The sequence below is a fragment of the Podarcis muralis genome, chromosome 2, assembly GCF_964188315.1.
Source record: "Podarcis muralis chromosome 2, rPodMur119.hap1.1, whole genome shotgun sequence".
NCBI lineage: Eukaryota > Metazoa > Chordata > Lepidosauria > Squamata > Lacertidae > Podarcis > Podarcis muralis.
The window spans coordinates 107,799,617-107,868,509 of NC_135656.1; the positions used below are offsets into that span (position 1 = coordinate 107,799,617).

Here is a 68,893-nt window from a genome sequence, read left to right on the forward strand (position 1 = left end):
GAGTGACCTGGAACTCCAATTCCAGGATTTTGGATTTTGAGAAGCAGCTTTCCAAGAATATACACCCATTCCTAAGGCATGTGCAGGCAATGAGATTTATTCCACTAACAACTAGTGGATCAGCAACAGATTAAGAAAATAGGGATTAATACACAAATAGATTCTAATCTAGAATGTTCCAGCTTCTCCAAAGGTCCAGATACGCCAATGGCAGCCTGTCCCATCAGGCTTTTCTCACAGTCAGTTTGGGGATGCAACCAATGAGTAAGGTCCTTCTAGATCCATAATTTGATAGCACTTTAGCAAGGAACTCCAACCAGCAGGTGGCAGCAGAGATGTTGCAATAGCAACTGGGGTGCATTGCAAGAGGGAGCTCCAGCTAGGGTTGCCAAACTTCAAAAAGTAAAATTCATGACACCTGGGAGTTCCTAACAGCTTTTTGAGCTGTTACCACTGCTTTGCCCATCTGATGCCATTTTTAAACCCGAAAACCAGGACATGTCAGGAATGGGTGGCGCTGTGGGTAAAACCTCAGCACCTAGGACTTGCCGATCGTCAGGTCGGTGGTTCGAATCCCTGTGGCGGGGTGCGCTCCCGCTGCTCGGTCCCAGCGCCTGCCAACCTAGCAGTTTGAAAGCACCCCCGGGTGTAAGTAGATAAATAGGGACCGCTTACCAGCGGGAAGGTAAACGGCGTTTCCGTGTGCGGCTCTGGCTCACCAGAGCAGCGATGTCACGCTGGCCACGTGACCCGGAAGTGTCTCCGGACAGCGCTGGCCCCCGGCCTCTTGAGTGAGATGGCCACACAACCCTAGAGTCTGGCAAGACTGGCCCGTACGGGCAGGGGTACCTTTACCTTTACCTTTATGGCAAGCCTATAATTGCAACACTGGGAGGGGTTTACTGCAGTGCCCAGAATTGTTTGAGGGAAGAAATGCGCTTTGAATGTGCTTCAGATGAATATTTTATATGCAACTTGACTGTGTGTATGAGTCCCTAGCCTGAACTTCAGCTGGAGCCCTCCAGGGTTTGCCAGGAACCTTGGCTCTCTCTTTTTTCATATAATTTTTATTATTTTCATTAATAAAATAAAAACATAAAATATAACAACATTATAATAGCCATTTCTAAAACATTTGCTCCACCGAGCTCGTGACTTCCCTCCCTCCCTTCAACTGGTTTCTAATTTCCTGATAAATTATATACCGTATTTTTCGGACTATTGGACGCACCGGTCCATAGGACGCACCTAGATTTGGGGGGGGAAATAAAGGCAAAAAAATTTATTCCCCCCCCCCCCGCCAGGCGCGGGGCTGGGGCGGGGAAGCCCGAGCTTCCCACTCCCCCAGAACGGGACCCAGAGCCATGCCGAAGCTGCGCGCAGCTTTGGCATCGCTCTGGGAGCTTGCGGGGCTGGGGGAGGAGGAAGCCTTCCGCCAGCCTCCAAACCATGTCGGGAGACAGCGGGATGGCGCGCTGCGCCTCTCCCGCTGTCCCCCGAGTTTGCGGGGCTGGGCCAGCCTTCTAACCAAGTCGGGGGACAGCGGGAAGGGCGCGCTGCGCCCCTGCCGCTGTCTCCCGAGTTTGCGGGGCTGGCGACGGGGAGGAGCAGGCTTCTCCCCCCGCCAGCCTTCTAGACAAGTCGAGGGACAGCGGGAAAGGCGCGCTGCGCCTCTCCCGCTGTCCCCCGAGTTTGCGGGGCTGGCAACGGGGAGGAGCAGGCTTCTCCCCCCGCCAGCCTTCTAGCCAAGTCGGGGGACAGCGGGAAGGGCGCGCTGCGCCTCTCCCGCTGTCCCCCGAGCTTGTGGGGCTGGCGGTGGGGCTCTCCTGAAGCCTGGAGGTTGTGGGGCTGGTGGGGGGGAGAAGCAGGCTTGCTTCTCCCACCCCCAGCCTCCAGATCAGGTCGGGGAATAGCGGGATGGCGGAGCGCCGCCATCCCGCTATTCCACGACCTGATCTGGAGGTTGTGGGGCTGGGGGGGGGAGAAGCAGGCTTGCTTCTCCCACCCCCAGCCTCCAGATCAGGTCGGGGAATAGCGGGATGGCGGAGCGCCGCCATCCCGCTATTCCCCGACCTGATCTGGAAGTTGTGGGGCTGGGGGGGGGAGAAGCAGGCTTGCTCCTCCCACCCCCAGCCTCCAGATCAGGTCGGGGAATAGCGGGATGGCGGAGCGCCGCCATCCCGCTATTCCCCGACCTGATCTGGAGGTTGTGGGGATGGTGGGGGGGAGAAGCAGGCTTGCTTCTCTCACCCCCAGCCTCCAGATCAGGTCGGGGAATAGCGGGATGGCGGAGCGCCACCATCCCGCTATTTCCCGACCTGATCTGGAGGTTGTGGGGCTGGGGGGGGGAGAAGCAGGCTTGCTCCTCCCACCCCCAGCCTCCAGATCAGGTCGGGGAATAGCGGGATGGCGGCGCTTCGCCATCCCCCTATCCCCCGAGCTTGTGGGGCTGGGGGGGGAGAAGCAGGCTTGCTTCTCCCCCCGCCAGCCTCCAGATCAGGTCGGGGAATAGCGGGGTGGCGGCTCTGCGCCTCCCCGCTGTCCCCAGCTTTTGGGTGCAGGCTGCTGCCCGCAAGCCTTGCGAGCCCGCGGGACATCCCGCCGGGCTTGCAAGACTTGGGATAGCTTCCTGAAGCCTGGAGAGCGAGAGGGGTCGGTGCGCACGGACCCCTCTCACTCTCCAGGCTTCAGCAAAAGCCTGCATTCGCACCATAGGACGCACACACATTTCCCCTTCATTTTTGGAGGGGAAAAAGTGTGTCCTATAGTGCGAAAAATACGGTACACATTTCTGCTGTCAGTTTCTGTCCTTCAGTACATCTCAAGTCCTTCTATTATCCATGGTCAGATACTATTTTTATATTATGTGGCAATTTTTATATTATGTGGCAACATTCATATCAATCCTGCTAGTGTCTTCACATTTTTGCAATAGTCTCTCAGGTACTCAATAAATTTACTCCAAACACTCTCTGGGATTTCTGATCGACTTGTTTGGTTCCGGATCCTCACAGTCAGTTTGGCTAACTCCACATAGTCCATCATCTTAATCTGCCACTCCCCGCTCATTGGTAATTCTTGTGATTTCCACCTTTGGGCTAAAAGAATTCTTGCCGCAGTTACCGACAAAAGAAGAATGGAGGATGAAACTGATGGACTATGCACAATTAGATAAATTAACAGGAAGAATTTGAAACCTGCGGGACCAGAGATTCACAGAAGACTGGTGTAAATTTACGGACTATTTGAAAAGTAACTGTGATGATCAGATTACACTAGTAGGTTTGCAAGAAGTTTTGTAAGGTGAACTATTTGAAATGTTGCAAAAAAGGTAATGAGGAGAATTGTTAGTTAAGATAATTAAAGGCAATATGAATTTAAGAAATGCAGAAGAAGTGATAAGAATGGAGGATCATCAGAGGTGCTGATGGAAGTCCAAAAAGATTGTATAAGAAGTGAAGTTCTGTTGTATGATTGATAATCAATATGCTAAAATTAATAAAAATTATTATTAAAAAAAAGAATTCTTGCTGCAGTGGTGGCATACATAAACAGTCTTTGGTCTGCTTTTGTAATCTCTTCTCCCAACAACCCAAGCAAAAACACTTCCGGTTTTGGGGGGAAGGTATATTTTAACTTGACTCTTGCATTGAACCTGAACTCTTGCTGGAGACTGAATCACCATCTGAATGTGACCACCCTCGGGAAGATAATAGCCATTGTGCATTTGAGAAGGACAGTTAATGCCTTGCCAGGCAAACTCTGCTCAATATCGCATCACTCTGCCATATATGTTTGTTTATGAATGCTCTACTAAATAAATGAATAAAGCAGGCAGTGTTCCACTAAAAAAAAAAAATAATTATCCAGTACATATTGGTAGAGCATGAAACTCTTGATCTCAAGGTTGTGGTTTCGAACCTCACATTGGGTGGAAGAATCCTGCACTGTAGGGGGTTGGACTAGATGATCCTCATGGTCCTTTCCAACTCTATGATTCTGTTCTATGACTCTCTCTCTCTCTCTCTCTCTCTCTCTCTCACACACACACACACACACACATACACACACACACACACACACACCAGCTTAAATAAATGTTCTTGCACCACACCGCCACATTGTGAGGCACACATAAAGGTAAAGGTTGACAGACTCTAGGGTTGTGCGCCCATCTCACTCAAGAGGCCGAGGGCCAGCGCTGTCCGGAGACACTTCCGGGTCACGTGGCCAGCGTGACATCGCTGCTCTGGCGAGCCAGAGCCGCACACGGAAACGCCGTTTACCTTCCCTCTAGTAAGCGGTCCCTATTTATCTACTTACACCCGGGGGTGCTTTCGAACTGCTGGGTTGGCAGGCGCTGGGACCGAGCAACGGGAGCGCACCCCACCGCGGGGATTCGAACCGCCAACCTTTCGATCAGCAAGCTCTACGCGCTGAGGCTTTTACCCACAGTGCCACCTGCGTCCCCGTGAGGCACACATATTTGTCTATAACATAGCAACCACATTTATTATAAACTTCCCCTTTTTCAGTTAAGGGCACAGTAGGAGGGTGCTGTTCCCTTGGTCTCTCTCTACTACCCAACAATTCCCAAAAGAGATTTTTTTTAAAAAAAAAGCTGTTCTGCTAACCAGCACGAAGAGGACAGCTCTCTTTGCTGACCTTGGGGTTCTTTCAGCAAACAAGCTGCAGTCATTCACCTTCCGGACCCTGGCTTTGAACACGTTCTGTGTTTTCTAGGAAAATGTGAGTTGCTGTTTGTTTTTGGGTTCCCTCCCCCGGACGCCCCAGTTCTTTCACACATCTGCCTCAAGGACAGAGAAACCAGCCAGGCTGGATCCATAAAAGACTGTAGGTGAGGCTAAGGTAAAGGTAAAGGGACCCCTGACCATTAGGTCCAGTCGTGGCCGACTCTGGGGTTGCGGCACTCATCTCGCCTTATTGGCTTCCAGGTCATGTGGCCAGCATGACTAAGCCGCTTCTGGCGAACCAGAGCAGCGCACGGAAACACCGTTTACCTTCCCGCCGGAGCAGTACCTATTTATCTACTTGCATTTTGATGTGCTTTCGAACTGCTAGGTGGGCAGGAGCTGGGACCGAGCAATGGGAGCTCACCCTGTCATGGGGATTCGAACAGCCAACCTTCTGATCGGCAAGTCCTAGGCTCTGTGGTTTAACCCACAGCGCCACCCGCATCCCTGTTGGTGAGGCTACCCAACTCTTAATCACCTGACATCAGACATCATGGTGGTGGATGTGAAGTGTTTTCCTTTGCCTGCAACCACATGTCTTCTACGCAGACTCCCAATATTAAGTCCAAAAGGATTTCAGGATCTTTCTGCTAGAGTTATGGCATGAATATGTGTTAACCTTTTCCCCCGTAAGAAAACTCATACACAAGAGGAGCAAAGAAAGGCTGGTTTATTGCATGAAACGAAAGTTTCAGAATATATGGATGCCGCTTCAGACAGCAAAATTACCCTATAGGCAGGCAACAGCTCTTGCCACACCAACACACCTTGATTTAAAGAGTAAAAGAATCCCTAACTATTCCCAAAAGTCTGCAGAAAGTGTGTGTGACAATATTGCCACAGAACTGACCCTGAAAGTAAAGTAAGAAAGGGAAGAAGAGAGGCATCTGTGTCCTGAAGCAAAGCACGTTTTGGTTCCTTGAGGGTGTAGAGTTTATTACTGGAGTTTGGAGAGCTAGCTAACCATTGAAAATCAAGTGGCTTTGTACTCATTTTAGCCAATGCATCCCAAAGGAGAGGAAAGAGGTTGAGCAATTTCTTATAACACCGACGTGGATTTGTTCTATTGTCTCTTTCCCACAAGTTCCTGTCTGTTTCCTATGTCATTTACTTTGTTCTGTTGGTTGGTGAACCACTATAACCCTAGTGAGAAATGGCTAAACTGGTGATCTTTATTTCCTGAAGCCTGAAGGTTATCTTACTGTGAAAGAGGCATGGCATTGTGGTATGTATTATGATTATTATTTGGGGGGAACAGGTGGAAGGATGAAGTTGTTAGCTTTGAACTACAGGAATCAAACTGTCACTCATCAGGCACAAAGCAAAAGTAACTTAAACTTTGCTAATATCAAAAGGAAATGTATATTAGATGTTTCAGGAATCTACATCTGCCAAAGATATTGAAACCCACTTCTCAAAATGGCAGAACAGTTACTTTGCTAGAAGTTCAAAATTTCGCAGACACATTAAAAGGTGTGTTTTCAATTGGTTGTGAGCGTGTTAAGATCACAGGAAGCAGTGGGTCTTTATCAGCATGGAAGTCCCAGAATATCTTGTCAGGTTGTCTTCTAGGTCACTTGGTAATGATGCTTTATAATTGAGGGACACAAAGTCAAGCAACACCTGTTGAAAAGATGAGTGTGGTTTGGTCAGAATGCAAATATAGGCATGAATGAGAGAAATGCGTTTAGCCAAAATAATGTTTGCGTTAGGCAAAACTTCAGACGAAAAAAAAAAGTGTAATAGAATAAATTAGCACTATAATGCTGATGAGGGACGCGGGTGGCGGTGTGGGTAAAACCTCAGTGCCTAGGACTTGCTGATTGTGAGGTCGGCGGTTCGAATCCTCGCGGCGGGGTGAGCTCCCGTCGTTCGGTCCCAGCTCCTGCCCACCTAGCAGTTCGAAAGCACCCCTAAGTGCAAGTAGATAAATAGGTACCACTTTATAGCGGGAAGGTAAACGGCGTTTCCGTGTGCGGCGCTGGTGCTGGCTCGCCAGATGCAGCTTCGTCACGCTGGCCACGTGCCCCGGAAGTGTCTTCGGACAGCGCCGGCTCCCGGCCTCTTGAGCGAGATGAGCGCGCAACCCTAGAGTCGGTCACGACTGGCCCAGATGGGCAGGAATACCTTTACCTTTATAATTTGGATGAATTTTCATGAGGACATACATACCGTATTTTTCGCTCTATAACACGCAGTTTTTTCCTCCTGGAAAGTGAGGGGAAATGTCTGTGCGTGTTATGGAGCGAATGCCTACAGATGGCAGGGGAATCCGCTGCAGTTGTGAGCAGTCTGTGGCTCTCTTTCAAACTGCAAAGCGGGTGTAAGCGGCTCCTGTCAGCGAGCGGAGCCGGGGAGGAGGGAGAGAAGCAGATCGGGGTTGGTTGCTTTAAAACAGCCCCGTGCTCTATGTCCCTCTCTCTTCTCCAGTGAGCTGCTAAGTAGCAGCAAAGCTTTTCAGCCAGCCTAGCCGGGGAGGAGGGAGAGAAGCAGATCGGGGTTGGTTGCTTTAAAACAGCCCCGTGCTCTATGTCCCTCTCTCTTCTCCAGTGAGCTGCTAAGTAGCAGCAAAGCTTTTCAGCCAGCCTAGCCGGGAGGAGGGAGAGAAGCAGATCGGGGTTGGTTGCTTTAAAACAGCCCCGTGCTCTATGTCCCTCTCTCTTCTCCAGTGAGCTGCTAAGTAGCAGCAAAGCTTTTCAGCCAGCCTAGCCGGGAGGGAGAGAAGCAGATTGGGGTTGGTTGCTTTAAAACAGCCCCGTGCTCTCTGTCCCTCTCTCTTCTCCAGTGAGCTGCTAAGTAGCAGCAAAGCTTTTCAGCCAGCCTAGCCGGGAGGAGGGAGAGAAGCAGATCGGGGTTGGTTGCTTTAAAACAGCCCCGTGCTCTATGTCCCTGCCTGCAGTTTTTTGCTGTCCGATTTTGGATCAGCCACTGTAGGGGCTGTGTGTGTGTGTGTGCTTGAGCTATCGTTCTCCTCCTCCTCCTTCCTGTTCACTCTCACAGCGCCCCAGCGCTCTCCTGCGACTTTAGGATTGATACTCTGTGTGTCTGTGTGTGTGTGAGGCATCCTTCTCCCCTTGCTTCCCGTTCACTCTCCCAGCGCCCCTGCGCTCTCCTGCGACTTTAGGATTGATACTGTGTGTGTGTGTGAGGGGGGGGGATCGTTCTCCTTCTCTTGCTTCCCACTCCCAGTGCCCCTGCCTCTCCTGCGACTTTAGGGTTGATACTGTGTGTGTGTGAGGGGGGGGGATCGTTCTCCTTCTCTTGCTTCCCACTCCCAGTGCCCCTGCCTCTCCTGCGACTTTAGGATTGATACTGTGTGTGTGTGAGGGGGGGGGATCGTTCTCCTTCTCTTGCTTCCCACTCCCAGTGCCCCTGCCTCTCCTGCGACTTTAGGATTGATACTGTGTGTGTGTGAGGGGGGGGGATCGTTCTCCTTCTCTTGCTTCCCACTCCCAGTGCCCCTGCCTCTCCTGCGACTTTAGGATTGATACTGTGTGTGTGAGAGAGGGGGGGGGGATCGTTCTCCTTCTCTTGCTTCCCACTCCCAGTGCCCCTGCCTCTCCTGCGACTTTAGGATTGATACTGTGTGTGTGAGAGAGGGGGGGGTCGTTCTCCTTCTCTTGCTTCCCACTCCCAGTGCCCCTGCCTCTCCTGCGACTTTAGGATTGATACTCTGTGTGTCTCTGTGTGTGAGAGGGCTTGTTCGCCTCCTCCTGCTTCCTGTTCACTCCCCCAGCGCCCCTGCGACTTTAGGGCGACTTTAGCATGGATCCACATGGATCCTCAGGATTTTTGCATTGGGCTACCCCAAACTCACCGTCAGATCACATGTCTGTGGCCACAGCATGAACCACAAAAATCATACATCCACTGTTTTGTTTAGAATATTTTTTTCTTGTTTTCCTCCTCTAAAAACTACGTGCGTGTTATGGTCTGGTGCGTGTTATAGAGCGAAAAATACGGTGTATATATATATATATATATATATATATATGCAGGTTTTGGTGTCCTCGGGTATCTTCCCGTGTAAAAGTTGGGGTGTCTAGGCGACGTTTCGACGAGGTCTCACTCGTCATCTTCAGGCAGGTGCTTTCGGCTTCTTGTTACTGGAACAGAGCAGGATCTCAGTGTTTGAGTTCCTATAAATACTGTTGAGGAGGTGTGGCCTCCAATGTTTTGGGCAGAGAGGAAGTTCCTAGGCTAGTGTGCCTTTTCTTCTTTTGTTCCTTAATTGCTTGAGGGATATCTTGAGTGATTTCTTGAGTGATATCCTGAGTACCACTTAGGTACTTAGGATATCACTCAAGAAATCACTCAAGATATCCCTCAAGCAATTAAGGAACAAAAGAAGAAAAGGCACACTAGCCTAGGAACTTCCTCTCTGCCCAAAACATTGGAGGCCACACCTCCTCAACAGTATTTATAGGAACTCAAACACTGAGATCCTGCTCTGTTCCAGTAACAAGAAGCCGAAAGCACCTGCCTGAAGATGACGAGTGAGACCTCGTCGAAACGTCGCCTAGACACCCCAACTTTTACACGGGAAGATACCCGAGGACACCAAAACCTGCATTCCTGTACCCGTGAAAATCTACGAAAGCAAATATATATATATATATATATATTGCAAATTGATGTGTAAATGTATGGTAAAGGCAAAGGTAAAGGACCCCTGGATGGTTAAGTCCTGTCGAATCAGACTATGGGGTGTGGCGCTCATCTCCGCTTTCAGGCCAAGGGAACTGGCATTTGTCTGCAGACCTCTTTTCTGGATCCTGTGGCCAGCAGGACTAAACTACTTCTGATGCAACAGGACACCGTGACGGAAAGCAGAGTGCACAGAAACGCTGTTTACCTTCTTGCCACAGTGGTACCTATTTATCTACTTGCACTAGCATGCTTTCGAACTACTAGGTTGGCAGGAGCTGGGACAGAGCAACGGGAGCTCAATTCGTCATGGGGATTCAAACTGCCGAACCTCTGATCAGCAAACCCAAGAGGCTTGGTGGTTTAGACCACAGAGCCACCCACATCTCAGCATGTGGAAATGTGGAGAGCTGAGGAAGAGGGTAACAGGAGAAAGCACTCGCCTACTTCAGCTCCCTTTGGGCTGCAGCACAAAGCCTTCCTGGTGTGGGGAAATGGACAGATGTTCATGTTTGCATTTAAAACATGGTTCCAGGCACAGGTTGCAGAAGGAAGCCATTTTAACTGTGGGCCATGCAAACCATTAAGCCGGATGACAGAGAGGGGAGAAAATGTCCTCCTCTCAACTGCTCAGTGTGGTCTACCCATTCATTCTCTGTTCATCCATTCATCTTTCTATACTCCCCAGCTCCAACATATTTCCTCTGTAGTCCTATTGACCTTTCATGGAGATGCCCTCTATTGAGTTGTGGATTCCTTTTCGCCGTCCTCCTCCTTCTTGTGTGAAGCAGCAGAATCCTCTTTCAATTTGTCTGTAGAAGAAGGGGAAGCAGAAAGAAAGAAAGCCAGAGAAAAGTTTGAATCTGGAAATGAGATGTTGAAGACTCTGGAACAAGGGTCGTCGACCTATTTAGGCATATATCCACATCTGGATTTTTGAGTGAATGCCATGGCCAGTACCCCAGCTCTGGTTTCTTCTCATAGAAGTGAGAGAGGAAGTGGGAAAGAGTCTCAATCCACCAGCTTCCTCCTTCAGTTCTTGGCTTTTCACAGGACAATAGGTAACCTCACTTACCATCTTATGGCCAAAGGATGGAGGGGTAGAGAGTACAGCCATGGGCACCCACGCCATTGCACCCATGGTCATCACATTGGCAATCCCTGTTCTAGAAGCCCAGGGCCAGTAGCATCTCCTTTCAGCTGTAGGTGATGCCAGTTACAGTACAGTCATCAGAAGCATTTGTCTTATGATGTCTTAGCCCCCACCGCAGTCCACTCACACCCATACTGCAGGCAAAGAACAGAGCTCACTTATCAGTGTATTGAAGAAAGTGCAGTGTTGCACAGGTGAGCTGTCCACAACCTGGGTTGGCTCAGTGCTTAGGTGGAAGAAGTTCTGCTGTGTGGCATTATAGAGCGGCCACTCTACCTCACCGGCAGCTGACCCCGTTGGTTTCCTGCAGAGGATGTAAAACAAATATATAGCTCTAAACACCAATATACTGCTCTCCATCTTCCATCCGGGCAAAAGGCATTGTAAGAGTTTGGGGATATATCACAGTCAGGCAAAAAAGACACTTGAGGAGCGAAACAGAGCCAGTGAGAGCTGGAGAATTCTGAAGGCCACATTTGGACCTCGTCAGATTTGCAGATGACACCAAACTGGGGGGGTTAGCTAATGCCACAGAAGACATGATCAGAATTCAAAATGACCTTGACAGATTGGAGAACTGGGCCCAAGCTAACAAAATGAATTTCAACAGGGACAAATGTAAGGTTCCTGCACTTAGTCAGGAAGAACCAGATGCGCAAATATAAGATGGGGGACACCTGGCTTACTAGCAGTGCATGTGAAAAGGATCTAGGGGTCTTAGTGGACCGCGAGCTCAACATGAGTCAACAGCAGCACACAAAGAAAGGCTAATGCTATTCTAGGCTACATAAACAGAAGTATAGCGTCCAGCTCAAGGGAAGAAATAGTACCAATAGTATCTTAGTGAGACCACACCTGGGATACTGTGTCTAATTCTGGGCACCACAGTTTAAGAAGTTGGGGTGTGTGCAGAGGAGGGCAACCAAGATGATCAAGGGTTAGGAAGCCAAGTTTTATGAGGACCAGTTGAAGGAGCTGGGTATGTTTAGCCTAGAAAAGAGGAGACTGAGAGGAGAGATGATAGCAAGCTCTCTTTTTTTCTTTCTTTTTTCTTTTGTTATTGATACACCAAAAAAGAAAAAAGAAAACCAAGACAAGAAATACAAACCAAACCATGATATAGACAATATTAGTTACAAATCAATAAAACAAAAAGCGGTCCTTTGACTATAGACCCGACCTCCCGTCCATTCCTTATTTCAATTATCTATTATTTGTTGCCAATACATGTTTATGTCTTAAATTAACTAATTATTGATTTATCTAAGATTTCAGATCTTTCTTAAATCTACTACTAAAGTTATTCAAACGCTGCAATAGAGTTTAAACTACGCTGTAATTGTTAAACTACTGTAATTGTTTTTCAAATAAACTTTAAAGACTTCTCATTTTGAGATGAAGATAGCAAGCTCTTGTAAAGCGAGGCAGGGCTGGCTCAGGGAGAGTGGTGGGAGATGTGCCCCCCCCCCCAAAAAAATGTGCCTGAAGCGATTGTGGTTCGAGGACCCGATCCCCCCCAAAGTGGAATGAATACGCAAGGACACGTGATATAAGGTTAATGGGCAAGGAAAGGCCACAACTTTATTGATTACAGCAAGTGAAAAGGTATTGGCTTAGGCATTGTATTACGTCAGCTGACTCCACCCCCTCAGAGAGGGGTGAGTCTGAAACCAGGGGGGTTTATTTACCAGTAGGTGGAGCCTGTTGATGCTAATCCAACTATAGGCTCTCCCCTGATGTCACCGAGGGTCGTGCCATGGCCTCCAGCCAAGCAGGCATGGGACAGAATACACGACCGCCAGATTCCTTTAACGGAATACCCAAAAATTGAAGGCATAGGCGATGGCCACACCTAGCCCTTCGACACCACAACACATTATTCCAATGCCTAACCTACCCACCAATACCACGAAAGTTGTGACGATTGCTACGAGGTAGGCGAAAAAACCAAAAAGCCTAATGCCAAATGGAAAAATTCCTACCAGGCCCCCCGGACAACCAGGGTGACCAACCTAAGGTCCATAGCAAGGCCAAAGAAAACTAAGACCCTGAGCTCAAAGGGAGTGGAGGGTGGGTGAATCGCGATGGGACGACGAAGAGTGAGGCCGAGGAGGGGCTGGCGCCGCCGTATTAAGGCTGCTGTACACGCCCCCTCGGAGGCACCCGGTTGGGTGCCTGCCGATGGGCGTGGGTGCCAGCCAGGTGAGTGGGAGGCAGGGGGCTAACGCCCCCTGCTAGAGGCGGGGCTCGGGCTCCCGCCCACAACCACTCCCCTCCCTTCAGGAGGAGAGCCCTTGCCCCAGCAACCACCACCACACACACACACAACCACATACAACATCTCTGCTTGGGAGGTTCTGGTCTCTCTTTCCTTGGAGGTCGCTAAACAGTGGTTGAATGGCCATCTGTCATGGATACTTTAGCTGAGATTCCTGCATTGCAGGGCGTTGAACTAAATGACCCTTAGGGTCGCTTCCAACTCTACAGTTCTATGATTCTATGATCTCATTGTACACCTCCCCAACCTGGTGATCTCCAAATGTTCTCAGTTACAACTCCCACTGGCTCCATGTTCAATAGGCATAATAGGAATGGCAGTCAAAAACATATTGGAGGGTATCAGGCTGGGGAAGGTAGCTATAAGGGTTGAAAGGGCCTTCTGTATAAAGGTGAAGGACAAGCGAGGATGCCTTACCCACTTCTGGAAAACTCTGCCCAGTATCGCATCACCCTGCGGCTCAGATCAGCCTCAGCTTCTGTGTAAGTTTGATTGGCGGCCACAGCTTTCTCGAGGGTTCCAAACAAATAAGGCAGCTCAGCATCATGGGGTGCCCCAACCCACTCAGGCCAAAAAGAGCCTGAGGTGTGGTGCTTGAAGTAGTAAGCATACACAGGGCTCCCAACTTCTCCCAGCTTCTTAGAGAATTCATCCATTGGGCACGAAAAGAAGTAATCGCGAAAGGACTGTGACAAGGCCCTGTGGTACTGAACTGGATCCTGGCCTTCCTTGCTGTACTCCAGTGCCACAGCCTGGACATCTTCTTCCATTGCATTTCGTATTGCCATCCGTATCCCTTTCAGAAGTAGCTCGTGAGTGAACTGGTGGCGCTCGATGCCAGGAAAACTAAACGGCATAAAGGTGTTCCCTTCGTCGGAGGTAAAACCAATGAGAACTGGCTTGATCTTGATGTGCCCAGGCTCCAGAAGTTTCTGAGGGTCATCAGGCAGGAAATCTCCATCTGTTGTTGGTATCACAGGAAGATCGATAAGATATTTGCTTTTCTCAAAGAAGAGCATTTCCTGTGGAGAGAATTCTGCGGCATCTTTCGCCTGTAGGCAACTCAGCACAGCACTGTCATCTCCATCAGTACAGCCCACCAGCTGGGCGATAGTGAGGGATTTTTGCTTGGCTTCCTCAGGACTCCCCCAAGCCCAGATGGCACTGGGAGATCCACTCTGAATCACAGCTTGGGCAAAAAGGGGCTGGCTGCCTGGTGAAAGGAGGTGGAAACCCACTGCTGCTGCTCCAGCGCTGTGGCCAAATATGGTCACCCGAGTCGGATCTCCTCCAAAGGCGGCAGCATTCTCATGGACCCATCTCAGAGCCAGCTGTTGGTCTAGCAAGCCCAAATTTCCTGGAGCTGCTGGTGGCATGGAGAGGAAGCCTAGTATCCCCAGGCGATAATTCAGGTTGACAACTATCACTCTCTCGGTAGAGGCTAAGGATTCCCCTTTGTACACGTCCAGGGAAGATGTCCCACTGAAAAATCCCCCTCCATGAATGAAAACAAGGACAGGGGTTGGTGTAGAGGGACGCGGGTGGGGAACCCAGACGTTGAGAAAGAGGCAGTCTTCTGACAGTGGCGTATTGGGTGCCCACACGTCTGCATCAGGGATGCCAGAAAAAATAGACTGGTGGCAAGAGTTGCCATAGCTGGTGGCTTCCAAGACTTGGCTCCATGGCTGATGTGGAAGGGCCTTCTGGAAACGCAATTTCCCCACAGGGGGCTCAGCATAGGGGATACCCAGGTAAGCCGTCACAGAGCCGGAGCCAGCTGAAACATGCTTGCCCTTGATGGGGCCACTTTTGGTGACCACCACGGTGTCATCGCCAGGGGCAGAGCCAGAGGCAGGTGAAAAGAGGAGGAGAATGAAGATGTAGGGGAGCGGAGAGAGGATACCAGGCATTGCAGCAGCTATAAGGAGATTTTAAAAGTTACATTCAATAAAAGGCAGGTCATTTCTCTCTCAGTGATCCACTGCTCTGGCCTGCTCACATCAAGCCCTGCTCTGCAGTTCTTCCCCAAGGTCCCACAAGGGCAACACAGATCATGGACCTTGGGTGCCTTCTGCAAACAAGCCATGATCTCCCTCACTTAGCAACCTGGGCTGACTCAGCACCGGGCTCCGTTTACATTGTTAGAAAGGTGGAAAATCAAACGAATTTAACACATTTTCTCCAGGTTTATGTGTTCCAAGGCTCAGCTATTCAGGAGGTTTGGGAGACCAGTTACTCTAGCCATTTCCTGCCCTATTTTTCTGTCTAGGAATCAAATTTAACCACTCATTTCTACATTCTTTATGTATGTCTATGTTCCTATTTCCCCCCTAAATTGCAGCAGGGATGCAAATATGCTTGGAAGTGCATCAGGTGGCGGTGATTAATTTAATCCTTTCACTGCAGATCAAGAGACCAATGAATATTGCAAGGTTTCAACTCCCCTTTTGGAAATGTCCTTTGGATTCCATAACTCTTAATATAACTTGTTTATATTGATAAAAGCTCCATTGAACGCAGTGAAACTTATCCCTGAGTAAGCATGCACAGGGATTGCCTTGTACATCTATCCACAAGTTTGAGTTCTGACTCTGTGTGTTCCCTTGATGCAGCTGCTGTTTTGCTTTCTCCAGTGTTCCCAATGTTTCTTAAAGCAACAGTTCTTTTTTCCAGAACAAGGCTCTTTCCAGAAACAGAGGCTGATGGTGGGTGGGTAATAGAGAGCCTTCATTAACATTTTTCATCCAGCACTTATGTCACAGGGACATACTAGGCTGTCTGATGGCAAAAAGCCCCGGAAACTCAGCTGGACTTTTGAGTAAACGTACATAGTTGAAAGCTGTACCTGGGCATAAGCCACATTAATTCAATAGGACTTACTCCTGACTAGACATGGTTAGGATTGCAGCCTTTGCCATATCACAGGGATGGTGTTGGGACCCAATTCTTAGGAATGGAGGAGAAATTCTGTCTATCCAGTATGCATTTAAAGTTGAAACACAGCTATTCTGAATTTTGTGTCTGAATTTTGTGATACAGTTATCTAACCCAACAATGCTTACATAAATGGATGTATTAATGGAAAGTGGAAGGAAGAGTGAGGATCTTAGTGAAAATAGCATAAAAATGCATTATATTATGCAATTTGTTTCCCCCCAAAATTATTAATCAGTCAAAACTGATTATAAATATATATATATATTATGAGAAATTCCTACTATGCTGCTACTTAATTTCTGTGGCAATGTCTTTATAAATGCAAATGGATGCAAAATGTGGAGAGCTGAATTTATGATTGGAAAAATGAGAACCAGAGAGAGACTGATATGGACAGACTCACCATCCCTATTCAGAAGTAAGATCTTCTGGGATTGATGACACTTCCTTCCTAGTAAGTGTGATTGGGAGTGCAACCTAAATCACCCACCTGAAGCAAAATACGGTAATTCAAGAGCAAGTCACTAGACCTGCAAAGAGGGGAGGGCTTCTGGATCCTAAATGACAGAATGGGCATCACATCCCGCTTTCCCCTCTTTCTCACACCCACACCCCAAAGGCTTGGGTTAAAGCTATGTGTAGCTGTTGTAGTTCAGAGAAATAGCAGTCCAAGGAAAAGATCGGCCAGGGTTGCCTTAAATACAGGAATTGCATAGATTCCTGCAACAGACTTGAACAGTCAACCATTGACATTGTTTCAGAATTAGATGCATGCAGGCCTAGGAAGTCTAAATCCAAACCAATTCTTCAAAAGCAAGTGGGTTTTCATAATTGTAAGGACTCACCTCCCGTCTCCTTCACGAGTTGTTTTCCACTCCTGATCCCAGCTCAGGCCAAAGGGGAGAACAAATTGCAGAAGGGACCAGTGTGTTCCCTGCAATGTTCACAAACAACCACCAGCGGCAGAGGGTAACTGTGCTAACTAAAAAGAGCATTGACCTCTCGGGCTCTGTCCAAAGAGTGGGAGGATGCTATAGATTGACAAGGTGGAAGTTCATGTCTTGGATCAAGGATATGGGGAAATGGAGGCTTGGCTTTGCTACGGAGTGATAGAGCAGATTCCCAATCCTTGATATGCAACCTTGTGGCTTTGGGAGAAGAAGAGTCCCTGTCTAAGGCTATCAGGGGAATGGTGACTATGCTGTCCCCCACATACACACACTAATGGGGGCAGTGGGACTCTGAATACCAGGTGGGGAGAGCATTATTGTGCTCAAGTCCTACTTTTAATTATTGTTGCATGCCACCCCAGTCTTGAAGCAGTGCAAGATTCCAGGGGTTTCAGGCACCGACCCAGAGTTTGTGTTTCCTTTCGGAAGTGAGGTCAAGCAGAGACTGTGGTGTCTTTATGATGTATGGTTTATTTACATGTACAGTGGTACCTCGGCTTAAGAACTTAATTCGTTCCAGAGGTCCGTTCTTAACCTGAAACGGTTCTTAACCTGAGGCACGCTTTCGCTAATGGGGCCTCCTGCTGCTGCCGCTGCACCGTTGGCGCACAATTTCTGTACTTATCCTGGGGCAAAGTTCTTAACCTGGAGCAACCACTTCCTGGTTAGCAGAGTTTGTAACCCGAAGCGTCTGTAACCTGAAGCGTCTGTAACCCGAAGCGTCTCTAACCCGAGGTACCACAGTATCATTAGAATCTTAGAATCATAGAACTGGAGAGTTGGAAGGGACGCATCCTGAGCCTACAATGGAGGGGTTCACAGCATCAGCAGCCCAAAGCAGCCTTGATTCTCCCATATCCACAGCCTTGCACTGGCAAGGTGGAAGTCCAGTGCTGGGATCAAAGGCGTTGGGAAACAGAGACTTACTTTGATGTGGAGTTTGAAGGGAGATCTGCAACCTCACAGCGCTCAGAAGAGAAGGGTTCCTGAACATATTTTGGTTCTTTATTTTAAATATTTTTCTTCCACCTTTCCTATTGGCTTTTGGTGGTGTGTTAAGTAACATTAAAGCAAGCAATTGGCTGCTGGCCCCTGGGCTTGCTGGCCTTCCACCAAGTGTGTCACAAGTTTATTTGTACTTACACTCTCACTTTTAAGAAAAAGAAGCAATGAGACCTGGGTAAATAAATGCTACTACCCTGTCCATTGGATAGCTCAGTTGGTTAGAGCGTGGTGCTGATAACGCCAAGGTCGCAGGTTCGATCCCCACAATTGCGTATTCCTGCATTGCAGGGGGTGGGGCTAAGGTGATCCTCAGGCTCCCTTCCAACTCTGCAATTCCATGATTCTATGTATCTGGGAAAGGCAATGATGGAGCTTCAGGAAGCCTCACTTCTGGTAACGCCAAGGCACACAGCGAGAATTGATGGGAGGAAATAGGATTACAGTGGTACTTCGGGTTAAGTCCTTAATTCGTTCTGGAGGTCCGTACTTAACCTGAAACTGTTCTTAACCTGACACACCACTTTAGCTAATGGGGCCTCCTGCTGCCGCCGCACCGCCGCAGCACAATTTCTGTTCTCATCCTGAAGCAAAGTTCTTAACCTGAAGCACTATTTCTGGGTTAGTGGAGTGTGTAGCCTGAAGCGTATGTAACCCGAGGTACCACTGTATATCTGATTCAAGAGAGAGAAGCAGCTGAGGGAGGCTTGGCAGGAATTGCTCAGGGGGGACCAGGGAGTGCCTGGGTGCAAGAAGAATTCTGACACAGCCCTGATTGGCTGAATGATCAAAAGGCGTCATGCGAAGCAAGAGGGAGAGTCCCCCAGCAGAGAGCAAGAGGCAATCCAAGCTGAGGAACAGGGAAGCAAGAGGCAGAAGAATTTGCAGAGAGTGAGTGAAGGGCAGGAGAAATCCCTGCATGAACTGGAGTGAAGATGTGGCCTGTAAATGGAGGATTGTTTGTTTCGGAGTGTCTGTCTGAAAGAGAGAAACAGGAAGAGCAGGTGCAGGAATTGTAACTTCACTTCGCAATTTACTTTCCCCCCTTTTTAACTGGAAAAATTGTTGGTGGAGGGATAATAAAAAGGGAAATAATCACCAGACTCCAAAAGTTCTCAAAAGTTGCTGCTGGCTTCTTTTATTTGTTTGTGGCTGTGGAATCTTAGAGCAAAGGCTGAAATCATATTTTAAAGCTGTTGTTAATGACTGAATGCATCTGAAAACACTTCTTTCTCTCTCGTTTTTCTTTGAAAAGTGAGATCCTCAAGATATTCACGCACAAAGTAAAATCGACCTGCATGAATCCACATTGCTTGGCTGAGATTCGGGATAGTTGAAGAACGAGGATAGTTGCATTTTTAAGTGATATCTACATCATCCATTTCCAGATACTTTTACCAATCAGAGTCACTTTCTTCATCCACCTGCTCAGAGTCTGGAAAACAGGAAGGCATGTTTGGGTAAAGGAAGCTGCAGTAGGAAAAATGCTAGAGTTGCAAATCATATTCCCATTTGCATTGCAGGATCGATTATTCCTGATATAGAACCATTCGGAAACTAATGGAAAATTGTGGGGCACCTCTCCCCATACCAACCATCCGCGCCCTGAGATTGATAGGAGGGGGCGGGCTCCGCTTGTGCCTCCACCAATGAATGTTGCTCATTCTGCAGGGATGAAAATGAGAGCCTTTTCTGTGGTGGCACCTTAGTTATGGACACACACACCCTCCCCTTGGAAGCATAACAATACTAACAGGCTTCTTGCATCTGGTGAAAACCCATTTCTGACCTCTCCGCTTGGAGGACCAGAGGGTTGTCTTAGACTGTGTACATAGACTACAATGTCAGGAAGTCTGCCCCAATAGGAGGTGACCTGAGAAAGCACCGTCTGCATATGCAGGCAGGCAGAAATGAGGATGAGGATGATATTTATATGCCGCCCATCTGACTGGGTTGCCCCAGCCACTCTGGGCGGCTCCCAGAAAAATATTTAAAACACAATAAAACATCAACCATCAAAAACTTCCCTGAACAGGGATGCCTTCAGGTGTCTTCTAAAAGTCAAATAGTTGTTTATTTCCTTGACATCAGCTGGGATAGCATTTCACAGGGTGGGCGCCACTACCAAGAAGGCCCTCTTACTGGTTCCCTGTAACCTCACTTCTCTCAATGAGGGAACTGCCAGAAGGCCCTCAGCACTGGACCTCAGTGTTTGGGCTGAACGATGGGGGTGGAGATGCTCCTTCAAGTATGCTGGGCTGAAGTCGTTGAGGGCTTTAAAGGTCAGCACCAACACTTTGAATTGTGCTTGGAAGCGCATCCTCAGCATAAAACAGATTATAACTTTTCCAGAAGAATACGCTTTAGATCGCAAATAAAACAGGGGTGGCATATTTATGAGGCCATGTGTAAAGGTAAAGCTAAAGGGACCCCTGACCATTAGGTCCAGTCGTGACCGACTCTAGGGTTGCGGCACTCATCTCACTTTATTGGCTGAGGGAGCTGGCGCACAGCTTCCGGGTCATGTGGCCAGCATGACTAAGCCGCTTCTGGCGAACCAGAGCAGCACACGGAAACGCCGTTTACCTTCCCGCCGGAGCAGTACCTATTTATCTACTTGCAGTTTGACGTGCTTTCGAACTGCTAGGTTGGCAGGAGCAGGGACCGAGCAACGGGAGCTCACCCCGTCGCAGGGATTCAAACCACCGACCTTCTGATCGGCAAGTCCTAGGCTCTGTGGTTTAACCCACAGCGCCACCCGTGTCCCTCAACATGGATGAAGCCATGTGTACAGCACCCCAAAGCAGCACTTGCACATTATCACGGAGTGTGCTGGTGCCCATCAAGTGACTGGCTTGCATGGGCGGGGCAAGGCAGTGTCACAGACAGATGCTCCCAAATTACATTGAACAGGAGGGTTATCTGACTGGGCTGTGGTATCTTCCAACTCCCCCCACCCGCCGGCCCGAAACCATGCTCTTCCTGACCCTTAAATCCTTCCGTGGCTAGCCACACCCAGAAGCCACAGTAACGGGTGGGTGACACCTCCTCGGCCTCAGCTGGCTCTGTGGTAATGCGGAAGAAATTCTCTCCTGTGTAGACAGGCCATGCTCCATCATCGGGAGACCTGTGAGGGGAAGCAAACATCGCCAATCAGTAAAAGGAATAAGAATGAGATAAAAATCAAGTGCGGAAATGTAATAAAATTCCACTAGTTAAGCGGCACAATCAGCACAACCATGGAAGTTGCTCTGTGACAAAGTGCAAATGGGCGGGTCTTTCCTCAATCCCCTGTCACTCAGCTGCCGGGTAGGACGACGGTAGCCAGAGTTGTGTTTGAGGAGGTTGGAAGCAGTCTGGAAGCTGTAGACACAGGACTCAGCTACACAGCTGCAAATAAAATGTTTTAAGTGTGTTTTAAGCACATTATACAAATGTAACACTAGACGGCAGTGGTGAGCTTTAGGCAAATGCCATATATTTTTCAAGACGCCTTTTTAAAAAGGTATTTTCACAGCGTTTTTTCTATGTTTCTAGAGTCTACTACCAAGTCGTGTTTGCTCTGTGCCTGCGAAGAATGGAGAAGCATGATCTTTTGAGGGGTGAATGCTGCAAGCCCCTCCATCTTGTGCTCAGGTTGTATAGGTTTATCCTAAAAACGCCACAGTCGCCGCTGACCTTCACTCCAAGGAAACTGAACGCCAGCCTCTAAATCAACATGCACTGCTACTCAAAAGCAAGGCCATGTTTAACTTTTTGCCAGTTTGCTTTTCCTGGCCTTGATAAGATAACGTGGGATGTTTTGAAGAACATAAGCAAACCCGTTTACGATCCTGCAATACTCTCAATACAACAACTCACAATAGTAAGCCCAGAGCTTTTTCAAAAATACATAAATAAAACGATGACCCTTCCTTATTTTCTGTTTTTAGAATAAATTTTTATTTCCCCTCCCCCCCCCCCCACTTCTTTACTGTTGTAAGCCACTTTGGGTAGGCTTTGCCTGGAAAAGTGGCATATAAAATGTGGGGAGGGGGGAGGAAAGATTGTTGCTGTTCTGCCAATTCAGGCAATCAATGGTTATGATAAGAAAAGCCAAGAAATTTGGACTGCATGCACACTCTACATTTAGAGCACATCTCCTCCCCCACCTGGGAACTCTAGTTTGTTCAAGGTGCTGAGAATTGGAGCTTAAGTGAAGAGTAATCTGCGGCTCCCAGGATTCCTTGTGGGGGGGCTGCTTTGAATGTTCAGTGCGTACGAAGTCTTGTTCTCAAAATGGGGAAGAGGAAGAGTGCCCAAAAGGGAAGCTTGCTATTCAAAGAGAACAAGGACCAGCTCTTCTGGAGGGATCACTTAAAAAGGTAAAGGTACCCCTGCCCGAACGGGCCAGTCTTGACAGACTCTAGGGTTGTGCGCCCATCTCACTTAAGAGGCCGGGGGCCAGCGCTGTCTGGAGACACTTCTGGGTCACGTGGCCAGCGTGACAAGCTGCATCTGGCGAGCCAGTGCAGCACATGGAACGCCGTTTACCTTCCCGCTGGTAAGCGGTCCCTATTTATCTACTTGCACCCGGGGGTGCTTTCGAACTGCTAGGTTGGCAGGCGCTGGGACCGAGCAGTGGGAGCGCACCCCGCCGCGGGGATTCGAACCACCGACCTTTCGATCGGCAAGCCCTAGGCGCTGAGGCTTTTACCCACAGCGCCACCCACGTCCCAGAGGGATCACTTACCCGGTCCTTATAAACTGTCCCCAGTAGCTCATAACCCTTTGGCTCAGGGTCCCCTCAGCCTCTGTGTATCCTGACGTAGACAGTGGGTCACCAAACAGAAAGGGCAGCTCAGCACAATGGGGCACTCCAACCCAGTCGGAGACGGTTACAAAGGAGGGCTGGTGAGTGAAGGCGTAGGCAAATGCTAGACTTTGGGCTTCTGCCATACGGGTGGCCACCACAGCCACAGGGCACAAGAAAAAGTAGTCTCCAGAAGCTTTGATCAAGGCGTTCCGATATCGTTCTTCCCCCTGCTCCTCCTGACTGTAGATGGTTGCTGCGGCTTTGATGATCACCTCAGGTGCCTCTGGGACCATCAGACGGAGGCCTTCCAAGAGTTGCTCGTAGTTAATCAGGCTGTCGTTGTATAGGCTGAAACCAGGGGCATTTCCTGCGAGGAAGATGGTGCTTTCATCACGGGTGAAGCCGGTCAGGATGGGTTTGTCCAAGAATTGCCCAGCTTCCAGAAGTTTAGAAGGGGCATCCGGAAGGAATTCCCCATCGGTTGTGGGCACGAAAGGGAAACCCAACAAGGTTTTATGACTGAGGATAGGCAAGTCCTTCATCATCTCCCCTGGGTCTTTCTTCCGCAGGCATCGCACCACAGCCCTGTCATCACCCTCGGCGCAGCCCAAAAACCGGCCCAGGGTTCGCCCTCTGTTCGTAGCCTCCTCAGGCTTCACCCAAGCCCAGGGGGAAATTGCGGCGCCGCTTTGTAAAGTGGCCTGGTCAAATAGAGCCTGGCTTGCCGGCGAGAGAAGGTGGAAACCAACCGAGGCGGCCCCGGCACTCTGACCGCCCAGGGTGAGCCGGGTTGGATCCCCTCCAAAGGCGGCCATGTTTTCCCTCAGCCAACTCAACGCCAGGTGTTGGTCCCACAAACCAGCGTTCCCCGGAGCCTCTGGGGGTAGCGAGAGGAATCCCAAGGCACCTAGGCGGTAGTTCATAGAAGCCACGATGATATTCTCAGTGGCAGCTAGGAAGCTCCTATCGACGGAGCCAGACCCGTTGAGAAAACCTCCTCCATGGATCCAGACGAAGGCCGGAGCTGGCGCAGAGGGTCGGGGATGAGGCACCCAGACATTGAGGACGAGGCAGTCTTCAGAGAGGGTGGATTCCGAGTTTTGTTCCGCACGATAGCCGGGAAGTTCTATACCCCCTTGGTGGCAGGTATTGCCAAAGCTGGTGGCGCTCAGGGTGTGGTTCCAAGGCTGGTGAGGACGGGGTTTTTGAAAACGCAGCTCCCCCACAGGAGGTTCAGCATAGGGGATTCCCAAGAAAGCTGTCACCGCGCCAGAATCTGTCATGAGGCGTTTGCCACGGATGGGACCGCTGCTTGTGATCACCACAATATCTTCCTCAGAGGCGGAACTGAGGCCCAGCAGGAACAGGCATGAAAATACTCGGCACAACATCATGGCAACTGAAAGGAATTTGTGTTTTTTTTATGTAACTATTTTTTTAATGACTGCTTTAGACTGTTTATTGTTAACAGCTTGGAGGCCTTTTGTTCTAGTAAGGAGTATATAAATCTTTTATTTTTATTTGGATGTGAAGCAACAATAACATACAGTGGCACCTTGGTTCTCAAACTTAATTCATTCTGGAAGTCTGTTCCAAAACCAAAGCGTTCCAAAACCAAGGCGTGCTTTCCCATAGAAAGTAATGCAAAATGGATTAATCCATTCCACACTTTCAAAAACAACCCCTAAAACAGCAATTTAACATGAATTTTACTATCTAACGAGACAAATGATCCATAAAATGAAAGCAATAAACAATGTTCTGCAGTCAATCAATAAATCAGTAGCTGAACTGGGTTCCACATTGTCACACAAAAAGAGCCACAAAAATGCAAAATAAATAGCAAAAACAGACAGACCCAGCGTAACACTCGAAACGGAAGCGTGGCACTCAAAACGGAGCACATTCAACTTCCAAAAATTTTGCAAACCAGAACACTTAATTCTGGGTTTGCAGTGTTTGGGTTCCAACTTGTTTGAGTGCCAAGGCGTCTGAGAACTAAGGTACCACTGTATTGCAGGAAAATAACTTGCATCAAAGCAACAGACACAAACCAGCAAGGAGGCTGTTTGAAGAAGGAAACACATTGGAGGTTGCAGAGTTTTGAAAAATTGAAAGGAAAGGTGCGAGACTGGTTTCATTACGCCCAAATTTTAGAGATCTTTAAAAAGGACAAAAAAAATGGTTTCCAGGTGGAAAAATCAAAATTAGAGTCAGAACTACTTGAACCTAAGACGAAAGTGCTTTCAAGAATGTATAACTTGTTGCTTAAATGGAATACTCAAGATGAGACAGTTAAATCAGCCATGATAAAATGGGCACAAGATATTGGGTACAACATTATGTTTGAAGACTGGGAAAGGTTATGGACCGCCGGTATGAAATTTACGGCATGTAGTGCCTTAAAAGAAAACATTATGAAAATGATGTACAGGTGGTACATGACCCCAGTCAAACTTGCAAAGATATACCATTTGTCTGACAATAAATGTTGGAAATGTAAGGAGGCTGAAGGAACATTCTTTCACCTTTGGTGGACATGCCCGAGGGTGAAGGCTTTTTGGGAAATGATTTATAACGAGTTGAAAAAGGTATTTAAGTATACCTTTCATAAGAAACCAGAGGCCTTCCTCCTGGGCATTGTAGGCCAGAGAGTGCCAAAGAAAGATAGAACTTTTTTTCTATATGCAACTACAGCAGCAAGAATTCTTATAGCCAAATACTGGAAGGCACAGGAGCTACCCACACTGGAAGAGTGGCACACGCAACTGATGGACTACATGGAACTGGCTGAAATGACTGGCAGAATCCAAGACCTGGGAGAAGAGGCAGTGGAAGAGGACTGGAAAAAATTTAAGGACTATTTACAAAAACATTATAAGTTATATGAATGTTGAGAATTTGCTAAGTTTTGAGAAAAAATATGCTTCAGTATTGAGACTCGGAAATGATTGAAACTAAGTTACGACCGAGAAAAGTTTAATTTTTAGAGTAAATAATTAGATGAAAATACAAAAACACATGAAACAAGGTATTAATTTGCTGTTTATTTTTATTGTAAAGAATGCAGGGATGGAGGATGTGGGGAAGTCCAGTTGATGATGGAAAAAGATCTGGAAAAATGAATTTACTTTTGTTTAATTTCTTCTTATTTTTTGTAAAACAGCTTTTGTTGTGTTATTGACGATGTATTGACGATGTACTTTGACCTTGGAAAACAAAGCAATAAAAAAATATTATTAAAAAAAAAAAATGAAGAAGGAAACACAGAGCAATGAGCAGAAAAGGAACCAGATTGTGCATCTTGAGAGCCATAAAGACAAGAAGGGCACGAAGAGCTTAAACGCAGAGGTGGCAGCAGGAAAAAGGAACAAACGTCTGCGAGAAAATGAACGAATATTTCCAAATGAAACAAGGGTAGCCAAATTGGTGGAGCATGTGACTCTGGATCTCAGAGTCGTGGGTCCGAACCCCACATTGGGCAAAGGATTCCTGCATTCCTGGGGGTTGGATTAGATGACCCTCATGGTCCCTTCCAATTCTACAAGTCTATGTTTCTATGAAGGCCCCACTTAACTGGAATGAGGACTGTACCGTAGCCTCAAATGTTACTTAATCCTTTTGCCAGCAGGTGGCAGCAAAGTCCATCTGTTTAGGAGTGCCGAGTGTGAGTTTTCTCAGGATGGTGCTGGCATCGGTCTGTCTCTCCTCTAAAGATAAAGGTAAAGGGACCCCTGACCATTAGGTTCAGTCGTGGCCGACTCTGGGGTTACGGCACTCATCTCACTTTACTGGCCGAGGGAGCCGGCGTACAGCTTCCAGGTCATGAGGCCAGCATGACTAAGCCGCTTCTGGCGAACCAGACCAGCGCACGGAAATGCCGTTTACCTTCCCGCCGGAGCAGTACCTATTTATCTACTTGCACTTTGATGTACTTTCGAACTGCTAGGTTGGCAGGAGCAGGGACCGAGCAACGGGAGCTCACCTCGTCGCGGGGATTCGAACCGCGACCTTCTGATCGGCAAGTCCTAGGCTCTGTGGTTTAACCCACAGTGCCACCCGCGTCCCTCCTCTCCTCTAAAGGACTTCCCAAATGTTACAGCTGTAGCTGCTGAAAGCACATAGCAGTTGCCTTGGCTCCCTGCCCCTAACTACCCTGATACCTCCAACTTTTTAAAACACATTCTCGGTGCATGCAAACCATCTATTCTGTTCAGACATTCAGCTGAAGGAGAGAGCCGGTGTTGTGTTGTGGTTAGAGAGTCAGACAAGGACCTGGGAAACCAGGGTTCAAATCCCTACCTGGCTATGAAACTCACTGGGTGACCTTGGGCCAGTCACAGTCTCCCAGCCTAAATGGCCTCACAGGGTTGTGGAGAGGATAGAAAGCTCTGGTGAAAGGCGTTGCCCTCCAAAGAGCTGCTATTTGCCCCAAGACCAAAAAAATTAAAACAAAACAAAATAAATCCCTAAATAACATTTTTTTTCAGCTGCCAGAGTGGGCGAGAAAAACTATTGCAGGAGTGAGGGTTAAATCCCCCACTTTCTGAGTAGCTGCACGGGAGCCTTTAAAACAGGAGATCCAAGTGATGGAGATCCAGTCATGAATCTCCATCATCACCTCCTTTGTTTGGCCCTCAGCATTTAACCCTTCCTTGGGTGGTGGAGCAGAGCAGAGACTCACCTCTTTGAGCCATGATGAAGTTGTGGGTTTGTGGTTCTGAGCCAAATTCCCAGTTCGGTTTGGAAGCAGCCGGATTAGCAACAGGTCAGCTATTGTTGTCTCGGGAACAAGCGGGTAGTCTGTGGTTATGATCCTTGTGTCTCTTTGCCTCTTAGCCAGATGGCATATCTCTGTGGAGATACCATATCAGCTGTGCCCCAGCGGAACCCCAGAACGAAGGTCGAAAGCTTAGGAAAATATCCACCTGCTCTGATTAAAGTCCCTGGCAATATCTTGAGATGAAAGATCTTCATCTGACCTATGATCGCTGCATGCACATGGCACGCCGAGAGCACATCATTTCCCCCAAAGAATCCTGGGGATCTCACGCAGCTACAATTCCCAGCACCCATAGAAAACTACAGTTCCCAGGATTCTTTGGGAGAAACCAAGTGCTTTAAATTTATGGTAATTGCCCCATTATTAGGCTGCTAACACTGAGCACAAAGGCCCGTATAGTTAAAGCTATGGTTTTCCCAGTGGTGTTGTATGGAAGCGAGAGCTGGACCATAAAGAAGGCTGATCACCGAAGAATTGATGCTTTTGAATTATGGTGCTAGAGGAGACTCTTGAGAGTCCCATGGACTGCAAGAAGATCAAACCTCTCCATTCTGAAGGAAATCAGCCCTGAGGGCTCACTGGAAGGACAGATCCTGAAGCTGAGGCTCCAATACTTTGGCCACCTCATGAGAAGAGAAGACTCCCTGGAAAAGACCCTGATGTTGGGAAAGATGGAGGGCACAAGGAGAAGGGGATGACAGAGGACGAGATGGTTGGACAGTGTTCTCGAAGCTACCACCATGAGTTTGACCAAACTGCGGGAAGCAGTGGAAGACAGGAGTGCCTGGCGTGCTCTGGTCCAGGGGGTCACGAAGAGTCGGACATGACTAAACGACTAAACAACAACACCACTGAGCACAGAGTGCATTCCTCAGAACACATTGGAGTTTGGTTTGGTGTCCTTAGGTATGGAGCTTGCTTGACGGTAAGGGACAAGTGGCCTATGGGGGGGGGGGTCTGTACAACTTTTGAAGTTGCTTTGCAACTTTTCTGGTCCAGTGTTTACAACATTAACATCTGGAGGGCCCTGGCTCGATCAAATTGAGACATCCTCTTCAGGGGGACGTCACTTGAGCCTGGCTTAGCCATCCCACCTGCTTCTTCTTCCCACTCTGAAACCATTCCCTCCCATTTTGGCACTGGATTATGACAGAGTTCCCTGTCAGGAATCCAGAAGATCCACCACATCTAGCTTTGTCCCGAATCCATCCATCACCTGATCTTGTCCCACTCCAGGAATACTTCCCATGGGAAAGTCTCTGAGCTGTTTATAACTTTTTCATGGTGCTTGCTGTTCCTGAGAGACCCTGTGCACACCTGGCGCCTCGACTCCCATTTGGTGCTTCGATGTTTCTTTGCATTAATCCACACTAGACTGAGAGCGGACTACATTTCCCAGATGCCTTTGCTGCATGAAACCAGGAAGAGGATGCACGCGGACGGCTTGGTTGGAGAAAGCGATTGATCCGGAGGCGCCTCTTTGCGTAAGTTGTGCTGATGGGGTAATAATCTAGGGGTGCAAAAGGTAGGATCTTTTTAGGTAAGTCCAGGAGAGAGAGCAGATTTCCATATAAACGGGATTTAATGGATCAGCACGCTGCGGGAGAGCCCTTGTGTCTTATGCATGTTTATCTGGATCTAACTCACTCTGCGTTCCATGGCGCTTCCTGCAATTTATTTGCAGCACGGCTCAGTCCTGCCCTCTGTTTTCAGTGCCAAGGGAATTTCCTTTGCATATTGTGGTATCGAGACAGAACTTGTTTTAAAATAAGAGCAAGGTGATTTTCCTTAACCGCTTGCTTTAAATAATAAGAATGCAAAAATAAATATACTCGCGCTCCTCCGAGTGCTTTCCACATTCACCACTCATATTTTTTATTTTAATTTTTACACATTTTCTCAGGTTACAACAAAGTATATTGGGTTCACAGTTTCACCCATTGATGCAATTGTTTTGATTTTTGGCCTATGAAGAAATAATCATACAATTAAGATCCAGCAAAAATAGAAGCTTTGGAATAGCCCTGTGAGATTGCATGACGTAGGTTGCCGTTTGCTACAATCGCTGCCTTTTCTTCCTTTTTTAAAAAATCCCTGTTTACTGCAGGTTTCTCTTCTGTTGTGTCAGCACCATCACTTTAAAAAAAATATAGTAACGATTCCCTGTGTCAGCCATGATAAAAGACAAAGAAGCATTTCAGAGGCTCAGCTTCCTCTACCAGGTAAGGGAGAGTGTTCCTTGTACACCAGTCGTATTTGCTAACTACCACGTTGTTCACAAAATACTGTACTTGCAGAATCCTCATCCCCTCTCTGGCACAACTGAAAGCCTCTACCCTAAACTGGCTTTCTTGTGCTTGGCCTTTTGGCTTCACTTTTATGATTTCCCCGCCTGCCTCTATACCTTTTGCATCACTGGCGGAGGAAGAGGCATGCAGGGGGAGCACACTGCCCCCAGCAGTGCGATTCCCATGCCCCCCCCCCGGCCTACGCTAGGTGCCACGCCCCTATGGGTGACACCACGCCCCCAGGATGTGTGCCACGCCCCTACGGGCGGCACACCACGCCCCCAGGACACGCACCAGCCCCGCCCTGCCTGATCCCGCTCCCCAGTGCTGGAGAATGAAGCTCCGCCACTGTTTTGCATGTGTGTGTCTGGCTCTGTACTTAAAAAACAACACCCCGTTTTGCAGCACTTGCAAAGGCAGAGCAATGTATAAATGGCATAAAGTGTTCGGTATTCCGTCTGATCAGATGCATGGTTATCCTCAGCTGGCAAGTAATAGTGCAAGTGGATGCAAGTGGTGGTGGGAACTGTGAGCGGAGTTTATATAATAACAATAACACTGTTTGCAATGATTCAGTTAATTCTCAAGTGTATGCCAGACCAGCGCAATGCCCATCAATAACCGCTGCAGTCGGTGAAAATAGCACTATAGTTTTCACATAGCTAAGTAAATTAAAACCTGGAGTGGGACAAACTGCCTAACTGTTTTATCCTTCTGCCACTGTAAGCTCTGGTCCATAGAAGCTTATGCTATGGTATACTTGGCTATAAGCTGCTGCAGGACCGTACTGTTTTTTTTCCATAAGAGACTTAATAAGTTATGGGTGCTGCCATTGACAAGGACCTGTTGTGCAGGAAAACCGTGCATTTATGGAATTTCTTGGGGGGGGTGTGATGCTGAGGATGTTCAACTTACTTCCATTCCCCCGCAACAGGCAGCGCATTGCGTCCTTCGGCAGAACCCAGAGAATCAGGAACTGGCTCGCTTTTATTGCCACACGCAGAACAGCATCAGCCGGCGGCTCGTGTTAAGACAGTGAGTGCCAGGGCAGTGGTTAGGGGACCCAGATGCCCATGAGCAGGGGCCATTGGCATTCACAGGCATCCTGCTTCTGATACAGGGACGCGGGTGGCACTTTGGTCTAAACCACTGAGCCTCTTGGGCTTGCCAATCAGAAGGTCAGCGATTCGAATCTCTGCGACGGGGTGAGCTCCCTTTGCTCCGTCCCAGCTTCTGCCAACCTAGCAGTTCGAAAGCACACCAGTGCAAGTAGATAAATAGGTACCGCTGTGGCGGGAAGGTAAACAGCATTTCTGTGCGCTCTGGTTTCCGTCACGGTGTCCTGTTGCGCCAGAAGCGATTTAGTCATACTGGCCACACAACCCAGAAAGCTGTCTGTGGACAAACGCTGGCTCTCTCAGCCTGAAAGCGAGATGAGCGCCACAACCCCATAGTCGCCTTTGACTGGACTTTACCACCCAGGGGTCCTTTACCTTTACTCAGTTGTCCAACACAACATTTGCTACTTAACCTTCATTTCCCTTTGTCTTGCAGGGATCCATCTGTGAAAAGAACCATCTGCAGATCTTGCTTCTCGCCTCTCGTCCCTGGAGTCAGCTCCACTGTGCGCCAGAGAAGTGAGTGGCCCTGTCTCCTCTTCTTCTTCTTCTTCTTCTTCTTCTTCTTCTTCTTCTTCTTCTTCTTCTTCTTCTTCTTCCTCCTCCTCCTCCTCCCCTCCTCTGTGCAGCTATGTGGGCTCTGTGCTTTGGAGAGACCTCTGGGTTTGGTGCAGAGGTTCCCCTCTTCACAAACAAAGCTGAGAGTGGGCTGCACCAAGTTGGGAAGGCAGGAAGGACAAAACAAGGGAGTGTCTTTCCCCTTGAAAGATGTACGGGTGGCACTGTCCACAAACTAAATTACCCTGAGCATTCCCCCAGAATGGTGGTGAACCAGTTCACACATTCCTACTTGAAAGTGTAGCGTGGCCTCCCCCTGGTAAGGGGTGGAGCCTACGGATAATCACTAGGGCCAGATGGAAATTCGTGGAGGGCCACATTCAGCCCCCAAGACTTGGGTTCCCAATAGCTGCTCTACAGGGAACCAGTGGCCCTCCAGATGTGGGTGAGGTCCATCTTCCATTATCCCTGTCCATTGGCCATGTCAACTGGGACTGATGGGATTCAACAACATCTGCAGGGTTCCCCATCCCTGCTTTTTGGGGATCCTCCTTTATTTCTTCTTCGGAGGAAGTAGAGACCGCTGGAGAATTAATATTTCTTCCTAACTTCCCTTTATGTACAGATTATTAGATTGAGAGATGGATTGTTGTGGTTGTGAGCGCAGAAACAAGTGAGGCTGGGCAAAGAAAAAGTGAGGGAACCGATGATATAGCTGAAAGTTTGGGAGGAAAGCTGGAAATATCAGGGCAGGGAAGGAGTCTGACCCACTGTTTTCCAGGCTTCCCTGACTCATTTGCTCCTCGCCTCTCTCACCAGAGCGCCGTCATCAGCGGTGGACCATTGTGCGTTGTCTCACCTGTGGCCTCACCAAGCGTTTCCTCAGCAACCCCAACTACAAGTTGTGGTCGGAGCAACCTGAGGCGTTGCTGGAGAAGCAGACGCCCCCTAGTGAAGGAGCAAAAGGTGAGTGAAGATGTTAAGTGTTTTAATATTATTATTATTATTATTATTATTATTATTATTATTATTATTATTATATCCCTCCCCTTCGAGCTGAAAATTTCCAGGGTGGTAGAAAACATTTCATCAAATAATAGTACAGTTTGTTCTAATACAAGACAGTAGTCGCCATAAAATTTTAAAACCAGCAAGCATTGTCATATTATTAAAACAATAAGTAACAAAACATGATAAGGAAGAGCAAAACAACCAATCGTTTAATCTGCCCTTTCCTGAAAGTTGTTCCTTGGCGGGGGGCGGGGGTCAGCTGTATCTCCAGTGGAAGGGAGTTCCATATCCAGGGTGCCATGGCAAAGAAGGCCCTGCCTTGGGCTGTCATAGAGTGAAATGCACCTGTTGATGGAAGTATAGTAAACACTTTTCCAGCTGATCTTAAGCCGGTGCTTAAGCCCCAATGCCTTCTCATGATTCTCTTGAATAAAGAGCTTGAGTTGTTGGGAAAATATGATAGGGAAACGTTGGGAAAGTTTCCATACAAAGGGAAGGAATTTTGCACAGACAAAGAGGGGGCAATTGTTGCAGTGGCGGCCATTTTAAGGGTCTTGGGAAAGTTGAAGGGGAGTAAAGATGAGGGCAGCAAAGGTTTGGGGGCCCAGACTAGGTGTGGAGAACGTAGCTGTGGAAAACATTTTTAGGAAGAAGCTTCAATAGGGTGTTTTTCTTTCCTTCTGTCCAGCTTCAGGCCAGACCCCCAGCTCAGTGCAACAGCCCCCCAAGGCCTCCCGAGCAGAAAAGGCAACACCACTTGCAAGTTCTGGACCTCACAGCCGTGCTTCTGAGGAGACAACAGCAGGCACCAAATCTAAAGGGAAGAAGGGGCAACAAACTCTTCCCAGTCAGGCAGGCAACTGTGGCTTGGTACCAAACGCATAAGCCCCAAGTCGGGGCAGAAGAGTCAAATGTGGTTAATACGATTATTGGCTGTGGAGAAAGGACCCTGGATTGTTTGGAAACGAAAACCTAACTGGCTAACTTGTGGATTTGAATGGCTCAGGGGATTTGAGTTCAGTGATAATGGCCCTCTTTTATAGCACAACTAGCTTTCAGGCACCAGTAAGAGAGGGGCGGCAGCCCATAGCAGCCTAGTGAATACCACGACCTGCATTTCTTTTCTCCCACCATCTCCATAGCTTGAGGTTCATTTTCCACCTGGAGGGGTGTCTCCACTTAGGAATTGTTGGAGACCAGGAGATTTTGTTGAACTCCTTCCTGTTGGAACTTGAGGTGAAGCAATGATGGGGAAATAGCTTCCCATCCGATCTCATGTACTACGCTATGTAAAAACTTGGAAATAAAATTTTGTTTCAACAGGATCATTCTTGCATTGTGTTCTGAGTCATGCAGTGGCTAGTGATAAAGTAGTCATTGTGTTCTGAGTCATGCAGATACCTAGTGATAAAGTAGATGCCACACATAAGATTTTGAAGATGGCTCTTTAATTGCAGGATGGCAACTATGACCAGCAGTATCATTCATACATACATATATATATATATATATATATATATATATATATATATTCCAATGCAACGTGTTTCACTCTCTTGAACCTAAGAGAGGGTCTTCTTGCTTCTAAAACTGCTTTGAAGCAGCCCATAAATGATACCATCAACCATGGTATCCTTCTGGAGCGACTCTCTGAACTAGGGGTGGGTGGCACCACTTTGCGGTGGTTCCAGTCCTACTTAGATGGTCGTCCCCAGAGGGTGTTGCTTGGGAAATGCTTTTCAGCCCCATGGAACCTTCAATTTGGGGTTCCGCAGGGCTCAATACTATCCCCCATGTTGCTTAACATCTACATGACACCACTGGGTGGGATTATCCGGAGGTTTGGAGTACGTTGTCAGCAGAATGCTGATGACACTCAGCTCTATTTCTCCTTTACATCTGCAGGTGAGGTAGTGGAAGTACTGGACCAGTGCCTTGCCTCAGTAATGGACAGGATGAGAGCCAGCAAACTGAAGCTCAATCCAGTTAAGACTGGGGTACTGTTAAGTGGATGGTTCCCTAGACCAGATGGGTGGGAGATTGCCTGTTCTCGATGGGGTTACACTCCCTCTGAAGGAGCAGGTTTGTAGCCTGGGGGTCCTCCTGGATCCTTTGCTGTCGCTCGAGGCTCAGGTGGCCTCAGTAGCCCAGAGTGCCTTCCTTCAGCTTTGGATGGTGGCCCAGCTACGCCCCTATCTGGACAGGGATAGACTAACTACGGTTGTCCATGCTCTGGTAACCTCAAGATTTGATTACTGCAATGTTATGCCTAGGGCTGCCTCTGAAGATGGTTCTGAAACTTCAGCTAGTGCAGAATTCAGCGGCCAGGTTGCTCACCAGAGCAGAACAGTTTGAGCATATTACACCAATCCTGGCATGACTGCACAGGCTACCAATTAGTTTCCGGGCCTAATTCAAAGTGCTGGTTTTGACCTACAAATGGCTCAGGACCACAATACCTCAAGGATCACCATTTTCCATATGAATATACCTGAACCCTGAGATCAACTTCTGAGGCCCTTCTCTGTGTGCCTCCTCCTCGAGAGGTCCGGAGGGTGGCAACACGAGAATGAGCCTTCTCTGCAGTGGCTCCCCGTCTGTGGAATGCCCTCCCCAGCAAAGTTAACCTGGTACCTTCTTTATATACCTTTAGGTGCCAGGCAGAAACTGTCCTTCTTAACCACACTTTTGGTTGATTTGATTGACATCCTATGCCCTTTGAAAATGTGGTGGGTGTTTTTTTGGGGGGTTGGGTTGTTTATATTTTGATTATGTATTTTGTGGTTTTATATTTTGATTTTATTTTGTGAACCCCCCCTGAGACCTCCGGGTATAGGGCGGTATATAAATTCAATAAATAAATAAACTAGTGTCCACCTCTCTGCCATCTGCTCTGCTGGTCCCAGTTTTGGGGGCTTCTGTTGACATTGCTAACTATCCTCTACAGTTTTCTTTGCATTTGAGTTTGGAGATTTTCGTTTAAATTTGGAGTCTTCAAACTGGCATTCAATTTCACTGCTTTGCGGAATCACTGAACCCAAGTTAATTAGGTCTATTAATTTCAATAGGTTTACTCAGAGTAGAATTAGCATTGAATACTGCCCCCACTTATGCCAGAATACTTTGTGTGTTGATAATTGTTGGGGAGGAGAAATAATTCTGGAGAAATGGTAGGGTGTGTGTGTGTGTTGCTCAATTTTTCTGCTGTTCTCTCCCTTTGCACAATCTCCCTTTCCTTGGAAAGAGATGTTTTTACCAAAATCATCATCATCATTGTGGTCATCTTTGTAGTAGCGAGGATTAGGATTGCAGCCTAAATGTGTGTGTGTGTTGCTCAATTCCCCATTTACCATATTTTTCCATGTACAGTGGTACCTCGGGTTACATACGCTTCAGGTTACAGACTCCGCTAGCCCAGAAATAGTACCTCGGGTTAAGAACTTTGCTTCAGGGTGAGAACAGAAATCGCGCGGCAGCGGGAGGCCCCATTAGCTAAAGTGGTGCTTCAGGTTAAGAACAGTTTCAGGTTAAGAACAGACCTCCAAATTAATTAAGTACGTAACCAGAGGTACCACTGTATTAGACGCCCCCATGTATAAGATGAACCCCTATTTTGGGGGACTAAAAATTAAGAAAATGGGGGGAGATTGCCAAGAGTTGTTTGTTGAGCTTTTTTTGCAGCGGAGGGAAGCAAAACATTTCTGTAGCTCTTCTTCGGGTGGCATTAAAAAAACACCCTACAGAGCACCACTTTCAATCGCACGTGTCACTAAAGCAACCTACCGTCTGCCCGATCAGCAAAAGCAGACGCAAGGCACTCCCGACTGACGCAGCACCAGCCAATACACAGCGGGCGTTGCCGCAATCACCTGTCACCTGCCCAATCACCACTGACACTCTCCTGCTCGCTGCAACAACCAATCGCACATCAAAAAAAAGGCACTACCCATGTATAAGGCAACCTACCCACCCCCCATTTTATACTTTATTTTTGGGTAAAAAAAGGTTGTCTTATACACAGAAAAGTACGGTAATTTGGAGCAAGTGGTGTTAGCAACAACAGCACCATCATCGTAGTAGAAGCAGTGGAATTATGATTGCAACCTGTGCGTGTTGCTGAATGCTTTTGTTGTTGCATCATCACCACCCTAGCACGATATCGTCCTCTTTCAACTCAGCTGTCAAATGAACGTGTTGTTATCATTATCATCATTCTTATTACGATCACAGCACAGTCTAGGTGACCTATTGAAACTAATGGCCCTAACTTAGCCATGGGTCTTAAGTCTGAACAAAATTTACTTGAATACCACCCTTAAACGTGCATGTAGGTTTTTATTTACAGTGGTACCTCGGGTTAAGTACATAATTCATTCCAGAGGTCAGTTCTTAATCAAAAACTGTTCTTAACCTGAAGCACCACTTTAGCTAATGGGGCCTCCTGCTGCTGCCGCGCCACAAGAGCACGATTTCTGTTCTCATCCTGAAGCAAAGTTCTTAACCCGAGGTAATATTTCTGGGTTAGCGGAGTCTGTAACCTGAAGCGTATGTAACCCGAGGTACCACTGTATTTCATAGCTATTGTCATAGCACCAGGACAGGACAGAATCCCAGCAGAAACGCTGACAGAAGGCCTCAATTCCTCCCTCAAAACACACCTGCATAATCTCCTCTTGCGATGTCGGGAACAAGAATCTGTACCACAAGAAATGTGCAACCCCAGCTTTGTGACTTTCTACCAGAACTAAGGTGACTGACAACCAGTGTTCAAAACTCTCATTGTTCTAGGTGTGTTTTGTGACAGGGAATTTCATTAGCGCGAGCAGTTTCTGAGCTCTGGGCACAGTACTGCGCCTAAGAATTCAGATTAAAACTGCAGAGTGGAAGGAAGGGAGGGCCTTTTTATGCCTCCCCACTTCCAGCTACTCTCTGAAAACAGGAGAAGAGACCCTCTTAAAGGGGGGTGGGCAGGGGAAGGACTAGACCATGTGAAAAATGAACATAATAGCTGCAGTTCAATTTCAGCTTTGTATTCTTGTTATTTGAAAAGCGTGCCTAGACATTCTGTTGTTGTGCCCATAACCTCTCTGGTGCCATTTAGCTCCTAGCTTTCAAATCTCAGTTTCTAACACTGCTGAGATCTCCCTGTTGAGCACTGTAAGGGAAAGCCTTTGCCTGTGTAGTTCTCAACAGACTACAGTCACTGACAGCATCTGTTCTAAGCCACAGTGTCAAGAATCAACATGATTTTCTCACGATGCCAGCTGCAGGAGAAATGCTGAGAGCAGAGACAATCCTGGTACATCGCCTTCCTGGACCTTACAAAGGCCTTTGATCTTGTCAGCTGAAAAGGTCTCTCTGTTCTCGCCTCATCTCTCTTTGGCACATTCTTCTCCCTATTGCTCTCAGATGCCTTCAGCTCAGCTGAAGATGGTGTGATCATCCAATCAAGGAGTGATGGGAGTCTGCCCAACCTGGCACGTCTCCACTCCAAGAACAAGGTGTGGCAGGTCCTCATCTGAGGGAGGTTGTTTGCAAAAGACGCAGTCTTGACAGCGCACACCGAGGAAACTCTACAGAGACTCATCGGCCGTTTTGTCCAAGCCTGCAGGGAGTTCAGTCTACCACCAGCCTGGTGAAAACCAACATTCTGAGTCAGGACATCACCAGCATCACCACTGGTGATCACATGCTGGAGGTGGTAGATGATTTTGTCTACCTGGGTTCCACCATAACCAGCAATCTCTCCCTTGAGGCTGAGCTGGACAAGCCTATTGGCAAGGCAGCTATGGCAATGGCTCACCTCTCCAAAAGGGTTCGGGGGAATGTGATACTAATATCCAACACCAAGAAGAAGCTCTGCCAGGCTTGTGTGCTGAGCATGTTGCTCTATGGAAGTGAGTCGTGAACTTATAACCATCAGGAGTGACACTTCAGTGCCTTCCACATGCGCTGCGTCAGGAAGATTTTGAATTGTCGCCGGACAGGAAATAATAATAAGAATAAATTTTATTTATACCCCGCCCTCCCCAGCCAAGACCGGGCTCAGGGCTGCTAACACCAGATATAAAAACAATTGGTTAAAATACAACATTAAAATGCAGCCTCATTTCAGTAGAAACTCAAATCAAAAGCTTTTTTGGTGATGAAAACGTCAAGTCTTCACCAAGGCTAACTATCCAGACTGGTCCTACATGGGCCAGAAAAAAGCCAGGGAAGTCCCCAAATAGGAGTTCCATCACAGAAGGAGAAAGGAAAAAAAGAAAAAGGGGGAGGGGATCAAGTTAATTCCAAGCCAAAGGCCAGGCAGAATAACTCTGTCTTACAGGCCCTGTGGAAAGAAATCAGATCCTGCAGGGCCCTGGTCTTATGAGACAGAGCGTTCCACCAGGCCGGAGCCAGTGTAGAAAAGGCCCTGGCTCTGGTTGAGGCTAATCTGACTTCCTTAGGGCCCGGGACCTCTAGGGTGTTGCTACTTATGGACCTTAAGGTCATCCGCGGGGCATACCGGGAGAGGCGGTCCCGTAAGTACGAGGATCCTACCAGGAAAGAGTTTCAAACAAACATGCTCTCCCAAGTCCACATTCCCAACATGTTTGCACTCCTGTGTCAGCAACGTCTACACTGGCTTGGTCATGGCCACACAATGGAAGATGGCAGGATCCCCAAGGATATGCTCTATGGGGCTTCAGGTACCAGGACCATTGGCAGACCAACTGCGTTACAAAGATGTCTGCAAATGGCAACGTCAATCCTGACATGTGGGAATCCCTTGCAGATGACCAGAGTGCTTGGAGGCAGACAGGCAGGTCATGTATTCATAGCAATGGCCAGAGGAGAAATGACCTCTGGGAGGAGGGCAGAGAGAAGAAAGGCCATGGTGCATCTGCAGGAGCATAACTGGACGCCTTTGTTGCAACAAATGTGTATCTCTCGTAGTGGTCTCTGCAGCCACAGTAGGTGCTGCAACCTTCAAACAGTTTGACTTCACCCCAGAGGCTCACTCCTCCATCTTCTCCTGAGACTGACAGGTGCCAATTTAGTGCATCATGGATCCTACCCATCTGGATACGCAGGAGTAAGTGGGTAGGTACTGGCAGCAACTGCCAGAGAGTAAGACACAGTGGCAGCCCTGCAGGGCTCTTGTATTGCAGTTGGGCAACAAAGGGGTATAAGAGGCTCTCTTGAGCTTCTCCCTGTCCTTCGTTCCAGGGTGGACCTAACAATGGCAGCAGTTCAAATGTTGTGAAAGAGGCAGTTCTTAACTGAAAACAGTATGGAATAAAAGCAGCTTATGGACTCCCATCAAATCTGGCATGGTGCTCAGCAATCATCATCATCACCCCTCTGGTAGGGTTTCCCCTGCAACGCTGGTCAGTTCCAACACATATAAAAACATAATAAAACACCAGAGGAATGGGTTATGAAACCAATGGACTATGTTAAAATGGCTAAATTGATTGCCAAACTAAGAATTGCCAAACTACGTGTATCACCCAAACATGTAGTTGCAGGCAGGATTTGAAATATAAGCAGTTACTGGAAGATTTAATGATAGTGAAGTTTAGATAATAAATACATATGAATTGTAAAACAGCTAATAAAAAGAAGTAAAGTACAAACTTCAGGAAAGGAAGGGTAAATATCGCCAGATAGGAATATCGCCAGACAGGACACACGCGCGCGCACACACACACACTAAAACATCAAACATTAAAAACTTCCCAATACACTCTTGCATCTTTGCACTTGTGTACAAAAGGATCTCATGCCTTGTGGCAGAGAACTCTTGCACACGAATTATGATGATGATGATGATGATGATGATGATGATGATGATGTTTGTACACCGCCCATCTGGCTGGGTTTCCCCAGCCACTCTGGGCAGCTTCCAACAAAGATTTAAAATGCATTAAATAAATGTCACACATTAAACTTCCCTTTCTCAATCGCCCCATTTCACCTAGAACAACCCTTTCCCAACATTTCATTTGTTCTGTAGTCTCCTCCCACTCTGTGTATATAACTTGATGAATCACTGTTCTTGAAATCATTGCAACCAGTCTCTCAAATCCCTTTCCAGGGGAGCAAGGGAGACACCGAACACGCTGAGAACGATAAAAAAATAAAACCCACCAGGAAAAGGAGAGAGAGGTGAGTCTGCGCTGTCTTGGGACAGGCACACCTGCCTGAGGTGATGGGAGAAATCTCGCCAAGAGGATGTGGCACGGTTGGTCCATTTAGCTTAGTCTTGCCTAAGCTACATGGACAGGCAACAGCTGCCCAGGAGCTCTAACAGGAGTCCTTCCCAGGTCTACCTGAAGATGCTGGCGATTGACCCTTGGACCTCCTGCATGCAAAGCAGATGCTCTTATCATTGAGCTACTGCCCTTCCCTTAGTGTGGGTGGCAAGGAGAGGAAGCGGGATTGGGGAGAAAGAAATGGGGATTGCAGAAAGGGAGATGGAGAGACACCCTGCTTACTTTTGGCTCCAGCCCTGATCACTGCTGGTGGCCCCTGGAAGATTACCACTGAGGGATTGCGGCCCTCCAGAGGAAGAATAGGTTCCAACTCCCCTGCTCTTCACTTTCAAGCTAGCTGTCCTTCAAAACCAAAACTAGGCTTTAAAATAAAAAATTCTACTTCGCCTATTCAGAGGTGTTATGGGAACCACAAGTAGGAAGAGTGCTGTTGTGCTCATGTCCTGTTTTTGAGCTTCCCATGGGCATCCTGATCTAGATGGGCCAATCGACTGATCCAACAGGACTCTTCTTCTGAAATAGCGTGTTCTGTGTATTCTACAATTTCTGGGACGTTTCCCTTTCAGCTGCTGCAATGGCCCCCCATCTCCTTCCTTGGCTCTTGTGCCTCATCCTTTCGCTGGTGGGACCCAGTTCAACTGCTGAAGATGACTTGGTGGTGGTGACCAGCAGTGGCTCAGTCCGGGGGAAGCGTCTCCCGTCTGGCTCTGGCAACGTCACGGCCTTTTTAGGCATCCCCTATGCTGAGCCCCCAGTAGGCAAGCTGCGCTTCCAGAAGCCCGTTCCTCATCAGCCATGGAGCCAGGTCTTGGAGGCCACCAACTTCAGCAATTCCTGCCCCCAGATACTTATTTCCGGCACTCCAGATGCCGAAACATGGACGGCCAACACGCCCCTCTCAGAGGACTGTCTCTACCTCAACGTCTGGGTGCCCCATCCTCGGCCCTCCAAGCCAGCCGCTGTCCTTGTCTGGATCTATGGTGGGGCCTATTTTATTGGCACAAGCTCCCTAGTGATATACAATGCGGAATTCCTAGCTGCTGCCGAGAATGTCATTGTGGTCTCCATGAATTACCGCCTGGGGCCTCTAGGTTTCCTTTCGTTGCCACCAGCTGTCCCAGGGAACATGGGCCTGATGGACCAGCAGCTAGCCATGTCTTGGGTGAAGCAGAATGCAGCTGCCTTCGGTGGAGACCCTACTCGGATAACCCTTTTTGGCGTGAGTGCTGGGGGAGCCTCTGTTGCATTTCACCTCCTCTCGCCAGGGAGCCAGCCTCTTTTCCATCGTGCTGTGCTAGAGAGTGGAACCTCCGTCGCGGCCTGGGCTTGGCTGAATCCTGAGGAGGCCAGGAGAAGAAGTCAGAAGCTGGCCAAGATGATGGGCTGTGCTCAAGAAGAGGTCCCTGCTTTGGTGAGTTGCTTGCAGGGAAAGAACGCATCACAGTTCCAAACCGCCCAGTTCCTTGTTGTGGACCCCACGGTGGTTCTGAATCCACCCTTTGCACCAACAACGGATGGGGAATTCCTCACCGATGAGCCGCGGAAGCTTCTAGAATCCAAGAACTTCACGGCTAAGCCTATCGTGATTGGTACCACCTCCGACGAAGGGTCTATCCTCGTCTTATATGCAAGCCTTTTTTTGAACACGACCAAAGACTGCCTTTTGACCCAGGAGCAACTGTTGAAGGGGCTGCAGATCACCGTCCGCAACGCAACCAGCGACTTCATCAAAGCTGCAGCTGAGAGGTACAGTCAGGCAGAACCCGAAGGCCCAGCAAGGTACCGTTCAGCCATGGTGAAAGCCTGCGGCGATTACCTTTTCGTCTGCCCAGTCACGGATGTCGCCACAGCAGTGACAGAGGCTGGAAGCCCCGTGTACGTCTATACATTCCGACACCGCAGCACTGGCTCTGTTTGGCCTGAATGGCTGGGGGCCAGCCACGGAGCTGAGGTCCCCTATGTTTTCGGAACTTTGACGCTGTTGAAAGGAACCAAGGAAAACCACACAAAGGCAGAGTTGGAGCTTATCTCCCGTGTCATGCGATACTGGGCGGAGTTTGCCCGAAGCGGGTAAGAGAACTTTTTGGTTTCTCCTTTCAGTCACCCTTGCCTCAACAGCACAAAGACAGTCGCTTCTCTATGAGTGCGACGACTTAGCCAAAAGACTTGTTTATTGCTTTGAGATTGAAAGCATGAAACTTATGGGTGACCCACAACTTGTGCGCATTCCATACCCTCCAACATTTCCCCGATGAAAATAGGAGCTTCCTATTCCATAATAATAATGTATTATTATTTAGATCCCGCCCATCTGACTGGGTTGCCCCAGACACTCTGGCGGGCTTCCAACATACAGTGGTACCTCGGGTTAAGTACTTAATTCATTCCGGAGGTCCATTCTTAACCTGAAACTGTTCTTAGCCTGAAGCACCACTTTAGCTAATGGGGCCTCCCGCTGCTGCTGCACCGCTGGAGCACAATTTCTGTTCTCATCCTGAAGCAAATTTCCTAACCCGAGGTAATATTTCTGAGTTAGCGGAGTCTGTAACCTGAAGGGTATGTAACCTGAGGCGTATGTAACCTGAGGTACCACTGTATATAAAAAACGTAGTAAACCATTAAGCATTTAAAATCTTCCCCACGCAGGGCTGCCTTCAGATGTCTTCTAAAGGTTGTATAGTTCAGGGGTCAGCAACCTTTTTCAGCTGTGGGCGTCCACCGTCCCTCAGACCTTGTGGGGGGCCGGACTATATTTTGAGGGGGGGGGAATGAACGAATTCCTCTCCCCCACAAATAACCCAGAGATGCATTTTAAATAAAAGCACACGTTCTACTCATGTAAAAACACCAGGCAGGCCCCACAAATAACCCAGAGATGCGTTTTAAATAAAAGGACACATTCTACTCATGTAAAACACGCTGACTCCCAGACAGTCCACGGGCCAGATTGAAAAAGCGATTGGGCCGCATCCGGCCCCCTATCCTTAGGTTGCCTAGCCCTGGTATAGTTACTTATCTCCTTGGCTTGAGGGGGTCACATAACTCCACCCCCTCCAAAATTTCTCCCATGAAAATAGGGATGTCATAAGGAAAAGCAGGGCATTCCGGGCTCACATCAGAAACTGGGACGGCTTCTGTAAATCCGGGACTCTCCCTGGAAAATAGGGACATGCCAGAGAGTCTCACATTCAGCTTTACACTTTTGGCAAAAAAAAAACCCCAAAATTAAAAGGGGGTGGAAAGTGGGTGGGTGTCCAGGAAAAAATACTTTGTCAACCCCTCCCGCCACTGAACCCAATATGTTTTGGCTATGGTTTGGGCAATGGTAAGTTGAGGGTGGCCTGTATAAAAGCCAAGCTCAAACTAAGATAAGGAAGCATTTCTGGTATTCTCAGTGTTCAAAATTTTAGCTGATATCATAATTTGTGTGCATGCTAATTATAAATAATGTCATTATCTCAGCCGCTCTGGATCTAGCTTGCATTTCTCTATACTAAGGTAGCTATTCTACTTATTCTATAACCCAACACTTAACAATTCTTTCTCCTGTGGGTTGAGGCAGGTGGTCGCTAATAGCTAATCACGATGAGCAGGCAAAACCGCCGGAGGCTACTATGCACTGATAACACTGATTGCAAGAAGGGTTGTTTGTGCAAGTGCAGAATTGCACAATTAACAGGCACTGCATTGCGTTCTTGTTGGGGATAGTGAGCAACCGATTAGTGTGAAAGCAGAGTGTTTTGCAATTTTGTACGAAGTACACGCACACACACACACGCACACACACACACACACGAGTTAGCTATAATGCAGTTGCATTACAGTGGTACCTCAGTTTTTGAACGGCTTAGTTCACGAACAACTTGGAATGCAAACGCTGCAAAACCGGAAGTAGGTGTTCCGGTTTTCGAACTTTTTTTTTGGAAGCCAAATGTGTTGTTTTGAGTCCCCCTGTGTTTCCTGTTGCGCTTCTAATTTGCATCCCCACCCCCCACCCCGTTGTAATTCAAGCCTTCTGTTTCCAATTGCAGTGTTCTGAGGTGATATTTGGGGCTTGAGACTTTTTCAGTTAATTTGTTTTTGTGATTGTGTGGCTCCCAGTTCAGCTACTGATTGATTGATTGATTGATTGATTGATTGACTGACTGATTGATTGATTGATTGATTGATTGTGTGACTGTGGAAATGGATAAACGCCCCCCATCCAAACAATGACTATTATCAGTCCAGGTAAGAAATTTTTTTAATTTTTATTTTTATCATTTACAATACTGTTTTATTTATTTTATACTACAGTACATTGTTTATTACTTTCATCTTATGGATCAATGGTCTCGTAAGATAGTAAAAATCATGTTTTGAGCCCTCCTCTTTCACCCTCATTAAAAGGCTCTTTAATTCCTCCTTGCTTTATCTGAGGTTGTTGATATTTCTTCCGGCAGTCTTAATTCCGGCTTGGGATTCATCCAGCCCAGCCTTTTGCATGATGAATTCTTCATATAAGTTAAATAAGCAGGGAGACAATATACAGCCTTGTCGTACTCCTTTCCCAATTTTGAACATAGTATATGTTACATTATAGTAATTCAACACATTTAATTAGTCTAAAATAAATAAAAAAAGGAAATTGGATTAACAGAATCAGAAATAGTACTCCTATCTAGTATCAAAAATAGCCAATATTTTGGACTTTCTGAAATATCAGGAATGTCGTCCCATCCTGAGTTTCACAGCATACTCTTTGTATATACCAGATTTATCAGAAAGTGCACAAATCTGTCTCTTATTATGGAATCACAGATCCATTGGTCTCTGCGGTCTGCAAAAAGGAAACGGTTGCTCTTTTAACTGGGAATCCTCTTTCTTCCTCCTCTACATGCTTTTGTGAAATCACAGCCTCATTAGTATTTGGCTCAATGAGCTCTAACCCAAGTTTAGAATATATAGCTGGCGATGATGAAAATGGGAGGCATGTTATCCCTCCCAAAAAAAAGGGCAACATTACACTAGCTTAATTATGAACACGAGTCAAGTATTTCACTGATACTCAACATGGTTGTTTCAGAAACTGGTTGTCAGATGGGCAGGGTACAAGTAATAAATTGTATTATTATTATTATTATTATTATTATTATTATTATTATTATTATTAGCACTCCACACATGTCTAACACTGTTTTAAGAAAGCAGAGTGGTGTATCGTGTGCCTCACACAGGACCAGTGCTATTTGAACAATGATTTATTTGCTTCCCACTCAGCAACCCGACTCCTTCCGATGTCAACGAAACAAAATGGCCTCTCTACGACCCGGCACAGCAGAACTTCTTTGTCCTCAGCACCGAGCCACCCCGTGTGATGGAGCCATCGCCGGCTCAGCAATGCAGTTTTTGGAAGACACTCCCATCAGGGGCATCAAAGCCAGGTGAGTGGAAAGGGGGAACAAACAGGGCCAAATGCTTTCCTTGCAATGGTCACCTGTCATGGATGCTTTAGCTGAGATTCCTGCATTGCAGGGGGTTGGACTAGATGACCCTCAGATCCCTTCCAACTCTGTAATACTAATAAATGTCCCCCACCACCATTCAGGCATGCCTTTTTCCAGTTAAAACACAGTGATTTGGGTTTTACATGAACAAATTTCTCACTCGCGCACATATTCGCTTGGGGAGCTCATTTTCACCTCAGATATCTCTTGAAAGTCTTTTTTTTAATGCTGACAGGCTTATTCAATTGCTTGGAGTCATTTTTATATTTATTTTGCATTGCTTTATGTGCATTTTATTCTATTTCATCATCATCATCATCATTTATACCCCACCCATCTGGCTGGGTTTCCCCAGCCACTCTGGATGGCTTCCAACAAAATATTAAAAATAGGATAAAACATCAGACATTAAAAACTTCCCTAAACAGGACTGCCTTCAGATGTCTTCTAAAAGTCAGAAAGTTGTTTATTTCCTTGACATCTGATGGGAGGGCGTTCCACAGGCTGGGCGCCACTACCGAGAAGGCCCTCCGCCTGGTTCCCTGTAACCTCACTTCTCGCAGTGAGGGAACCGCCAGAAGGCCCTCGGAGCTGGCCCTCACTGTCCGAACTCATATGGGTGAGTGAAATCTAAATATTTTTGTAAATAAAATAAAAAATAGAACAGAAGCTCAGTGTGGTGGTGGTGGCCCAGGAGAAGGGAAATTCTCTGAGGCAGCCCTAAGTTGTGGAATTCCCTCCCCACAGAAGTGTGTTTGCATCTCGCACCTTCATTACCTATTTTTTTGTCCTGTACTGAAGACATAACTTTTTACGCTGGTCTTAGACACCTGGGAGATATATTCTTATGTTCTTATTTTTAGCATCCACCATATACTTACAACCTTAATTGTTGAAAGCAGTTTTTTTAATATATATTTTTCATTGCTGTAACCCACCCTGGGATCTCACAGGGAAGGGTGGATAAGAAATCAAAATACTACTACTAATAATAATAAGTTCATTTCCTCCTTCATTTGCCATTAAAAAAATATCCAAGAAGATGTCTTATCCACACAGGAATATGAAAGGAAGGAGGAGCTGTGAATTAAGAGAAAGTTTTCACAGGTAAGCATCAGTAAGGATGGAGAGAAAGAAAGGATCTGGTTGGGAGTTGGGAGAAAGTAGTCCAATGGGACCAGTATAATTTTTTTGGTGGAATACAATTTTCTCCAGCCAAAATTAAGCATTTAAAAGAATCCATTTGATAAGATTTGATTGGGGAGCAATTTAAACATCTGCTCCTAGAAAAAATGGGGATTAAAAAGTGCTTAATTTTGGTTGGATTGTGGTTTATATTTACTTCAGTTTATGCCACCACACTGTCCCATTTGATTTACGGGACTTGATACTATTTTAACATTGGCAATTACAGTGGTACCTCGGGTTACATATGCTTCAGGTTACAGACTCCGCTAACCCAGAAATAGTGCTTCAGGTTAAGAACTTTGCTTCAGGATGAGAACAGAAATCGTGCTCTGGCAGCGTGGCGGCAGCAGGAGGCCCCATTAGCTAAACTGGTGCTTCAGGTTAAGAACAGTTTCAGGTTAAGAACGGACCTCCGGAACGAATTAAGTACTTAACCTGAGGTACCACTGTAGTTCTACGCAAAGAAGACCTGTTGAAATGAATGGAAATTACTAACAGGTTCCTTAAACTTCAGTGGGCCTACCCTGAGGAAGACTTGGTTGAATACAACTAAGTCAACATAACAGGAGGAGGAGGAGTTTGGATTTGATATCCCGCCTTTCACTCCCTTTAAGGAGTCTCAAAGCGGCTAACATTCTCCTTTCCCTTCCTCCCCCACAACAAACACTCTGTGAGGTGAGTGGGGCTGAGAGACTTCAGAGAAGTGTGACTGGCCCAAGGTCACCCAGCAGCTGCATGTGGAGGAGCGGGGAAGCGAACCCGGTTCCCCAGATTACAAGTCTACCGCTCTTAACCACTACACCACACTGGCTCCTACACCTTCCCAGTCCTTACGGAAGACGGGTTACTGCACCACTAGCACCTGGGCACCCCTTGCAGACGACGGGCAGGTTATAAATGTGAAATAATCACAATACATTGTGAACTGAAATAGGAGTGTAGTGCAAAGGAGAACATTTTTCTTCCATATTTCATTCATATATATATATATAGAGAGAGAGAGAGAGAGAGAGAGAGAAATCGTCATTTTCTTGATTGAAAATATTTGGATCCTCTCAGTCACCAGGATTTCCTCTTTTCAAACATTATAAAAATATGAAATCGTTGATATGAAACACACCAACATTTAAACCAAGGATGGAGAATGTGTGACCCGTTACCCCCAGCCAGCATAGTCAATAGTAAGGATTGACTCAAGTTCAGCAACATCTGGAGGGCCACATGTTCCCCACCCCTGATTTAGGCTCCATCTGTGGTCTAAAGCACTGAGCTTAGGGCTTGCCGATCGGAAGGTCGGCGGTTCGAATCCCCGCAACAGGGTGTGCTCCCGTTGTTCGGTCCCAGCTGCTGCCAACCTAGCAGTTCAAAAGCACGTCAGATCGCAAGTAGATAAATAGGTACTGCTCCGTAAACGGTGTTTCCGTGCACTGCTCTGGTTTCGCCAGAAGTGGCTTAGTCATGCTGGCCACATGACCCTGAAAAACTGTCTGCGGACAAACGTCGGCTCCATCAGCCAGTAAAGCGAGATGAGCGCCGCAACCCCAGAGTCGTTCGCGACTGGACTTAACTGTCGGGTCCTTTACCTTTACACAAGACATGTAATGCAGTATCTGATACCACTTCAAGCAGCCATGGCTTTCCTCCCCCCCCCCCAAAGAATCCTGGGCAATGTAGTTTGCTAAGGACGTTGAGATTTATTAAGAGACCCCTATTCCCCTCTCAGAGCTACACTTCCCAGAGTTCCCTGGGAAGGGAGCAGGATTGTTAAATGACATTGAGAAGTGTAGCCCTGTGAGGGAATATGGGGTCTCCTCTCACAGCCCGTAACAGAGGCATTTCCCAGGATTTCCTGTATATCCATGACTGTATAAAGTGGTACGATCCTGCTTTCAACGTATATTGCAGATGGGGCCTGATGCAGATAAAAGAGTCAGCAATTGGGTTGAGTAACAAAAGTTAGGAAAATATCCCGTTGATAGCTAAAGGGGAGGAGAAACCCACTGTTCCAGTTGTTCATGTAAAATCTCCAAGGGAACTGGCAACTATAAACAAGGGAGAGAATTCTAAAAAGGCACTGTCTCTTGTTGGCTTGCCACCCACCTTCGAAGGTAAGGACATTAAATGGAGCCTCTGAAGAAGGCTTTAACAATAACTGGGCAGGTACGTATGGAAGCAGGCCGTCAGGAACCCAGTTCTAATTTGTTTAAGCAGGGGTCAGCAAACTTTTTCAGCAGGGGGCCGGTCCACTATCTCTCAGACCTTGTGGGGGGCCAGACTATATTTTGAGGGGGGGGATGAACAAATTCATATGCCCCACAAATAACCCAGAGATGCATTTGAAATAAAAGCACACATTCTACTCATGTAAAAACACGCTGATTCCCAGACCGTCCGTGGGCCGAATTTAGAAGGCAATTGGGCCGGATCCAGCCCCCGGGCCTTAGTTTGCCTACCCATGTGTTTAGGCCAGGGGTAGAAAACCTATGGCCCTCCAGATGTTGGTGAATTACAGGTCCCATAAACTCTGACCATTGGCCATGTTGGCTGAGGCTCATGGGAGTTTTGTAGTTCAACAACCTCAGGAGAGCCACAGGTTCTCAACCACTGGTTGGCAGGGTCAAATCAAAACCAGCACACCCTCAGAAATGTCATGGCCTGCATATGTGGTTTTGGGGAAGATCTTCCAGGACACCCATTCGCAACATCACTGAGCTATCCTCCACCTGTAAAAAGAGCTCCGCTAACACCAAATGCTTTGTGTCCCTCAGAGATGTCTGAAAAGATGCAGAAGAACCTATTATGTGGAATTATAAAGCTTCGTTTTCACAGAAAGGGCTTGCTACTGCCTTGCAAAGACCTGCCTGAAACCCAAGGTTGATTCTCCAACTCTTCGAGATGAAGCAGAAGTATAGTGAAAATGGATACCTCTGTTTTCTTTTTGTGAACTACTAGGCATCCCCAAACTCGGCCCTCCAGATGTTTTGGGACTACAACTCCCATCATCCCTAGCTAACAGGACCAGTGTTCAGGGATGATGGGAATTGTAGTCCAAAAACATCTGGAGGGCCAAGTTTGGGGGTGCCTGACTTAGAGGCTTGCTTGCTTTTTTTACAATCAATCGGGATGTAACTTTTATGCAATAAATAAATCTTTGGAAAGCATTTTCCCAGCTTCCTATTCCTGCCTCTGCATTCCAGCAACAAAGGTCAGCAATATAAATTGAAATTTCGTATGGAAACGGGTGTGAAAAGTTTAGCTTTAGTGGGGATATTCACATTCTGCACAAAGGCCAAAGTTCAGATCCTCATATATAGTTTGAGTTCAACAACACCTGGAGGGTCATACAGTCCCTTTTCCACATTTATAATTACATTTTTACCAGCTAGATTTATTATTACATTTATATCCCGCTTTTCCTCCAAAAAGTTCAAAGTGGTGTGCATGGTTCTCCCCTTCCCACATATTTTCCCCTTAACAACCCCGTGAGACTGAGAAGTAGTGACTGGCCCAAGGTCACTCAGTAAGCTTTATGGCCAAGTGGGGTCTTGAACTCTGGTCTACTGGGTCTTGGGTTGCATTAAATGCAGCCAGTACAAGCATGGTGTGTGCCAGTTATTTGGTTATTATAAAAGAAGAATTCATTGGATCCCTAGATCCCAAGGCAAGGTGGAATACTCTCCATTAAAAGAGAGCCCCAGCAGAAGTTTCAAAACACAAAACATGCAGCAAAGAAAAGTGTGGGAATATGGGCTACTAAATATCCTGTTCTAAGTCGTTTACAACACTTCCCCTTTCTACCCTCTTAGCATAGAATAGACCACAGAATTGGGTATGTTAAAATGGTTTTTACTTACAAACTTTCCAAAGGTCAGATTCATGCGTTTTTCCGTGCCGCAGCAAGAAAACACAGGCAGACATTTTGGGTTACAAAATATAGTAAAACGTTTCTGAACAAGTGGTCTGAGCTTGAAGCGATCAAGCTCTCACACATCCTATCTGGCCAAGTTCACATGTTGGAAGAAGACAAACAGTAGAAAGAAAGCAAACAAAGAACCTTCCTAACCGTTTGCCACCAGAGGTGAGAGGGCAGAACCTGACTGAGTCTAGGAAAAAAGTTTATGGTCTTAACCCTTTCATCCATTAACTAGAGCTAAGCATGCTGTTTTATATGAGGCTGCAATTATATCCCACAGCTTTAGTAAGAGAGGCCAGGGGCAAGCAATCAGCAATATCCACTCCTTCAAAATGAATGGGGTGGTGTGAGAGCCTTGAGTGTGCACACTTATCCCAGTATTGTCCAGGCTCAGAATTTGTGTAGAGTTAAAAAAAAAAAAAGCGGGACAAACTGATGTGCAGAGTACAGTGGTACCTTGGTTCTCAAACTTAATTCATTCTGGAAGTCTGTTCCCAAACCAAAGTGTTCCAAAGCCAAAGCATGCTTTCCCATAGAAAGTGATGCAAAATGGATTAATCCATCCCAGACTTTTAAAAACAACCCCTAAAACAGCAATTTAACATGAATTTTACTATCTAAGGAGACCATTGATCCATAAAATGAAAGCAATAAACAATGTCCTGCAGTCACACAATCAATCAATCAGTAGCTGAACTGGGTTCCGCACAGTCACAAAAACAAAACAAAAAGAGCCGCAAAAACACAAATGCAAAAACAGACAGACCTCAGTGTAACACTCAAAATGGAAGTGTGGCACTCAAATTGGAAGCGTAGCACTCAAAACAGAGCATGTTCGGCTTCCCAAAAACGTTCACATACACTTACTTCCGAGTTTGCAGTGTTTGGGTTCCAAGTTGTTTGAGTACCAAGGCATTTAAGAAGCAAGGTACCACTGTACCTGAAACAGTCTCCTATCACACCAAACCCTCTTTGCAAAGGAATCCGGAGGAGGCAGTAATATTGGCCAGACACTAGGTGGCACCATAACGCTAAGCATCAAGAGCAGAGACTTTTAACCCCAAAAGTTTGGTGTATGGGAGCCTCCAATGAAATATCTGGCCACAAAGACAGGTATACTGACACCCTGCAGCTGGTGTATATATTTCCCTCTGAAGTTAGTACAGTAAGAAGTTGTTCTTGTCAGGAACAAGAAAGAGTAGTCTGGCCCCTTAAAAAATAAACAGATTTATTCTGTGAGCTAGAGGAGCTTGCTCATGCCCGTGTATTGGCTGTAGCAGACAGTTACACACAACACTGGGGCCAAAAGGCAGCACTGGGTCTTTGGAAACCAGAGTCATAGAAGAGGCTTGTTCACACAACACATTCTACACAGGTATACGTGTGCAAGTGCCTATGTGAAAAAGGTATACTCTTGTTGATTTGTACACCTCAACTATTGTCTGCACAGACTGTACACATTTGAAGCTCTGTGTGTAAATAACTATGAGTGTACAGCCATTTGTGTACACAGGCACACAGATTTTACACTTGCTGAATGGAATGGGTGAACACCCTTAAGAAAACTCCAGCTCCAGCTCTCGGTGGCCATTTGTTGTTGTTGTTTAGTCGTTTAGTCGTGTCCGACTCTTCGTGACCCCATGGACCAGAGCACGCCAGGCACTCCTGTCTTCCACTGCCTCCCGCAGTTTGGTCAAACTCATGTTTGTAGCTTCGAGAACACTGTCCAACCATCTCGTCCTCTGTCGTCCCCTTCTCCTTGTGCCCTCCATCTTTCCCAACATCAGGGTCTTTTCCAGGGAGTCTTCTCTTCTCATGAGGTGGCCAAAGTATTGGAGCCTCAGCTTCACGATCTGTCCTTCCAGTGAGCACTCAGGGCTGATTTCCTTAAGAATGGAGAGGTTTGATCTTCTTGCAGTCCATGGGACTCTAAAGAGTTTCCTCCAGCACCATTATTCAAAAGCATCAATTCTTCGGCGATCAGCCTTCTTTATGGTCCAGCTCTCACTTCCATACATCACTACTGGGAAAACCATAGCTTTAACTATACGGACCTTTGTTGGCAAGGTGATGTCTCTGCTTTTTAAGATGCTGTCTAGGTTTGTCATTGCAAAAACAAACATGTGAAGTGTGAAAGCTCATTTTGCGGTCACGTGCCTTAAATCACAGCTTGCTTTGTAGCTCTGCTACAACAAACAAAAACATGGATCCAAAGCACAGATCCTCACGATTTTAATCAACCAAGCTCCCACGTTTATCATGTAAACCAGGGGTGCCCAAACTTTTTTCAAAGCGGGCCAGATTTGATGTAGTGAACACGCGTGAGGGCTGACCAAAGTTGTTGCACTTTTTTAAGGATTTTACCCCAGGACATATACTGCCGCGGGGGCCGGATTAAATCAACCGGCAGCCCAGCCTAGGCCCCAATACGGACTTTGGACATGCCTGATGTAAACCTACCTCACCATCCATGCGTAGGACAGCACCATATGTTGCAAAAGCATAAGCTGAAGGAACGCAGCCTCGTGATCCATGCGCTGGAACCTCAAGACTAGACTACTGCAATGCATTCTGTGTGGGGCTACCCTTTGACCAGGCTGCAGCTGGTGCAAAACACTGCGGGTAGACGGTTGATTATCACCAGCCCACAACTCCAGTGCTCAAAGGTCTGCACTGCCTCACAAGACAGCTACTGGGCCAGGTTCAAGGTTCCTGTATTAATTTACAAGGCCCTTAATAATTTGGTCCTTGAGGATACCTCAAGGACCACCTAATGCCTTATATCCCAGCCCAATTACTGAGGTATTTGTCACTGTTAGTGGTCCCCAATGTCTGGGATGCATGGCTCATATTCTCCCCGAGCTGTGGGTGTAGTACTGTGGACCCAATTTCATGAAACTCCCTTCCGGCTGAGGTCAGACAAGCCATCAACCCTGTCGAACATCTGGCACCTACTCAATACTTTTTAAAAATTCCAGCAGGCATGTTAATTGAAGCTTGGTTTTATCATTTTAACTGATTTTTACTTTTTTGTATTGTATCTTTGTAAACCGCTCGCTTAGGGACAGTGGTAGTTGAGCAGTATATAAATTCCTTAAAACATAAATTAATAAACAAATGGTGCTTTCTGAAGGGCTATGCCAGTGTTTCCCAAACTTGGGTCGCCAGCTGTTTTCGGACTACAATTCCCATCATCCCTGACCATTGGTCTTGCTAGCTAGGGATGATGGGAGTTGTAGTCTGAAAAAAGCTGGGAAACGCTGACCTACGCAGATGAGTTAACTCACAGCTGACCCAGCAGCCTTGAACTCTGCACCCATCAGCTATGGGTCTGTGACTTCAACTCCTCCTTCTCCAGGGGCTGGCTGCACGAGAGTTATCTGGATCCAATCCAGCAGCATCTGTGCCTGACACACACCTGACAGCTGTGGGGTATGTGGGCACCATTTGCAGGAAAGAACTTTGCAGGCCTAACTTGGGACCCGAATCTAACCCACAAGCTGGAGGTTCCCTACCGGTTACAAGCAGGTAACAGTAGTAGTAGTAGTAGTAGTAGTAGTAGTAGTAGTAGTAATATTAATAATAATAATTTATTTGTACCCCGCCAATCTGGCTGGGTTTCCCTAGCCACTCTGCATGGCTTCCAACAAAAGATTAAAAATGCATTAAAATGTCAGACATTAAAAACTTCCCTAAACAGGGCTGCCTTCAGATGTCTTCTAAATGTCAGATACTTATCTCTTTGATGTCTGATGAGAGGGCGTTCCACAGGGCAGGCGCCACTACCGAGAAGGCCCTCTGCCTGGTTCCCTGTAACCTAACTTCTCGCAGTGAGGGAACCGCCAGAAGGCCCTCGGCGCTGGACCTCAGTGTCCGGGTAGAACGATGGGGGTGGAGACGCTCCTTCAGGTATACTGGATCGAGGCCGTTTAGGGCTTTAAAGGTCAGCACCAACACCTTGAATTGTGCTCGGAAACGTACTGGGAGCCAACATAAGTCTTTCAAGACCGGCGTTATATGGTCTCGGTGGCAGGTAGCAGCGCTCGCAGCTTATGGACTGCACCATGTAACAGGTGTCTGGCCCAGCAGCCTAAGGCGGACAAGCCACTGAAACAGGCATTCAGAATCCATCCATTTCATAAACCCTGCAGGGCTCAATCTCTGTGTTTGTGTATGTGTGTGTTTCTGTTTTGCCCAAGGGTCTGGGAGTGGGAGAGAGCTTTTTAGCATGATGCTTTTAAAATAATTAGATTATCAACAAACAAACTTGATGCTACGAATAGCAATGTCAGGTGCTGCCCGGGGGGGGGGGGAGGAGAGAGAAGGGGGTCTACTCGGAAGTAAATCCTGCGTCCAGGCGCAATTAGCGCCGATTTAAGGTGCACCAAGACTGCCTAAAAACCTCACCAAAGATATGCAACGGATCGCTTCGTTGCAGAGGGAAGAGTTAGTGCACCGTGGAGGCTGGAGGGCTTCTATTCTACATGCGGGGGGGGGGGAGAAAAATGTGCTCCGTGGGGGGGCGGGGAAGGCAAGGAAAGGAGCTGAGCTCTAACTATAGGCTCCCACGCTTGAGCAGGCCCGACTCTGTGGGGCGGACCACCCTCTCTTCTGGAGGAGGAGGTTCCCATCCACGGCGTGGCCTCCCGCGCTCCTGAACGGGAAATCTCTGCAGCCCAAGACTCTCCGCGAGGCAGCTCCTCCCTTCCTGCCTTGAGCCGCCGCCAGCCGCGCCCCCCTCCCCAGTTATCTGCTGCCTGCCAAGCCCCGCCCCTCTTCATTGTCCTCCCCTTTCTGTTTATACACAAAGACCCCCATCTTCTTCCCCCTTCCCCTTCCTCCATCCCTCGCTTTTTTCCCTCTCTTTCCTTTTTTTAAAAAAAATATTTTCTCTTCCCCTTCTTTTTTTCCACCCTTTCTTTTTTCTCTTTCTCCCCCCCCCCTCCCCGCCCTCCTGGGTTAAAGGATTTGAGCAATGGGTCTGGAGGTGGAGCTCGTCGGAGGATTAGAAGAAGCGGATGTGAGAAGAGATTGAGAGGGATTTCTCTCTCTCTCTGCCTCGCTCTGTCGCTCCGATCCCGAAAACTTCTCGGAAAGAAGCAGAGGGAGGAGGAAAGAGGAGGGTTTGTTTTTTTTTAAAGGGAACTAACCAACCCCCCTTCCTCCTCTCCGCCCAGCAACAATCCTGACTCAAACCCGCTTGGATCTGCCCTCCCTTCCCCTCGGCTTGGGAAAAGGAGGAAAAAAGAGATCTGCTGCTGAAATCTACCGCCAAGCAGAGGACCAGCTCCGCCCGCGCCCAGCCACGCTCCCGGGGATCATGGGCCAAGCGAGGGATCAAGCCTGCCGCCTGCCCCGCACCTCCAGGACCTAGCTGGATTGAGACTCTCCTCGCGTGTTGTTGCGTGTCGTCGGAATACCCTTTCCCCTCCGGGTCCTCCGAGCACTGGAGGTGGCTCCCCCCCCCCCTCTTGGTGTCTTGAAGACAAGCCGCCGCTCCGGATCTGGGTTCTGATTTCGGAGTGGACGACCCTCCTGCCTTCTCGGACGCCTGGGTTCTAACGGAGCCGTGAAGAAATTCCGCGGAAGGTGGAGTGGGGGAGAAGAAGAAGAAGAAGAAAGGATTCTTTTGATCTCGAAATTCACTGCTTTTTCTCGGGCACTTTGATTCTCTCCAGATACTGAAATACATTATCTCTACCGCTGGCTTAAAAGGGGGGGGGGGGGGCTCCTTTGATCTCTTGGTTCCTCTCCGGATTCCTGGGTTCTGTCGACTTATTGGAACGCTCCACCATTTTAATTATTTATTTTTGATGTCTATAATCCTCTTTCCTCCCGAGCTCCCGGACTGCTGAATTCTCGGGATTTTCTGAATATTAAGAAATTCTTGTTCTACAGACATCCAGCCACCTCTCTCCATCCTTTTGGACTTCTGGGTTTCCAGGTTGAGATTTGAGTCCATCTCCTCCCCCCCCCCCCACCGCCTTGGGCTTTGTGCTGATTTCCTCATCAGGGATCCTGGCTTCCTGACCCAGTTAAGAACTTTTAAGAGGAGGAGTTAGGTACCAAAGTCAACTCGGCACCTCCATCGTTGCTGGATTTAAACTCCTGGAATCGCTTGAAATTCTCGCATCCGGACACTGGTAAATTTGATATTTAATTTTTATCTCATTTGCACGCCGCCTCTTGCAGACCCACAAACCCACTTTTCCTTTTCAGTCATCCACTGGGGGGCATCCTGATCAGTTTCTGCCAACAGGCAGGAGAAATCGGAGCCGTTCGGGATTTATTTTATCCCAGTTATTTAATTACAACGTACTTCCTGTCAATAATATTAATCTCCCCCCTACCCCCCCCATTGCCAATCCCATGGATCCTTGGTGACCTTCTGAACCCGAACCATTCCCCTCCTCAGGTTCAGGTTCATTATTCCCTCCCCCACCCACAATTTGTGGGCAGAAAAAAATGACCCCCAAACTAGATCCCTGTTACCTGAGATTAGTTTCCACTACTCCGCACGAAGACCACAAGACCTGCATATTTTAATTTAGATCAAGTAAGGAGGATGGCCTGTCAGCCCCTTAGCCTGTGCACACACTTGCCTCTTCAGATTAGTCTGTGCCACCGTTCCAATCTGGATTAAACAGCCTGGAATAATTTCACCACCCCTGGTTTAATACTCCCTGTCACCAATAGGAATTAAAAAGCACACCTGCAGCATGAATAGCCATTGCGTGGGTTTTCAGAACAGTGGTACATAGGGAGCTACCTTATTATAAATCAGGCTCTCCAGGGTGGGGAGGTGGGCATCCTCTTCCCCATCTCTTTAACCACTCTGGCCTCATCTACAAAACTATGGCTGCAGCATGCCACACTGCCCACCCCCTTTCTCCTTCCTTCAGTGGTGTGGCGCCTGAGCTCCTTGGGTGAAGATCCACGTGGAGAGCTGTCACCGCCCCAAGGCAGGGGAGGCAGCATATGGTGTGCGGTGTGTGTCTGGGTGTGAGCCGGAAAAAAGATGAGTGGATTGCGTGCAGGGAAAGAAGGCAACTCCCAGGTGGAGCTCCTCCAAAGAGGGATTTTCATCTCCACGCCCCTTCCTGAACGGACCCTCACAGTTATCTTTCCTTCCCAAGTTCCTCCATTTTCTTCTACATCGTTTTCCTTCCCTGAATCTGTCTTGCTCCCCCTTCCTTCTTTCACAACCCTCTTTCCTCGCAGCAATTCCATCTCCTTCCTGCCTTGCTAACCCCTTTCCCTTCATGCCTCCCCCCTCCCTCCTTCAATCACACCCCCATTCCCTTTCTCTCCCTCTCACAAGCCTTTTCCCATCTACTCCCATTTTGCTATTCGCCTTCCTTCCTTCTCCCCCTCCTCTTTTTCCCCTTCGCTTCCCTCTTTATTCCTCTTTATCGCTCTTCCTTCTTCTCCTTGAGTCTTTCACTTTCCCCAACTTGCTCTCCCTCCCTCTTCCTCTTCTTCTTTCTCATCCCTGGATTTCCCCGTCTTCTTCTCACGTTCCCTCCTTCTCTCCCAGGTTTCCCTCCCCGAGCTCCTCAGGCGAAGATGTCTTCTTCGGCTTCGGCTCTGCCGGAGTGGAAGCTCCAGCTCCTGGAGCGCCGGCGCAAAGAGGAGGAGGAGGCTCGCCGGCGGGAACGAGAGCAGCAAGACCGCATGGCCAAAATGCCCGCCTGGAAGCGGGAGATCATCGAAAGGCGCCGGGCCAAGCAGGGCTCCGGCACCTCTTTCTCTGAGTCTGGGGGGCCAGGAGGGACCGAGAGCGGCGCAGCTCCGGCTTCCAGCGCTCCGCAGCCCTGCCAGGAGGGGGAGCCGGAGAGTTCGGTGCTGCAGGAGAAGATCGGCCCCATCCACCAAAACCCATTCATCCAGCTGGAGAAGCGGCGCTACAAGGAGTCTGAGAGCGACCTCGCCAACGCCAAAGCCAAGCAGATTGTCGACCTCTACGGGCAGATCCCGGGCGTCCGCACCTTGCGTGCGGACAATGTCATCATCATCGAGACGGTCCCGGGGGCACCGCCGGCGCAACTGGCCAGCAGCCGGCAAACGGGTGAAGCCAAATCGGGGAGCGTGGAATCCCTCAACGAGCTGCTGGCTCGGCGCGGGGGTAGCGTGACCGAGATCCGCGCCGGGGAGGTCTTCATCGTCAAGTCGGCCTTGAGCCGCAGCGTGGAAGATCTCAATTCGGTCGGCCGGGCCGAGAGCCGGGGGTCGCTGCCCGAGCAGCACCGAGGGAGGGTCAGCAAACTGCTGAGCCACTTCAGCCAGGAGGGCGGCAGCATCGGGTCGGCGTCTCCGCGCCCGGTGAGGTCGCTGAGTACCGAGAACCTAACGGAAAGCAGCTACGTGGCAAGGAGGCCGGCCCGGGTGGCAGCGGACCCCAGCCCGACCCGGAAGCACTTTGACAGCAGCCCTCCACGCGACCTTCCCGGATTGAGCCCGCCTGTTCCCTACACTGTGGCATCCTATCGCAGCCAGTTTGAATCCAAATCGAGCAGCGGCGAAGGCTGGCCGGACAGCCCTCCCAGGCGCTCCCCGACCGGGAGGAGCTGGGGGCGGGAGGCTGTGTCTCCAGAGAGAAGCCCCAGGAAGGACAGTGTAGATTCGGAGCCCGCTTTTGAGATCCAGCCGGCCCCTCCGCCGGCTCCGGTGGCTGAGGACGATGTCCAGGGCAAAGCCTTGGCCAACCTGCGCCTGCATTCTCGGAACTCCTTTGTGGTCGTTCCGCGCCGGGCCCCGTCCTCCCCACCCCCAGAACTCAAGCAGGAAGCCAGCCCTTCTCTGCCTGCTGTCAAGCCCCCAGCCCCCACTTCCTGCTCCTCGCTTCTCCCAGACGCGGAGGAAGAGCCGCCCGAGGCTGCAGAGGCCATGAGGCGTGGTGTGGGGAGCAGTGTCGCCAAGGAGGACGTCCGGGTGGGGGGCTTGGCCCGCGCCTCATCCCCCCACCCAGCTGTGCAGCGCCGCAGCGGCAACACCATCACCATCAACCCTCGCAAGGCCCCGGCTGCACCTGTGTCCGTGGTGGAGAACGGCATCGAGAGCGACGCTTCCCCGGCTGCGGCGCCCATGAAGAAACGCTACCCTACGGCTGAGGAGATCCAGGTGATCGGAGGCTACCTGTCCCTGCAGAGGTCCTGCCTTGCCAAGAACGACCCACACCGGAAAAAGGTACACGCACCTGCCTGGCTGGGCTGGGCCTGGCTCAGTTTCGCAGGACCTTCTCTCGCCACTGCCCCCTTTTGGGTTTGCTTCTTGCTGCCTTAGTTGGCCCTGCCTGCTTTCTAACTTGGGTGTTACTCTTTCATTGTCTTCCTTCTCTCCCAAATTATTCTCCAATTCCTTTTGTTTTCTTTTTCCTGCTTCCCTCCCTTCTTTCATTACTTCGTCCTCTTTACTCATAGCTTTGACGCAACTGGAAATAGTCATGTAAGGAATTGTACCAAGGCGACTTAGCTGGTTGAAGGGTGTGGGATTCGAAAGTAGGAGCCAGAACCTAACCTGGTGAGCTAGGCTTCGTTTGTGACTGAGCCTTCCTGTAGCTTTTCTTTTTACAAAGTGCAGAATGCTTCGCTATTCCCGCTGGTTAGGTCACTGCTATTCCCATTTTACAGATGGAAAAATGAGGCCAAGGAGATGCAGCTTGCTCGAGGGTTAGCCGTATGTCTGAAGGGATTTGAATTCATGCCTAGGAAGCATCCCTTTCTGAGGATGGCAGGGATTGAACCTGGGTCGCATCTTTTGCAGGCAAAAGTGTGTGCTCCACCCACTGAGCTTCACAGCCTTTCAGGCCCTGGGCTCTAGCCCCCAAACACCCTAGCTTTCTTTCAGCTACTTCCTCTTGGTCTTGAGCATTCCTTTCACGTTAGGCATAGTGATGTGAAGGCCTTTTTTTGTTTTGTATATTAAAAGGCGCACTGTATACGCAGTAATTTTACTCATTGCCTTGTAAGGCAAAACGTTTAGCAGGATCAGCTGTCTGCTGGAGCACTTAGTCCTTTTCTCCTGTGCTTTTTTTGTCCCCCTTTCACTCTTTCTTTATCTCTTTCCTCCACCCCTTCTCTGAATTTCCTCCTCACCTTCTGCCCTCAGCCTTGCTCCGGCAAACTGCTGCATCCTGAGAATTGCAGTCGCCTTCCCCTGCCTAATTTTACACGGGAGCTGTGGCTGTGGTTTGATGTTGACCAACAAACTCTAGACAAAAGCTTGGAGTGTTTGCACACTAAAAAAGCACTTTTGAGCTTCTGCTTCTATTGGTGCCATGCCTGGGTGTTCTTAATGGAGGACAGAATGCAGAACACTGTCTGCAATGTGTAGGGTTATTGTTGTTGTATTTTTACACTTGTTTGCAGTTGTTTTTGGTTTTACAGATGGATTTAAGACTCTCATTTGTAAATGACCTTTGGCTATTTATAGACAAGGACCCCAGGAGAGCCCCAGTTACAGGCTAGGTCCCCTGTTGGGCTGGCTGGACTTCACAAGCTGCAGATCCGAAATGCAAATCTTCTCCCCGTTCAAAGGGGGATCAATATCACAGTTGTAGTTAACATGCAATTGCTTGTTCATCTGAAATTTCATCAGGAGTTGGCTGTGATCACTTGAACGCAACCACTGCCAAAGGGAGAAAAGCTTCCCCTGTGAAGGAGTGGAGCATCCTTTTCTCAGTAAACACATTTCTCCAAGACACTTGGTTCTCTGTTTCTTCACACGGTGGTCTGGATTATGGGTTGTGTGGTGTGTGCTCAAATGTGTCTGCGTGTGTGCAGATTGTCGTGACTCATGGCAAGAGATGTTCCCATTTCCAGTCGTTCTTAATATCCAAAGAGCAAAACGCCAGCAATTTCTGACTTTTGCCAGTAAATGTTGAACCCGTCAGGGTATCCAAATGTCATGCTTGTTTTCCCATCGTTTAGTTGTTCAAAGGACACTTCCCATGCCATGGATACGAATGTCAAAAAAACACAAGCCGCACACCCACAGATGTTTCTGGTGTTTCCAGTTGGGCCGTTAAAAATCATAAGAGTTACTGGTTAATGCCAGCATTTACCAAATTCTGACATTTACCACAACACACACATAAGTCCTTGTGTGCATGTAACAATAAGCTAGGCTCTATGGCATATCGTGTTTTCAGAGAATCAAAGAAGGGAAGATTACAGTCAAAGTAAAGAGCTAAGGAAATGACTATAGTAGCAGCAGCAGCATACTTGCATGCTGTAAATGGAGCAAGATAGGACATGTCAAATCCAGAGGAGAATCTTCTGCACAGCTTCTAGGTAGAGCTTAATGCAGCCTAAAGTTTTGGCTGTGATTTGGGCCTCTGAGGAACAGAATTACGGAGGTGACTAGTTGTCTTGAGCCATATCCTGGGACCTGCTTGGACTAAAACACACACAGAAACCAAGCTGTGGAAAAGAAAAGAATCAGGTTGGAAGGGACATTGTCACCTATTAAAGCAGGAAGGTCCCATAGCCATTATTTACTCCTTCACCAGGGACAAGACTCAACACTAAAGTTTTCTAGCGTGCCAACACCTGAAACATTAGAGTCCCCAGCTGCCAGTGGTGCATCGTTTTCTAATATGTGATACATATATGAAATATGTCTATTTATTTGCAGAATGGTCACTTTCCTGCTCGGCTGAAAAAGACTGCGCAGAGCAGCTCATGAATATCAGTGGCAGGACAGTCCCTACCCCTAGTTTTAAAAGTCTCTGGGGCATGACACAGAAGGGAAAAAGGACTGGGAGGGAGGAGGAAAAACACAAGTTCATGTTCTGTGTCTTAGGTACAGAGCTCTTCAATGAGCAGCTGGAATGCAAAGAGTTCGAGGAGAGGAGGAACCAAAAGTTGCTGACCTTTGAGCTGGTGGAGAGGATCTGTAGTCCCCCTGCTCGCTTGCTTTCTTTCTTTCTTGCTTTCTTTCTTTCTTTCTTTCTTTCTCTTTCTCTCTGTCCTAGGATAGAATATCTGGTGATAGTTGGCAGTTGAGAGGATCCTGTTGGAGCTGCTCTGTGAGATCTGTCTTTGAATGAGGGGGCATATTCACTGCAATAATTCCTTGGTGGAGGGCAGGTCCTCCAGAGCTAAGCGGTAGCAACAGTCTCCTCAGGGCCTCCCCCGTCTGGTCACCCTCCTGTGTGTCTATGGAGAGGAACCTATGAGCATCCAGGTGTTACAAGACTACACCTGGAGGACCACAGGTTCACCATGCCTGCTCGATGGCATCTGCACTGCAGCCTAAGCTTCTCTTTGAGTGGCTGCAGCTTACACAAGATGGCGTCGCCTTAGGCTTTACCTTGGGTTTGTGGTATGTGTGTGTATCTGTGGAAGTGCAGTCTTCGAAATTCGCCAGGCACATTTTGCACCTAGCTGTCGGCCACTTGCGACCAAGTGAAGGTGCCAGGATGGCGCCTGTCGTCTCCACCATCTGGAGGTGCGTCCCTGGGGGTCCTTGGATCTTGACTGTTTTCACACGCTAGAACACATCCTGTAGAATTCTACGCATTATATTTTATCTGTGCAATTCCAGGAAACAAAAAGCCATATTGAAAAATACGACCTTCGAACCGTCTGCCCCCAAAATAGGAACTAGGCATTTTGTTTTGGCTATTGCAACCCTGGTTTAAGGAACTGGTTTGGTGCTCAGCATGTATATCTGAGTTTCTAACACTGGTAGCCACACTTATTTCATTACACCAGCGTTTTCGACCTTGTGCAGCACTGGTTTGTGGCCCTTGAGAGGTTGCCAGAGGGCAATCTGGCCCTTGGGCATAAAAGCTTTAGCTGCCTGTGCCATAGAGGAAGCACTTCAGGCATAATATATATGCCTCCCTTGCTGCCATGGAGATAACTTCCTGCTCCTCTCGCCATGTCAGTGGAAGAGTCCAAAATGTGCTGCCCTCAAACAGCACCCAAAGTTCACCACTTGAGACAGAGTCTTTGTGAGTCGGTTGGCCTCAAAAGCATCTAGTTCATGCTGGAAGACATTACACACAGAAGCCTTAAGTTCCCTCCCACAAAAGCCCTTTCATGCTAGTCGCCCTATACTACGCTTCTGGGGTCATTGGATGGGCCCCGAACAAATGTAGCAGCCTGTCTCTTCAGTGCATCATAAGGGAGTTATTTAGCCAAATTGCCAGCTACGTGCGAGGCATCCAGGCTACGTCTTTGTTGCCGGGTGCCAGCGGCATTTTCTGCAGCCAGCTTCAGAAATGCTACCCAGTTCCTAGCCACCCATAAGCACAGACATCTGCCTCCCGGCTTATTAACGCTGTCCTGCCATTTCCAACGTCTTGCACAACATTCCCCCAACGTGGGAATCAGCGGGTTAAATAGCAGCTTTAAGTCTCGAGCAACTTAGCTAAATACACCCTTTACGGGGATCCTTTGTCAGCCTTTAATTATCACTCATTAAGAAAATTCCTCAGTTCTTCTGTTACTCAACTCCAAGCCATTAGTGCTGGTGTCCGTAAGGAACACGGGCTTTTGAACCACATCTGCCCCACGTTATACTACATTAAATCAAACGAGGTTTAAATTGACTTAACATTCTTGGTTTCTCAAAGGGAACTCTGGGAATTATATGTTGTATTCAAGGGCTGAGAATTCTGCTTCAGTCACCAGCCCCATTGCGGAATGGAGTTTCTTTGAGAGGGAGACCTGGCGGTTCAAAAGGGGTAATTACTTTTTAATTAACCGTGATTTAGTTTGTTAAGGTTTTCACAATGGAAGACTGCAGTCCCTTATTCTGCTTACCAACTTCCCTTCTTCCCAGCCTAGGCTGCTCTTGCGCATTGATGTGCAGAAATCCACCTCCAGTGCATGGAGACAGACATTGTCAGCAGCTAATGTCAGCTACAGTGACTGGTTGAAACTTTGACAATGCTGTGGACTTTTTGAGCTTCAGGTACCGTCTCAAAACAGACATAAACCAGCAGCTAAGATCCACACACAGTCATGAGAAGGGGAAGTCAGCAAGCTTTGTCTCCTCCCCACCCCAGTGTGCATGGAAGCATTTTGTGGCCATGCCCAGTGTTTGCTTGAAGAAACTTGCAGACTCGCATTCCAGAGGTCATTATGGCTTCCAGGTCTGTGAGGGCTACATGGCCACTTTCAGCTCCTGCAGATGTTGTTTCCGTATGCAGGGCCTGGAAAAAACAACACAGAACCTTAGAAAGAAGCAAAAAGTTCAAGAATTAAAGCCAGCTCTGGTTTATCCTTGCCTGCTCTGTGTGCTAGCAAATGAAGCATTTCTCTGCTATTATCACCCAAGCCTTCTTGTTCATCTCCACAACAGAATAACCTATGTCTGTGCATTGTTTTTTAAAAAACATTTTTATTTGCTTTTACAAATACAAGATTATTAAAATCCAAATATAAACCCATATACAGAGATGCCTCCGAATCTCGCGACTTCCCCCCACCCCCTCCATGGGATCCGATTCTGAACATTTACAACTGCATATTCTTCCATACTCTTAACTTTTATATCAATCCGTATTGTCCGTGATATTTGTTGGACTACAAGTGAAATCAAAATCCTGCCAGTGTTTCCATCTGTTTACAGTGGTCTCCTAAATAACTTATAAATTTTTCCATTCTTTTATAAAGGTTTTGTCCTCATGGTTTCTGAGTTTTCCGGTCAGTTTTGCCATTTTGGCATAGTCCATCAGCTTGGTTTGCCATTCCTCTCTGGTAGAGACCTTGTCTTCTTTCCCTCTCTGAGCTAGTAGCATCCGGGCGGCTGTTGTTCCATACATAAAAAGTCTTTTATGCTCCTTTGGAATGTCGCTGCCTATAAATCCTAATTTAAAGAAAGCTTCTGGTTTCATGATGATATATAGTGTTTGTGCATTTTACATCCCCTTGTGCAATGCTCTGCACCTTGACTGAACCTTCTTCATTCTGATGGTCTGGCTAGCTTGGGTGAGTTTGGCATATAGATATCCTACCTTTGGTTTTACCTCCATGCAACATCTTTCACTCCCAATTCTACGCTGTTCAGAATTTCAAAATATTGCATGCCAGTGGTGGGGAATCTGTGGCTCTCCTGATATTGCCAAGCACCAATCCTGTCATTCCTGGTCATTAGCCATTGTCAGGGAACTGCCATCAGTGACGGAGGGAGAGAGCAAGCTCCAGAGGGATCCCAGAGAGCGTCCCGGGATTGGGAGAGGCAGCCCATCTTCTGGGGAAGGGAATCAGCTTAGCTCCAGTGGAGAAGGGGGGCAGATGGGGGAATCAGAGAGGCGGTCACATGACTCCTTGCCGGGGACCAGCGGGGAGAGGAAGGGTCCTCCGCTGCCTACGCCCTCCTTGCACAGAAGGCTTCCGCGCAGGGAGAGTAGGAGGAGACTGGGCGTCAAAGAACTTCTTTGCTGGAAGAAGTTTAAGAAACGCCCACTGACGGATTCTGCCAGCGATTGAGACAGCCACGGGTAGGAAAGGTTCACTCAGGCAACCCAGCCAGGTGTTGGCACAGGCTTACGCACGAGCAACCCCTAGAACCATTACAGCCATGTTGGCCAAGGCTCCCAACTCCAGTAACATCTATAGGACCACAGGCTTCCCATCCCTGTCGTACTGTTTAGGAAACAAAGTGATCCCCATAAAGGCAGACAGTATTTCTAAGAACCAGATCTGACACGTAGGTGCAGATTCTATTTTTGGCCGTTAAATGGGCACAAGTTATCCTGATCGCAATCTCCCCTTCTAACCTGTGTGTTTTGATCCCCTCCCTCGCCATCCGACAGACTTGCTTGCATTTCACCCAAGCCTGTTCACGACATCCCTCAGGGGGGAAATTCCAACCCTGCCTTTTCATCCATCGCTGGACTCTTCTTTTCCTTGCCTTCCTTCACAAAAAGCCCTTTTATCGAGTCTGATTTGCTGGAAGCAGCTAAGCCTGACTGGAGTCCACCCCACCCCGCCGCTTCATTTCTTTGGCCTGAGCTATTGCTGTTGGGCTCCAGTCCAGGGCTGACACAACGGCCTCTGAGAGGAAGCGAGGCCGGCTGACATCAGCTGAAAGCAGCGGCTGGCTTGCCCTCAGCCTCCTCCTTCCTCTTCTGAGCGAGCAAATCTGTGAGAACGATCTCCCAACTCTTTCTTCCTTGCCTGGGCCAAAGCCCCAGTCAGAAAAGGGAGCTGGGCTACAGGGCTAATCCGATTTCTGGTGGGGGAAAGGGCAAAGATGTTACAAATCACCCGACAGAGAAACTTTGCTGGGGAAAACAGCCATCCGAAAGATGGCGTCCTGTGGTACCTCAGAAGGCGACGAGCTTCTTGTGGCATTGATAGACAGCGGCTTATTTCAACACACATGTTTATTTGGATTTTTAAAAATCCACATTCACCCCCTCGCAGAACTTCCACTGTGAGGGTCACAGTTTGCTAAACTTTTAACTTGTTTTTTAAACTGTCTGACATGGCTGTGGGGACGATTCAGTCCCACCACAAGTGCAGCAGATGAAGATTCCTGTTTCTCTCTCATTTGTCTTGCTTGGGGAAGGAGAGGAGGATGGGGACGTGGGGAGCTCATGCACCCTCCCCACCTGCCACCATAGCGATCTGTCACGCTGCCTTGATGAGGGGAAGGAAAGAGAAACTGTTGAGCCTCTGCACCTGTGGCAGAGTTGGATCATGCCTCAAATATTTGCTTGGAGCGAGGAAACGTTGCTGAGAGGGCATGCGGGCAGTTCCAAAGAGGGCTACAGACTTCACAAATGGAGCCAGTGTCTTGAAGAATTGTGGGCCATGCGGAAGTGTCAGCAAATGCAGCGTTTTCCCTCATGGCACTGCAGGGATGGGAGAACCGTTGCACCGTTCAGAAGTTGCTAATGTGCAATGGCACCTGTCAGCAGCATTCAGTCTTTCCAGACCCATAACGTACTGATATAACCCCTATCTGCGACTTGTGACACAGATTTAATTTTGTGGGTTAGATGTTTGTGTGTGTTTTACCTCTACCAGCCCTAAGCCTATTTCTTATCTCCCCTTTCCCCCCTTCCTTTTGCTCACCTCTCTCTCTGCCTTTGTCTCCAACATATACTTGTAGCACTGTTGATTTGGAGGAGAAACACAAACACATGAGGCTAGCAACTCATCCACAAGAAAGATCCATGATCCCATTGGTGGAGTGAGTGTGTGTGTGTGTGTGTTGCATTGGTGGCGCATATATATATTCTCGAGTCATCAGATGTCTCTTTTTACTCAAGAGTCACCCAGACCTATAGATTACTTTTTGCCGTAGCGTCACAGGGCCACAAAGAACAGTGTAATGGGTAACCTGATCACAGAAATCCTGTGAAGTTCATTTCTCAGGAAGTGTTTATAGGACCACAGCCCTGATCTGCAGCTGTATTCACGCTTTCCTGAAAGTAAGTCCCATTGAGCTTAGCGAGGCTTACTTCTGAGCAAACGTGTAGGATTGCACTGGTTTTGTCCCTTCCTCTTTAATTCTTTTATTCCTAAGGCGCCATTTGTTAATCACTGCCATCCACTTTGTGGCTCAATCCCAAACTTTTTGGCTTAAAATTTACAGCCTGGTGAGTTCAGTAAGACCTATGTCCCAGTCATCATGCTGGTAGATGGGGCATATTATTTGTACCTACACACACACACACCCCAAGTCCATCGTGTGTTCTTTGCAGACATATTCCAGCCTGTTAGCCTAAAACCATTATATATAAAGAGAAAAGCATTTTGTTGACTCTTGCAACAGGAAAGCTCGATCGATTTTCCTCTCCCTTTTCA

General features: G+C 47.9%; 5 protein-coding genes and 1 long non-coding RNA gene across 12 annotated transcripts in view; 3 read left to right on the forward strand and 3 right to left on the reverse strand.

Moving 5' to 3' along the window:
* Positions 1-5,408: 5,408 nt before the first annotated feature.
* Positions 5,409-17,759, reverse strand: LOC114588544 (cholinesterase-like). Of its 2 annotated transcripts, none has more exons than XM_077925165.1 (5): positions 17,647-17,759; positions 13,250-14,750; positions 10,713-10,858; positions 10,122-10,213; positions 5,409-6,377 (listed from the first exon to the last, which is right to left on the reverse strand). In XM_077925165.1, exons 1-4 carry the CDS (start codon positions 17,711-17,713, stop codon positions 10,140-10,142), a joined length of 1,788 nt encoding a protein of 595 aa, XP_077781291.1. In that variant the 5' UTR covers positions 17,714-17,759; the 3' UTR covers positions 5,409-6,377; positions 10,122-10,139. The 2 variants fall into 2 exon arrangements, with proteins under 2 accessions (XP_077781291.1, XP_028569760.2); XM_028713927.2 differs by lacking the exon at positions 17,647-17,759 and adding an exon at positions 16,615-16,767.
* Positions 17,760-18,819: 1,060 nt separating this feature from the next.
* Positions 18,820-28,032, reverse strand: LOC114588580 (acetylcholinesterase-like). The gene is made up of 4 exons (XM_028713981.2): positions 27,201-28,032; positions 22,454-23,915; positions 20,709-20,848; positions 18,820-19,156 (listed from the first exon to the last, which is right to left on the reverse strand). Exons 1-4 carry the CDS (start codon positions 27,211-27,213, stop codon positions 19,116-19,118), a joined length of 1,656 nt encoding a protein of 551 aa, XP_028569814.2. The 5' UTR covers positions 27,214-28,032; the 3' UTR covers positions 18,820-19,115.
* A 605-nt stretch (positions 28,033-28,637) lies between these two features.
* Positions 28,638-33,599, forward strand: RPP21 (ribonuclease P subunit p21). 4 transcript variants are annotated; one of them, XM_077925170.1, is made up of 6 exons: positions 28,638-28,783; positions 29,407-29,521; positions 30,522-30,622; positions 31,142-31,224; positions 32,045-32,229; positions 32,963-33,599. In XM_077925170.1, exons 2-6 carry the CDS (start codon positions 29,474-29,476, stop codon positions 33,248-33,250), a joined length of 705 nt encoding a protein of 234 aa, XP_077781296.1. In that variant the 5' UTR covers positions 28,638-28,783; positions 29,407-29,473; the 3' UTR covers positions 33,251-33,599. The 4 variants fall into 4 exon arrangements, with proteins under 4 accessions (XP_077781296.1, XP_077781295.1, XP_028569628.2 ...); XM_077925169.1 differs by having other exon boundaries at positions 28,732-28,839; XM_028713795.2 differs by having other exon boundaries at positions 28,738-28,839; positions 32,083-32,229.
* Positions 33,600-40,131: 6,532 nt separating this feature from the next.
* Positions 40,132-50,364, forward strand: LOC114588578 (cholinesterase-like). Of its 3 annotated transcripts, none has more exons than XM_077925166.1 (4): positions 40,132-42,605; positions 45,795-45,958; positions 47,064-47,128; positions 49,978-50,364. In XM_077925166.1, exons 1-3 carry the CDS (start codon positions 41,110-41,112, stop codon positions 47,105-47,107), a joined length of 1,704 nt encoding a protein of 567 aa, XP_077781292.1. In that variant the 5' UTR covers positions 40,132-41,109; the 3' UTR covers positions 47,108-47,128; positions 49,978-50,364. The 3 variants fall into 3 exon arrangements, with proteins under 3 accessions (XP_077781292.1, XP_077781293.1, XP_028569810.2); XM_077925167.1 differs by having other exon boundaries at positions 47,081-47,128; XM_028713977.2 differs by lacking the exons at positions 47,064-47,128; positions 49,978-50,364 and having other exon boundaries at positions 45,795-46,422.
* A 5,374-nt stretch (positions 50,365-55,738) lies between these two features.
* The window catches only part of PPP1R18 (protein phosphatase 1 regulatory subunit 18), a 48,130-nt gene continuing 34,975 nt past the window's right edge, over positions 55,739-68,893 (forward strand). Inside the window, exons 1-2 of the mRNA XM_028714038.2 lie at positions 55,739-57,265; positions 58,660-60,308. Of these exons, the coding sequence (XP_028569871.2) occupies positions 58,689-60,308 (1,620 nt within the window). The 5' untranslated portion in view covers positions 55,739-57,265; positions 58,660-58,688. The remainder of the gene's footprint in view (positions 57,266-58,659; positions 60,309-68,893) is intronic.
* LOC144327041 (uncharacterized) overlaps positions 62,733-68,893 on the reverse strand; it is a 42,809-nt gene continuing 36,648 nt past the window's right edge. Inside the window, exon 2 of the long non-coding RNA XR_013392022.1 lies at positions 62,733-65,286. This is a non-coding gene — a long non-coding RNA (uncharacterized LOC144327041). The remainder of the gene's footprint in view (positions 65,287-68,893) is intronic.

Coding starts and splice junctions, on each gene's coding strand:
- LOC114588578 (XM_028713977.2), top strand. CDS start 41,110: ATGGCCCCCCATCTCCTTCCTTGGCTCTTGTGCCTCATCCTTTCGCTG. Junction 42,606..45,794: donor GCGGAGTTTGCCCGAAGCGG/GTAAGAGAACTT, acceptor CTTCCCACTCAG/CAACCCGACTCCTTCCGATG.
- LOC114588580 (XM_028713981.2), bottom strand. Junction 20,849..22,453: donor GGACAGTTTATAAGGACCGG/GTAAGTGATCCC, acceptor TTCCCCTCACAG/GTCTCCCGATGATGGAGCAT. Junction 19,157..20,708: donor AGCCACGGAAGGATTTAAGG/GTCAGGAAGAGC, acceptor CCTGTTTTCCAG/ACTCTGAGCAGGTGGATGAA.
- LOC114588544 (XM_077925165.1), bottom strand. CDS start 17,713: ATGTTCAGGAACCCTTCTCTTCTGAGCGCTGTGAGGTTGCAGATCTCC. Junction 10,859..13,249: donor GCAGAGTTTTCCAGAAGTGG/GTAAGGCATCCT, acceptor CATCCTCTGCAG/GAAACCAACGGGGTCAGCTG. Junction 10,214..10,712: donor TTTCTTCAATACACTGATAA/GTGAGCTCTGTT, acceptor CTTCTTCTACAG/ACAAATTGAAAGAGGATTCT.
- RPP21 (XM_077925170.1), top strand. CDS start 29,474: ATGATAAAAGACAAAGAAGCATTTCAGAGGCTCAGCTTCCTCTACCAG. Junction 30,623..31,141: donor CGGCGGCTCGTGTTAAGACA/GTGAGTGCCAGG, acceptor TTTGTCTTGCAG/GGATCCATCTGTGAAAAGAA. Junction 32,230..32,962: donor CCCTAGTGAAGGAGCAAAAG/GTGAGTGAAGAT, acceptor CCTTCTGTCCAG/CTTCAGGCCAGACCCCCAGC.